We start from the raw sequence: 62,744 nt of genomic DNA on the forward strand, positions 1-62,744 counted from the left end.
TCTACCTCTTAAATTTCGTCGCGATGTTGCCTCTCTTTCTATCTTCTATCGATATTTTCACGCTGACTGCTCTTCTGAACTTGCTAACTGCATGCCTCCCCCACTCCTGTGGCATTGCCTCACACGAGAACACCAGCAGCTCCACCGTGAGGGAGCACTCAACCCGCAAAACCCCCGACTCGAATCACATTAAAGCTTGCTATGTAAACGCTCGTAGCCTACGTAACAAATTTGAAGACTTAGAAGTCCTCGCAGCTACAAATCATTATCACATCATCGGAGTCACAGAATCTTGGATAGACACTTCAAATAGAGATTTCATTACGGAATATAGATTACCGCGTCATACCATCCTTAGTCATGAAAGAGAGAACAGACAGGGTGGAGGCGTTATCTTTTATATCCACAACTCTCTCCATCCAGTATCCGTGAAAACAGATATTCTAACCAATGTAGACACGGTCTTCATTGAATTTAAAAATAAATCTCGTAAAATAGTAATTGGACTTATCTACAGACCGCCAAGGCAGACTCTTGATATTGACCACGCATTAAGTGAATTATTATTAGAAACAAGTAGCAGTTGCGAGGCAGTAATTGTTGGGGACTTTAACTTGCCAGTGAAAAGATGGAGTGAACCGTTGAACTGTCATACAGGGCTCGACCTGTACACAAATTTACTAGAAAGTGATTTGCATCAACTTGTTCAAGAACCGACTCGGGAAAATAATATACTTGACCTTATCTTTTCAACAACAGCTGATCTAGTTAACGAAGCAAATGTTGGTCCAATTTTTAGTTCTAGCGATCACCGAACAATCACATTCAGCATCAATATGAAAGAAAGTAAAGTAACTCCTAGTAAAGAAAAGGTGCCTGATTATCAGAGAGCGAATTTCGTAAGACTTCGATCAATTCTAAATAATTCTGACTGGACTGAAATCTCGGCGGAAACAGATATTGATAAATCTTGGGGGGCCTTCACCACAATATTGAGCAATGCCATAAGCATATGCGTACCCTATCGTAACAGGCATTCAGCTTTTAAGAAGAAACCCAAATGGTGGAATAACGAAATTCAAAATAGCCCATCTCTTAAAAAATGCATATACAGTAGATACATATCAACTCAGAGTGAGGCTGACAAACTAGAGTTGGACAGAATTTGCCGCAAAACCAAGAAATTAATAAAACGAAGCAAGAAAAATCTTGAAGAATACATAGCAGAAACAAGTAAATCTAATCCTAAAGAATTTTTTAGCTATGTAAATAATAAAGTCACTCACTTGTGGTATCGGACTGCTTGCTAATGAAAATGGTAACCACACGAATGATGAAAATGAAATGGCTACAATCCTAAATAACTTTTTTGCATCCGTATTTACTGACAAAGATTGTTTATCACCTCAACTGCTGGAGGTTAGAAGGACCGAAAAGATGTTAAGTGGCGTGCTCATCTCAGAAAGTGACATTTTACGCACAATTGAAAAGATTAAAGTAAGCAAAGTTCCTGGTCCAGACAAAATTACCCCTAGGGTCTTAAAAGAAATCAAACATCAAATTTGTAAACCGCTCTCCATCATATTCAATAAATCTTTAACAGCTGGAAAAGTTCCGTCGGATTGGAAACTTGCAAATGTCACACCAATTTTCAAAAAGGGGGACAAGTCTCATCCAGGAAACTATCGACCAATTAGCCTGACATCGATTGTTTGTAAGTTAATGGAGACTATCATTCGCAACAAAATGGTGAAATTCTTTGAAGAAAATAATATAATAAATAATTCGCAACATGGCTCCCGTAGTAAACGGACGTGTTTGACTAACTTACTTGATTTTTTTCATTATATTTTTGAGGTGTTCGATGAAAGCAGATCAGTAGATATCATATATCTGGATTTTCAAAAGGCATTTGATAAGGTCCCCCACCAACGATTGCTCAGCAAACTATTGGCGCACGGTATCTCGGGTAACATTCACAATTGGCTTGCGGACTGGCTCTCTGAGCGGAAAAAAAGAGTAGTTCTAAACGGTGTTACATCTAACTGGCTCGATGTCAAAAGCGGCGTACCTCAAGGATCAGTGCTCTTCTTAATTTATGTCAATGATATCGATGATGGGCTCACTTGCAAAGTATCAAAATTTGCTGATGACACAAAAATTGCTAGTAAAGTAACTGCGACACTCGACGAAGAAGCTTTACAATCAGATCTAGATCGACTTGCACGTTGGGCCAATCAATGGCAAATGAAATTCAACGCTGACAAATGTAAAGTGTTGCACATCGGAAAAAATAACAATCGCATTCGGTATGTAATGAATGGCCAACAGCTTTCTACAGTAAGTAAAGAAAAGGATCTTGGAATCACTATATCAAGCGATTTAAAGCCTGGTCAGCATTGTTCAGAGGTAGTTAAAACTGCAAACAAATTGGTTGGCTTCATCGGACGAGTCTTTAATAATAAATCAGAAAAAGTAATATTAAAACTGTATAATTCGTTGGTTCGACCCCGTCTAGAGTACTGTGTACAGTTTTGGTCTCCCTACTACAGAAAAGACATAGAAAAGTTGGAACGGGTTCAACGAAGAGTAACAAAGATGATTCCTAGGTTGAGAAATTTATCATATGAACAAAGGCTTAAAGAAGTAAATTTATTCAGTCTAACAAAACGAAGAATGCGAGGCGATCTAATAGAAGTGTTTAAAATGTTTAAAGGATTCAGTGATATTAATGCAGAAGATTACTTTACAATTGATCGATCAAATAGAACAAGAAGAAATCACAATTTGAAGATAAGTGGTAAAAGATTCTCGTCGCACGAAGCTAAACACTTCTTCAATCAAGTTGTTAATGTTTGGAACACTCTACCCTGTGATGTCATTGATAGTACAACAGTTACGGCCTTCAAGAATAGATTAGACAAGTGTTTTGAATCCAACCAGCAACTAAAATATTACTCATTGTTGTAATAACGTTAAGTTCTTTTGAATACTGGTGTCCTTGTCCGCTTTTATCACCCGGTTAGTGGTAGCAGTAATGGTAGTTCTTTCCTCTTTCCTACATAATTTCCATGCAGTTTTTCCATGCTGCATGGTTCTTTTTCCTTTCCTGCCAGCTTTGGCTGGAGGGATGGGGGGGTGGGGAGGAGCCTTCGCCTTTGCTGTCCTTCATCTTCCACCCTTGATAAGAAAGTAAGTGTAGCTTGTCACAAACAACCTCGTAAGGACCAGCAGGTCTGCTGTTGTTTGTTCTTCCTTTGTGTTCCTTTGTGTTCCTTTGACTTTCTGATCAAATTCATCCCTATACTGTCCAAACCCCTTCTGCAAGAGTTAACCAGCATCTTCACTCTTTCATCCCTCATGCTGGTAAACTCTGGAACGATCTTCCCTCATCTGTATTTCCTCCTGCCTACGACTTGAACTCTTTCAAGAGGAGGGTATCAGGACACCTCTCCTCCCGAAATTGATTTCTCTTTTTGGCCACTCTATTTAGGAGCAGTAAGTAGCTGGCTTTTTTTTTTCATTATTGTTTTCTTTTTTTTACGCCCTTGCACTGTCTCCTCTGCTGTAAAAAAGAAAGAAAAAAAACATAGGGAACCTGCAAGAGGCTGAATGGCCTACACAAGGCAGCTCCAGATTCCCTCCCACTACCACCTGTCATCCTCGCCCATGTAGCTATAAAGTCTACTCTTAAAACAAGCTATATCATCCCTGCACTCACTATGTGACTGCTGAGTCTACTCCATTCCCCCACCACCCTATTACTAAACCAATGCCTGCCTATTTCCCTCCTAAATCTATACTTTTCTAATTTAAATCCATTACTGCGTGTTCTATCCTGCTGGCTAATTCTCAGTACTTTACTTACATCGCCTTTGTTGTAACCCTTGACCCATTTGAATACTTCTATCAGATCTCCCTACACTCTTCGTCTTTCTAGAGAATGTAAGTTGAGAAGTTTCAGCCCATTTTGATATGGGAGGTTCCATTTTAAGCCCCTGAATCATTTTGGTCATAATCCTCTGAATTGATTCTAATATGTTGATGTCCATTCTGTAGTGTGAGCACCAACACTGGACAGCATAATCTAAGTGTGGCTTATATAACTAATGCTAAATAGTGTCTGAGGATGACCTCTGCACCTTTGTTGGTTACCGTCCTGTTAATAAAGCCTAATACCCTGTTAGCCCTATTCCTCGCACTAATGCATTGCTTCCTTAGTTTTAGGTCAGAGTTCACCAACACTCCCAGATCTCTTTCACACTCTGCCCTGCCTATTGCTGTGGAGTTAAAACTCTACTCGTGTAATGGGTTGCGTGTTCCTACACTTAGTAAGCTACACTTGGTGATGTTAATATTCATCTGCCATTTCTCTGGCCAAGCCGAGTTTGTTAAGGTCCTCCTACAATGCTCTAGCATCCTCGATCCCCTGTCCATATATAAAGCGTACGTCCTATTTTGGTGTCATCCGCAAATTTACCTATGTCACTGGTTATCCTATATTGTCTATGTCACTGATGTAGATAATGAATAAAAGCAGGCCTAACACTGAACCTTGAGGAACCCCACTGGTAACATTACCCCATTCGGATTTTTCACCGTTAATGATAACCCTCTGTTTCCTGTCGCTAATCCACGCCTTAATCCAATCATAAACCTTCCCTCCTATTCCATGAGCCCTACTTTACTTAACAGTCTCTGGTGAGGTACCTTATCGAAGGCCTTACTAAAATCAAGATAAACTACATCGTAACTCTCATCATTGCCAGCTGCCTCGTACACTTTATTGTTAAAGGATGAAAGATTATAGTAAGGCACGACTTTCCTTTAAAGGGGTACGTGATAGCATTTTGCAAAACTGAGTGAAAAACGTTGTTATACCATCTAGAAATAATCCCCGAGCAATGTTTTCCTCGTAGCGCAAATTTTAAATATCTGGCACGCGTTTAAATGGACCGAGTTAAAGGTTAAATTTTGTCATTTTTAATCGCAGAAAATCTAAAATCAATCAGATTTAAGTGAAAAGTGCAGGTAATGTTGATTGTAGAAGTAGCTAGGGACCTATGATTAGATATTGTTGATAGGGTACAGGAGATAGGAGTATTAAGGGGAAAAGGTGACAAAAAAACACAATTTTACGCGATCTTCAACGAACATAATAAAAGAAATATGTACCATTATGCCTTTCTGTATGGGAAACTTTCAGAATATTTTCCATAGGGCTCTAGGCATATATAAAGACTATTCACAGCCAAAAAATGAAAGTGATTGGTTATGTATTAATGGTGCTGTGTAATTTTAAGTGTTGCTACACATATACGCACATGTATATGTATAAGTATACATGTAAGTATACATGCATTGTTCTGGCTCGTACAAAATGTAGGCAACATAGATACCTGCTAGTTTCATCGCAATACCCAATAGTTTAGTTAGATGACCTCAGGTGTCCCGTACCCCCTTAATAAATTAATCCATGCTGTTAGTCGTGAATTAAATTATGTCTGTCAATATGGTCCCTAATACCATCTGCTATTATTGACTCAAGCATTTTACCTATAACTGATGGCAAACTAATCGTCCTATAGTTTTGCATAGATTTGTCTCCCTTTTTAAATATTGGAATAACGTGTGCCTGCCTCCATTAAACAGACACCACCCCTGTGTCTAGCCAGGGTCCAGAGAATACCGGGTCTGATCAAGGGGCGACCAAATTTCAAACGGACTGCGCATGCAGTGACGTCACTAGGTGCCAGCGAGGGTCCAAGGGTGTGCTGCCCGGCCATTCTGTGTTTTAATGCATATATTTGTGAAAAATATTTTTTTCTGTGATAAATAAAGGATTTCCAACATTAATATCTTATAAACATCATCAAATTAGACATATAATAACATGGCGCAGTGATCTCAAGGACCTACACGCAGCGATGGCCACCCCACGACGCCCAAGGTTCTCGCCCGCGTCAGGTGCTCGGCGGCTCGGAAATTATCGCCCGGCCGGCGCACAAGCAGCGGTGCAGGCCCAGCAGATCGTCATGGAGGCGCTACAGCGGAACATGGCGGCCATGGGGACGGGACGCAGGGCCCTGAACTTGTCTGGTCTGGACAAGTGCGACCCTCACATGGCCACTGCAGACTACCGTTCCTGGCGGCGTTCCGTAGAGGACTTGATTCAGCTCAATATGGTGAGGGATGCAGACGCCGTGCGCTACATCCGGCTCCTCTGCGTCCCAGCGCTCCAGAAGGCTCTGGACGCACGATTCTCGGGTGGCCTGTGGAGCGTGTTGACGGCCAGTGAGGCTTTGGACAGCCTCAGTAAGTTGGTGTTACGTGCTTCTAACCAGGCGGTGCGTTGGTCGGAGTTCTTTGGCGACGCCCAGGCCACAGGTGAATCAGTGTGCGAGTACTTTACGAGATGTGGCCAGAAAGTGTTAGATTGTGGTTTCGAGTGCCCAGGCTGTGATCGAGACCTGAGCGAATACATGTTGCTCCGTAAGCTCGTCGCCGGCTTACGCGAGCCGGCTCTTAAGCGCGAGGTGTTCCAGGGCTGCGATAAATTCAAAAGCGTCGACAGCCTTAGAGGGTACTGTGTGGCGTTTGAGGCAGCGCAAAAGGACGCTCTAGGTCCCACGCAAGAGCGTCGGGTCGCTGGGGCCGGCGACGCCACGGATGACGACACTGACAAGGATGACGTCATCGCGGCGGCCCGGGCCGCGAGGAACCCCGGTAGGTGGTGTGGCAACTGTAGATACCGCCATCAGCCTGGGAAAGCGGCGTGTCCTGCGGGTAACGCTACGTGCCGTGCCTACGGCAAGTTGGGTCACTTCGAAAGGGCTTGCAAAACGAAAAAGAGAGAGGGCAAAGACGCTACGGCGGGTGTTAGGGTGGCCTCAGCTCAAGTGGAGGGCCAGCCACAGTTGCAGATACTAGTTTCTCAAGCGACTATAGTGACACACAGCACCGTGCCACGGCTGTAGCGGACAAGGGCGCTCAGGTCTGTGTGGCAGGGCCTACCCTAATGAACACCCTCGGTTTCACACCCAGCCAACTACACAGTCGGAGGGGGCTGCGCGACCTTGCCAACGTACACCTACCCACCCTCGGGGCGTCATCTTGCCGCATCAGCGTTCCTGGCCGCTCCACCATCCAAGACATCTACTTCGTCAGGCCAGTGAAACAGATCTACCTGTCCCTTACCGCCTGCAAAGATCTCGGCCTGGTGCGCGCCGATTTTCCCTGCCCTCCGCCCTCAGTAGGTGCCGTAGATCAGGGGGAGCACGCCAACAAGAACGACCGCGGCCCACCAAGCAGGCCGCGTGCTATGCCGCTACCGCCTTTGGAGGAAAATGTTCCCAGGTTGCAGGAGTGGCTCCTCGCTCACTTCTCAGCGTCGACGTTCGACATAGAACGGTACCCACTACCGGTAATGGCTGGGCCTCCGCATCACATCCACCTGTCTTCCGACGCGGTGCCCTACGCTTGCCACACCCCTGCCTCGGTCCCCAAGCACTGGGAGGAGGAGGTTATAAGAGGCAGTTGGACGAGGACATCAGAAGAGGGGTGATTCGTCCAGTACCTGCCGGGCAGGCCACGGAATGGTGCGCCATGCAGGATGGTCGTGGTGGCGGAGAAGTCCGGTAAGCCCCGCCGCACGGTGGACTTTCAGAAGCTCAACGCCTGCTGCCTGCGGGAGACGCACCACACCCCCACACCATTCGACATGGCCTCTGGAGTCCCATTGCACGCTTACAAGACCGTAGCTGACGCTTACTGGGGCTACCACCAGGTAGAGCTTGATGAAGAGAGCCGCCACCTTACCACCTTCATCACGCCCTGGGGTCGGTACCAGTATTGCCGGACGCCCATGGGGCACTGTGCAGCTGGGGACGCTTACACAAAGAGATTCGACGACGCCATTGCCGATCTGCCCCGGAAGTACAAATGCGTCGACGACACCCTCCTGTACGACACGAGCGTAGAAGAGGCCTTCTGGCACACCTATAACTTCCTAGAGGTGTGTGCAAAGGCGGGGGTAACGCTGAAGCCGGAAAAGTTCCAGAGTTCTGCAGGAGAGAGGCCGCCTTTGCGGGCTACCACTTGGGCTGGGACACTTACGAACCCACTGCTGAACGCCTGACTGCTCAGTGCTATGAAGAACTTCACGATGCCTGCACAGGCCTCCATCACTGACGTGCGTTCGTGGTTCGGGCTTGTGAACCAGTTGGCGCCCTTCCTTGCCACCGCACCCCTGATGGCGCCGTTCAGGGACCTGCTGAAGAAGCCCACCGGCAAGACAGTCTTCTGGGATGAATGCCTCCAACAGAAGTTCGTGCAGGCTAAAGAAGTTATTTGCCAACTGGCCAAGCAGGGGCTGGCGTACTACGACAAGACTCGCCCCACTGTCGCTGTCAGAGACTGGTCGAAGGACGGCATCGGGTTTGTAGTTATGCAGCGATATTGTTCGTGCCCCACAGGTAATGCGCCCCTCTGCTGCAAAGGGGGCTGGCGCCTGGCGCTGTGTGGCAGTCGGCACCTCACCCCCGCTGAGTCGGGGTACGCACCGGTGGAAGGATCGAGAGGCCCTGGCAGTGGCCTGGTGCCTGTGCAAGGCCCGTCTCTTTCTACTAGGGTGCCCCAACCTCGTGATCGCCACAGATCATCGGCCCCTAGTGAAACTCTTCGGTGACAAGGCCCTCAAGGACATCGCCAATCCCCGACTGTTTCGGCTGAAGGAGCGGACCTTGCAGTTCAAGTTCACCATGCGGTACCTGCCGGGGAAGCACAACGCGGCAGCAGACTTCCTGTCAAGATACCCTGGAGTCAAGGCCGATCCAGACGAGGTGGACGAGGAACAGGATGACGTCGCGGCCGCAGTCATGACAGCGGCTACTGTGGCAGCTCTGGACCTGAGCGGGTGCGCAACCCTAGACGAGGGGCTCGTATTGAGAGCGGCACTCGAGGATCCTGATTACCAGCTGTTGGTGATGAGAGTAAACATCGGCGACTGGAGTCCACAGAGAGCGCAGGAGCTCGTCTGCCTCAGGCCATTCTACAATGTGAGGGACCGGCTGGCTGTGTCTGGAGGCTTATATAGTCACATACACCTTCGGTCAGGGAAGTGTGCGGCTTGTCATCCCTGACGCCCTTCGTGAGCAAGTAGCCGCAAACCTCCACGCCAGCCACCAAGGACTTGACTCCATGGGTTCCCGGAACCCAAGTGATCATGAGGCTTCGCGGTACCAGTACCGATACCGGGTACCGCGAGGAATCGATTCTTCGCGGTACCAGGTACCGATACCTGGTACCGGTACCTGGTATCGGTACTGGTACCGCGAAGCCTCATGATCACTTGGGTTCCGGGAAGCTTAATGATCACTCGGCACTGCGCATTGCCGCTAGTACCGGTACCGTTTGGATCTTAGTGACGCTCGGCGCTTGCCCGCCTCCATGCGGTATGGGCCCTGTGTGTAGACGCCGAGTCACTGCCCCGCTGACCGTCTCCCCAAGTTCCCACCATTTTGTCCTGCTTTCCGTTTCCATCACAGCTCCCGTTTCCATTATTTCATTATTTGATTTATTTATTGGAGTTACTGGATAATTCTTCATGTCCGATTTTATTTCTTTTTTAGGTTGCTAATAAATATTGTTATTGTTATTAGACTATGATCGAGTAGTCGAGTATCCATATCACCGAGATATCCACTCACTGAGTGGTGATCTCTCTCTCTCTCTCTCTCTCTCTCTCTCTCTCTCTCTCTCTCTCTCTCTCTCTGAATGAAGTGAATATTTATTTTTTCGATAAAAATAAAATAGCATGTATAGTTATTATGGATGTACTCGATCATGGTCTAATAACAATAACTATTTATTAGCAACCTAAAAAAAAATCGGACATGAAGAATTATCAATAAATCCAATAAATAAATCCGAGCAATTGGTACCGGTACCAAGCAATCTGGTACCGGTACCGTACCGTTTAGCTGGTACCGTTAGTACCGGTACTGGTACCGGTACCTGCCCACCCCTAGTTTACAGCAGTCTGCTGACAGATTTGAATGTGCGTCTGTCTCAGCCTGTTACTCTCAGGAGTCAGGCGGATATGTAGCTTCACGTTTCCCTCTGAGACAAGGCCACAACCTCGGTGCCACCTTCCACTGCATATGAGGTATTGTAGTTGGTCCATGATGATGTTATGGGATGGTGGTTGTGCTAAACTATTGTCTTGATAATCTAATGTGTTCGAACTTCGAATGTTTTTAGTTTTGTACCTAGGGCAGTGTGTGTGTGTGTGTGTGTGTGTGTGTGTGTAGGCAAGTGAAATAGTGCACACTTCAGTGTGTAGGTGGCTGCTGGCCTCTGTCTTTGATGGAGTAATTAGTACAAAGACTTACCATGTATATATTACGTTGTATTTCTATAATTTGTCTCGCTATCAACTGCCATTAATCTTTTTTTTTTTTCAATATGTTGGGCAGAGTTTCTTTTTATGCATGAGGTGAATGGCCTTTGCATGCATATTGTGGTGTATGGCTTTGGCTGCAAAGGGACCACAGCTGTAAGCAATATTTACATTTTAATATAAGGAATAATCATAGCTTTTCAGAGTGATTAGGGGTGTGGGCTGCCTTGTGCTGAAGTTTCTCTATAGGTATATATTGCATCAACTGTCTACATTTTGTTGTAATGATTTCAATGTAGGGACTGAGGGTGGCGATACATGACGTTATAGTCTGATTTTTGTTGCGGTAATGATGTCCTTTCCATTTGGATCGTTATCTGATGTGGTGGTTGATTAATTTTCTCTAGTATCTAGTGAAGTCTTTCACAGCGTTTGGAGGTGTGTTAATAAGACTTTTGCAACGCTAAGTGTAACTGATTAAGGAATAAAAGCATAAAAATTCGGAAAAACACGAAAATATTTTTATTTAAACATTATAGGTAAGGAAAATCTTTTGCGGAATATTGGTCCAAATTTGGGAATTTTCAGTCCTAGTCTGGGTAATTCTTATTCTGACGTTGTGGGAACAGGTCAGAAGCTGTGCGCACCGAGCAGCTGGCAGGACCTCCCGCTGCGCATGCCAGGCTGCGTGGCGGCCTCGCCCTCCACAGGTTGAGTGTTATTCATCATTATATTGCCCTGTACGTGCATTGTTGCGCCACCGAGAGCCAGTCCAAGTACGCCAGCTGTGCCACATGTTCTCGAGGTATGTGTTTTTCCTGTGTTATCGTTTTTGTTTACCCTACAATGCTGTCATGTTATTTGTATACATTTGCGAACAAATGGACCACTAACGACCCCTCAGAACCGACCCCTGGCACCACGTGGACCGGCCAGTGAGCGGGTGGCCCGCCGCACGTACTGCCTGGGGGGACCCCAGGCAGTACGTGGGGGGACCCTCACCTCCTGCCATTGCTGCCCGCCTAGGATGTCCCGTCAGTCCCTTCAGGCGAGAGACTCCGCCCGAACTCAGTGACATCATAATTGCACCCGTGAAGCGAGGGCGAATTCTTCACTTTTCGTTCCCAGCACAAGATGAAAACAACAGGTGAGCTTCCCACGGATGTCAAGTAGATTTGATGAAGCAAGCTTGATGTGGCAACGTAGGTAAAGCATACTATAATTGTGAAGGACATTTGTTGGATAATATTCACGAAAGATTAGCCTCCTCTGGCGGCGGCCGCAGCGGCTTCTCCTTCTTCTTTTGACCTGTGACGCTTTGTATCACTTCTTAGGTTCTCTCACTCTCACTTGGTGGGCTTCCCAGAACCCGGTAGACACAGGGCCCAAAAGGATGCCGCACTCTGCTGATGCGCCAGCCCGACTAGTTCAGTAACCTCCGTACATACAAATACATGTGCTTTAGACAGAACTGGAATTGTGCATCATGTGCAGCAAAGTAAATAATCAATTAATAATATGTAAATGAACAAACTAAAATGTATAAAGTCTGTCACCGAGATGAGCAGCAAGGGATGCTTTGAATGCTGATAGTGAATTAGCTGAAACAACATGCTGGGGAAGAGAGTTCCACAGCGAAATATCTCTGACGTTGAAGAACCTCTTGCGGATCTCTAATTCAGTTTTTATGTGTGCAACCTTATATTGATGGCCTCTTGTGGTGCCTAGAGGTGGACTGACAAACATATCCTCGGGGCAATAGCACAGAAACCGTGAAATATTTGCCAATATTTTATCATGTCATGTCGTAGCAGCCGACCATGGACAGAGTACAAGTCCAAAGCCTTCAGTCTCTGGAAATAACTGCTCCATACCTCTAATGTTCCTGGTCCAATGTCTCTGCACTGACTCAAGTGAGTTGAGATCAGTAATATACCCCAGATTCCACACAGCTGAACAATATTCAAGTAAAGGCCAAATGTGCGTCTCATAAATAGGGACAAGAAAGGTAGCATCGCGGTTAACTGTAGATTTTGAGCCATGCCACCTGCTTTCTGGACGACGTTCTGTATATGCTGGTGAAATTTCAAGGAAGAATTGACATTAACCCCAAGGTCCATTGCAGAATCTTTAACTGGAATAGGAATGCCATTTAGATAATACATACCAGAGGCCGGTAAACCCGACAAGTCCATGGTCCGCCTCTGGAATTTGACAACTACACATTTATTAATGTTCATGGATAAACCCCAAGACAATGCAACTTTGTAAAGATTATCAATATCTCTTTGACAAGAAGCCATGTTTTGGTGAGCAGTATGCACACAGTTAGTCTCAATTGAAATATACAATTTAAGGTCATCAGCAAAAATTTTTGTTTGGGAACTAATGTCATGAGTAAGAAAGTTAATATATAGAAGAAATAGAAGTGGACCAAGAACTGAACCCTGGGGCACTCCACTGACCACATCGCAAGGATGACTCAACTGACAATCGACTACAACATTCATAACCCGAGATTTTAAAAACTCCCTTATCCAGCCCAAAAGCTTGCCTGTAATACCCAATTTCCTAAGCTTATCCAACAAAATGTCATGACATACAGTGTCGAAGGCCTTAGAAAAGTCAAAAAGAATGAGATCAACATTTTTACCCTGGTCCACGGCACAAGTAATATCATTGTATGTCCGCAGCAGCTGGTCCTCTGTGGATCTGCCTGGATGAAAACCAAACTGCTCATTACACGAAATGTTATTACTTGTGGCATACTCAAAAATAAATTTACATAATATACGCTCAAGAGATTTCATGATGTCAGCAATACTGGCCTATAATTTAAAGGATCATGTCTAATCCCCTTCTTAAAGATTGGTACATCAAGGACCTCTTCCATATGGATGGTAGAGTGCATGTGTCCAGAGAAGATCTGAAAATGAGCCATAAAGAGTAAGAAAGTTCATCTTTACAAGATTTAAGCAAACAAGGATGGAGCTCGTCTGGTCCCATTGACGACGACGCATCAAGATCTGAAAGTACAGCAATGATAGAATCCAATGAGATATCAATGTGTCCAATGCTCCCATCAAAGACCTGGTGAGGCTCAGGATGATCAGGAATTTCCTGCACATAAACTGAGGAAAATGCCACAGCAAAAATATTAGCCATGCCCTCTGCCTGGTTGATTACATTACCATTGTCTGACATTAGTGGACCAACTCGAGGTTTGCCCACCTTCGTCTGGCGTATATATGAATGAAAAACCTTTGAGTTGTGTAAAGATTTGTCTACAATTAATGCTTCATACTCCGCCTGCTTTGCTAAGGTAAAATTCCAATACTGGAGGTTAGCCGCCTGAAAAAGACTTAATGCATCAGTGGCCTCACTAGAATTCCTTCCTAAACGAGAACGTATTGTATCGTATCCACAGCATATGGCGTCTCCTCTTCAAAGCTTGAGGTGGGCGAACCTGCCATTTAGGGGAATGAGCACCTGCCTTGATGTTAGAGGAGGGAATTTATCTATCAATTAAAGGCATCAAAATATTAAGGAAACGTGAAAACATCTGTTCGACATTATGGTGTAGAAATTCCTAGTCCCAATCAACAACAGACAAGTGGCTACTTATCTGTTAGTATTTACCCTTATGCCAGAGTCTATGATTACATGACATTTGGGATCCCGAAATATCCTGAAAAATGTAACTACAAAGTGTTGGGCTGTGACTACAATTAGGGAAGGGAGGAACCACCCGTATCTCACCAACTCTGTCACTCTCACTAGTTAGAATAAGGTCAAGTGTGTTGCCAGAAGGGAGAAATGTCAGCTCAGTAACCCAGTGAGTAAGCCCAAGAATATTAAAACAATCATAGAATTGGTGATCCCTGAATGATAACCCAAATGAAACCAAATCCCTTTCCCAATGAATTGAAGGCAAGTTGAAATCACCCAACAACACTACATCCTTACCCAAGCAAAATTCATAAAGAAAGTTAAGAAGTTGTTCATCATCCCCAAAAGTGTTAGAAGGTGAACGATAAATAGTAACAATATACAAATCATAATCTGAAAAGTAGGCCACTACCACATTAGGTACTTGAACAATTATCTCCGTGAAGCTGAGATACGATCTCAAATACATACAGACCCCATGCTTATGTATATTACCTAAAACATCCTTCCTAAACAACACATAATTAGGAATATCAACAAATGAACTAGGGGTAGAAGAAAGCAGCCACGATTCACTAATACCCAAACAGAAACATCATGATCCTGCAAAAAAGAATTCAAATAATTAGTTTTATTTACAATTGAATTAACATTAGCATGTGTAATATACAATTTAGTAACACCATCACAGGTACCATCACATAGAGACCCATCTAACGAGGCAAAAAATTAGCCAGGGTCCGTGACTGTGGGGTCTCAGAGCTCCGAGACTCATCAGCAGGTGCCCGCTCTCCATTGGCAGCCTCACGCCTCACTCGCAATTCCTGACGCTGTCTGAAAGTAAGATCTCTATGAATATAAAGTGAAGTGAACCGATCAGACTGCTTCAGCCTGGGGGATGCAGCCAGTAGGGATTTTTTGTCATCCATATTAGCTACTTTCCCCCTAAAAATGCCTTTTTCCCTACTAATGCAGACTGGGTCCTGCAAACTTATCTCTTTGCTGATCAGGAAGAGGGAAGCTTCCTTAAACACATTACAAGCAGAAGACACATCAGAGTTTGGAAGTCCCCGAACAACAACAGAGTCCTGTCTGATGTCACGTTCCCTTACCTCACGAATTTGTTCGCGAATCCTCAAGTCAAGGTCATCCTTGCTTGCAGCTGAGCAGACTGGGTGAGGCAGGGACTGAGCATTAGGCAAATTAGTACTTGACGTCATCAAGGTCCTAACTGCTGTACACTGACATTACCATTTCATGTAGTTGTTTGATTGTCTCTGTAAGGTCAGATCCAATGCCAGAGGCACGCCTGGAACTCTTATCAGTAGGGTGGTTGATCCTGCATGACAAGCAAACAAAAAGAATCCCTCTGCCCTCCTGTTTAACGATGGTTTCGATCACCTAGTCCGACATTCCCATACACATAGCCGACGGGTGAAACCACCCATCACACCGGTCACAGCCAATGCTATCTTCCCCAACACTGGTGTTACATGAGCCGCACAGTGTTAGGCCACACACACCACCAACCCCAGCAACTGTCTGTCTAGACACAACACTCGAACTAGCCGGGCCAACATCACCAGCAGAGTCAGCACCAACAGAAGAAACGCGCCTCCGACATCCCGTAGAGGAAGAACGAAGGGCGCCCCTTCCGCGCGCCTCGGGCTTGCCTCTGACCATGTCCCCGGGTAACGGTACTGACCACCAGGTGATATAAATTTTAACAAAATGTGGAGTGGGCTGGTGGGGGCTATGTTCAAAAGAGGTCGGCAGGAGCTCAGGGAAACACATGTGCACACCTCGCCAGTCTGGCCAAGACTGGTCCTCCTCCTTTCGTTCCTCTTTTCTTCTTTTTCACTTATACACACCTTTCTTTTCAGTATTACATCACTTTCTTAAGCACTTCATCCTGATCTTAGGTTTTCTGTCCTTTTCTTTCCCTGATTTACTTGCCTATGTGCTTTGCTATTTTCCACTATTACACTTTTCACTCCACTTTCACTGCTCAGATCTTTTTTCCCAACAACATGTCAAGAAAATTTTTGTGTGAGGTATTAATTTCACTGCTTCCTCCTTACTGCCATATAGTCCGAACACGGTACTTATTCCTCCGTCTTCCTCTTCCAATCTGCTATGCCACTCCTCTTCCCCAATAATTTCCACCACAGATGCCAATAGCCTTTGCCTCTCCTCTTCATACCTGTCACAGGTCACTATCAGGTGCTCTGTTGTTTCCTTTTCCCCTATACACAAGCTGCAGTTTTGGTCCTGTTCATCTCTACTTCTCCCCTTTACTGCTAGAGTTCCAGACCTTACCTTGAACAGCAACTTACTCCCCCAGTCTCCCCAGTACCAATTTTCTCTTTCAGGCTTTTGTTTTCTCCTGTACCATTTTAACATCGACTTTTCTGCTGCTCCTGCTTGCCATTTTTCCAGGCCATTGGTGGCAATGCACTTCTTGATGTCCTTAACCTTCATCCTATCCCATTCATTTTCAAGATTTTCTCTCCTCTTCCATCTAGCTATTTCTTTTTTCCATGAGGATGTTGTTCTGTCCTCTGTTATCACCTTTTTTACCCATCTTTCTTCACTTAGACCTTCAATTTTCTTCATGAATTCCATCTTACCCTTTGTAATTCTCTCCTTAAATGTACTCCATCCCATTTCTCCCCTTAAGGCCTCTACGGCTGTGCATCTAGGAGCACTCAGTCCCCATCTCCCCATGGTGTTTTGCACCTTTTCTAGTCTTGCCAGGTCTCCTTCCCTGTACTCTGTGATTTCTGACCCGTACAGGCAGTATGGCACCGCTATCCCCTTCCACATACTCCTGCCTACCTCGTATTTGTTAATAGTCCTGCTGCCTGCATTCGTGATCATGCCCACCATCCTCCTGGCTTTTCCTTCGTTTATTTTCCTTTGTTTCTCTCCTACTCCTTCTTTGCCGACCTCCAATCCCAAGTATGTGTACTTCTCCACTTCCTCTATTATGATGTTTCCTAAGACCCACTGGCTATTGGCATTGTTGTTAAATTCTATGGCCTTACATTTCCTGGCACTGAATTTCATTTTCCACTCCCTCCCATACTCGTTGGTAATCCTCAGTAGCTCCTCCATATCTGCCTTGTTTCCTGCCATGAGTACAATGTCATCTGCGTAAGCTAAGCACCCAAGTTTTCTGTCTTTTTCTGTTTTTCTGATTTTCTGATTTTCACTAGGAGTTCTTCTAAGTAAAAGTTAAACAATGTTGGTGACATCACACATCCCTGTCTCACTCCTACATTGTTCTCCATCCAGTCCGTGGTGGTGTCTCCCAATGAGAATTTTACCATATTTTCATTGTACATCTCCTTTATCACCTCTGCCACTTTACTATCTATTCCAATGTGTTTTAACAATTTCATTAGCTTGCTTCTGTCCACTGTGTCATATGTACAGCTCTTTTCCTTGCTTCTTATTTGTTTATTATTTCCTTAAGAACCAACACATTTTCCAGCCCTCCTCTCCCTTCTCTGAATCCACTTTGTTCTTCTCCCCACGCTTTGGATTCCTCTGCCCACATTTTCAGCTTTTCATTCAAGATTTTTCCAAATATTTTTGCCATGATGTTCACGACTGAAATGGGCCTATAGTTTTCTATTTCCTCCTCAGGTTTCCCTCCTCCTTTGTGAATCAGTGTTACTCTACTTCTTTTCCAGTCTTACGGGATCTCACCCGTATTATTTGGAACATTTCGTGCAGGACATGTTTGAGTCTTTCTCCTCCATATTTTATAAATTCACCAAGTACTCCATCCGCTCCACCTGCTTTTCCATTCTTTATACCTTTTAGTGCTTTTTCCACATCCTTCAGTTCTATTGTAACACCTCCCATTTCTTTTTTGTCACTATATTGTTGGATCTCCCGTTTGGTCTTCTTCAGTGTTGGTCTGCACTATGTTCCTCCAGTATCCCTCAATCGCCGTTCTTTTCTCTTCATCGCTGCTGGTTTCTCTTCCCTCTATCCTCAGCTTCACTTCCTGGTTAATTTCTCTACCTCTCAGGTTTCTCCGCAGTCTTTTCCATCCCTCTTTCTCTCTTTCTCTTGGAGGCATCTCGTTCAGTTTCTGAGCCTGCTCCTCGTCCCATATTGTTATCTTCTTATCAGTATCTGTGTTTTCTTTTTCTCCTTCTTATAGGTGTCCCATGCTTCTTGCCATTTTTGTTTGTACTGTTCCCCTTGCTTCGTCATCATTTTGCTCAGGTCTCTCTGCTTCCTGTTCTCTTTTTTCCTGGTGCTCCATGCTTCTTCCACGTCTTTGTCCCACCATCCTTTCAGCCTTGTCTTCCCTTCTTTGAATCTTTTGTTTCCAACATTTTTCTTTGCTTCTTTTAGTATTGTTCTTTTATACTTTGTTCCCACTGGGTTATTGTTGCCTCCCCTTTCTCACTGCATCCTTGCATTTCTTCATCCAGTCTCCTGCTATATGTCTCCCAGTCAGCTTCTGATAAATTCCACTTTTCTCTCCATCGGGTCTTTTTCTCTCCCCTTTCTTTTCTCCCTTCACCACAGGTTATCCCTATCAGCACATGGTCTGAGATGTCAATTTCTTTATTTTTCTATATCGAACACTTTTTTTTCATCACTTCTTCATTCACTAAAATGTAATCTATTTCTGACTCTGCACCTCTGTCTCTCCATGTAATAGTGTTTTCCAGTTCCCAATTCTTGATTTTTTATTTTCTATTTCCTGCAAAATCCAGGATCATCATCCCATTTGTGTTAGTTCTCTCATTATTGAGTCCAATGTGTCCGTTTAGATCTCCCATAATCACCCACTTCTCCTTGCCTATTGCCATGCCGATTTCTGTCATTAGATCATATAGTTTCTTGTTTTCATAGTTTTCTGGTCCCTCCACTCCCATATACACCACTGTGATCCACCACACTTCTTTCACATCCTTGATTTTTACCGTGATAATGTCCCCTTTTCCATGGGTCAGCCTGTTTTCCATTTCTTTGCATAACTGCACTTCTGACATACTCCTGCCTTCTTTCTCCTTCATTATTACTCCCACGCCACCACCTTTCTTTTCTCCAACCTTCCTTCCTTTCCCTATGCATGTCCATCCTCCTTCTTCCCATTTGATGCTATTGTGCCAACCTGTCTCCTACGCCGACGACATCATACTCCTCTCCTTCCTTCAATACCGTTCTCCATTTTCCTTCGTTCCAGCCCCTTGTATTAATGAAGGCCAATAGCATCTGTCCTTTCTGCGCCTTATCCTATCTTCCTCTTCCTCTTATTCCTTCCCTCTGCTGGGCCCATTCCACAATGTTCCACCCCATCCACCTTTTTCCCAGGTAGGAGAGATGAATGCAGTCCCATCCCCACACTTCCCCCCCAAGGCATTCCCTCTCACAGTTGTAGGCCATCACAGCTCCAGTCCTCTTGTTTATCTATCAGTTTCTTGTTCACCCACTGTCTCTGTTCTTCAAATCTTGTTCTCTCCTTTCCCCACCTCTTTGTCAGGCTGATGATCAATGGCTTATTTATAACTTTCTCTTTTAGCATTTCTACCACTTCTCTTATCATTCTTAGAGTTCTCCACTTGCCCACTTCCTCCAGTTTGTTTCCCCCTCCTTCCACCACCACTAAGTCCTCCTGCCCAATCTCTTCCAGGTGTTCTGCGTATTGCCTCCATGCTGGCTCCTCCTTCGGTTTGTAGTAACCGTCAGACAGGAAATGTATTTCCCTCCCAACTCCCTGCAATACACTGTCTCCAAACAACCAAAGTTTTTTCACTAGCTTACCAGATTTCTTCATCTTTAACTGCTCCCAATGCTTCACCTTCGTCCGTGCTTGCCTTCCCACCCCTGTCCATGTTACTGCATCCTGTCTTGTCTCGTCCTCCTTTTTTCGTTGCCTCTCCTCCTCCAGTTGGGTTTCATTCATCGCTGGGGGTTGTTGTTCTTTATTGCTTTCCATTCCTCCTCCTCCAACTGGTTTGCTTGGTGGCTTTTCTGTTATCTGGTCCTTCCATGGCTGCTTGTCCTTCTCCTGATGTTTCTTTTCTTCTTCTTCTTTGCTGTATGTGTGGTCTTGTTCTCTGTCTTTTCTTTCTGGTCACTTTTATTTTCATCACCTTTGGCTTCTTCTACCCCCATTTTTTTCCCCTTGCTAGCATTAGTTTCATTGCTAGCCTTACCATCTGTCTTTACACTTGACACTACCACTTCACACTGACTCACCACGACAGTCTTTCCCCACAGCAGCAGCTCCCATCACTCCAGAGTTCGCCTTCATCTCCCTCTTCTGCTGCGCTGTTGCCTCATTTTTGTTGTCCACAGCTGGCATCTTCAGCATCTCAGGTGCCCGAGGTCCCTGGGTCACGCCTCCTCCCTCAAGGTTTCTCAGCTGCTCTGCCATGCTTCTATTTTCTACCTCTTAAGCTCTTAACCACTCCTTCATGTCCTCCAATTCTTGTGTCTGCAGTTCCATTTCTTTCTTCTTTCTCACTAGTTTCTCTTCAAGTAGGCCCACCTTTTTTCTACTTCTTTTCACCACTGGTTTGCATTTTTTACAGAACCATAGCTCCTCTTTAGATTTTTCTAGCCCTTCATATAACTCTATTTTCACCTCCTCACATGTAATATGGGCCCAGCTCTCACACCCATCACACTGTAGGCCTTTGTCTCCTTTTACTTTCTTCTCACACGCACGGCACACCTCCTTCTTCCTCCTCGCCTCCTCCTCACATCTTGCACACAGACCTTCATGATTGAGCTTCCCTGTGAAGTCGCACTGGCAGCATCTCTTCTTCGCCCCTTCCCCTCTGCTGCCAGGTCTTTCCGGCATGGTCTGACAGATCAATGCTCCTCGTGACTGTTACCGGCGCTATTATCCGCTTCTCGCCCTGGGACACAACATTCACACCTGCCACCTGGTGTTGTGCAGGGTGCGGGACGGCAGGGCGGGCAGCGGCATGTGCTGTTGTTTGTTGTGGTCCAGCCCATGGAGGTATATTAAGGGTGGAGTGGCTGTGAGGCGCGCTGTCAGTACTGTCTCGGGTGAGCCCACCACTCTCCCCCGTCCACCATATTGTTGTAGGGGCTGTCACTTCAGTAGCACTTTTTTTTTTACCCTAGTTTACACTGTTTATACTTACTTATAATATGCAGGCGTGTCAAATGAAACTACAGTGTTATTGCTACCCATATATTTCATGCCAACAGGTCCTTCAGACTAGATCTTATATATTATACACAGAATCACATTCCACTAAATCGTACTAATTTATTCATCCTGGCTCTGCTTTTGGCGCCTTTAAGGGATATTAGTCATGCAGTAAACTGTCTGGCTGCATATATGTGCCTGACCTGCAGATAGGTCTCGCCTACAGCCTTGATCAGTAACACAAGATGATTATTGAACGGATCACTGTCTAACAAGTGTTGTGCCAGGCTGGAGAAGACAGCCCTCTCCTGGAAGTCACGACAGTACCGCACAAGTGTTACAATGTTAAGTGTGCCAAGCATGTGTTGACAACTTTGCATATGGTAGGTTACTATACTGTTAAACTTTCTCTCTGAATTTTCTTTCACACACAAGACAAATGGCAACATCTCTGGATGGAAAAGATAGGTGGCCTTTATTTTCAACTGAGATAACTCAGTGAGTTGCATCCAGATGTTGGGTAAATAAAGCATTGCAGCACGACTCACACTTTAAAGATCTCTTAGGTTTTAAGCTGACAAATCCGGCTATATAGCCAACGATCTTGCCAGAGATGTTGCTAACACTTTGATCAAATAATCAATGTGCATATGTCCTGTGCATCAGTCTTGTTTATAAAAGTCATGCACGCTTGCTTGAACATCAGATATAAAAATGAATTAATGAATAACTTACTGGTGAAAAGTAATGGATGGATCAGATTTTTGTTTGCTTGTTCATTGCACCCAAGTGAAACACAGGTAGTCAGCATTCAAGACCACACACGGAGCGACACTCCTGCCTTTATTACTCTCGCTGCACGAGAGCTCTACTGAATTATAGACAGAATATGTGTGGATCGACTCGGGTCAAGACCTGACACCCCTTATTAATTATCTGTCCTCACCCTGACCTCGGTTTTTCTCGACCTGAGTCATCATAGCCCAACCCATAAACAGACCTGACTTTCCCTATTAACTATATGTGACCTCACCCCAACCCCACCTCTTAGACAGGGGACAAACATGCATTCCAACATGGTGAAATACTTCCATGACGTGTTTCATCACTTTTTTTTTTTTTTTTTTTTTTTTTTTTACAACAAAGGAGACAGCTCAAGGGCATAAAAAAAAAAAAAAAAAAACGCGCCCACTACTCGCTGCTCCCAAAAAAGAATCAAAAGAGGTGGCCAAAAGAAAGGTCAATTTCGGGAGGAGAGGTGTCCTGATACCCTCCTTTTGAAAGAGTTCAAGTCGTAGGCAGGAGGAAATACAGATGAAGGAAGATTGTTCCAAAGTTTACTAGCGTGAGGGATGAAAGAGTGAAGATGCAGGTTAACTCTTGCATAAGGGGTTTGGACAGTATAGGGATGAGCATGAGTAGAAAGTCGTGTGCAGCGGGGCCGCGGGAGGGGAGGAGGCATGCAGTTAGCAAGTTCAGAAGAGCAGTCAGCATGGAAATATCGATAGAAGATAGAAAGAGAGGCAACATCGCGGCGGAATTTAAGAGGAAGAAGACTATCAGTAGGAGGAGAGCTGATGAGACGAAGAGCCTTAGACTCCACTGTCCAGAAGAGCTGTGTGAGTGGAGCCCCCCCACACATGAGATGCATACTCCATACGAGGGCGGACAAGGCCCCTGTATATGGATAGCAACTGCGCGGGGGAGAAGAACTGCCGGAGACGATACAGAACGCCTCGAGGAAGCTGATTTAGCGAGAGAGGAGATATGAAGTTTCCAATTGAGATTTTGAGTTAAGGATAGACCGAGGATATTTAGTGTTGAAGACGGTGACAGCTGAGTGTTGTCGAAGAATAGGGGATAGGTGTTTGGAAGATTGTGTCGAGTTGATAGGTGGAGAAATTGAGTTTTTGAGGCATTGAAGGACACAAGGTTCCTTCTGCCCCAATCGGAAATGATAGCAAGGTCTGAGGTTAAGCGTTCTGCAGCCTCCAGTCTGGAGTTGTGTACTTCCTGTTGTGATGGTCTTCTATTGAAAGAAGTTGAATAATGCAGAGTGGAGTCGTCGGCGTATGAGTGGACAGGACAGTTTGTTATGGAAAGAAGATCATTGATGAATAACAGGAAGAGAGTGGGTGATAGGACAGAGCCCTGTGGAACGCCACTGTTGATAGGTTTAGGGGAAGAGCAGTGACCGTCTACCACCGCAGAGATGGAACGGCCGGAAAGGAAACTGGGGATAAAGGAACAGAGAGAGGGATAGAATCCGAAAGAGGGCAGTTTAGAAAGCAAAGACTTGTGCCAGACTCTATCGAAGGCTTTCGATACTACCCAGCAATCGCTGCCTAGCCCTACAAAAAGATGGCCGACTGACAGTTCGCTGGCATCAGCCCAAGCGCTTCACGGCCTCTCCACCCTTTATACCTCCATGGTCCAGCCGGTGTTGCAAGAAATACTTCCTCACAGAAATAAGTCACATTCTTTTTTTTTTTTTTTTTTTTTTTTTTTTTTACATTGCAGCCTATTGCGCGGTAGGCTTCTTCCAGTGGATCCTGATGGTCGGTCCAAGGCTTCTTTCCGGTAGGTCCTGATGGTCGGCCCAGCCCGTTCTGGCATGGCGAGTGTTTATAGTGGCGCCATCTTGCATTGGCTCATACTGGCCTCCCAGAGCTCATCTTTGATCCTAGAATCTAGAGTCCGGGTTGATAGGTGGTCTTCTGGACAGCATGTGGATAGTTTTAAGCCACTCGGCGGCGGCTGAAAAATCCCAGCTTGGTGGCACCGGGCGGGGATTGAACTCGCGTCCTCCTGAACACGAGGCCGTTACTTTGACGACTCAGCCTCCAATATTGCCCCCACGAGAATAATAACCTTTCCAAGGCCTCACATACTTATACTTCTCTAGTTTTACCGGCGCATCATACAGGAGTGATCGAGTGAGTGGTCGTTGTGCTGGGCGGGTGTGTTGTTTTGCTCCGCACAGGGAGTGCTGTGTCGACATGGCTGCTGCTGGCAGAGCCAGGGGCGTGAGGGATTTGTGTTACGTTTGTGAGGATTTCACAGGCAGGAAGTGGATTGGATGCTGTTTGTGTCCTAAATGGTGTCATCGTCTGTCATGTGAAGTGTGCAGGAGAATATACCTAAAATAATTGGATTTGCAACCCATGCCTCCATGAAGCATCTCTGGCTACCAAAATTGTGGAGAAATTGGACGAATTCAAGCAAGAATTATCTAAAAAAATATCTGTGGTAAAAGATGAAGTTGAATCAAAGGCTGAGAAGGTGCTGGAGGGCCTGGGGTCAGTTGCTGACTCCCTTGCTGCTGACAAGATGCTTAGTTGGGCTGAGGTGGTGAAGAGAGATAGGAAAGTCAAGAAGAATATTTTGGTTGTGAAGACTTCTTGGCATTGAATGGCATTCAAATAACTGATTCAAGATTCACTAATGGAGGTAATATATTGTCATGAACTTTGATAATGAGAACACAAGAGATGAGGCTGCTGAAGAATTGGAGTCTTTTGAGCAAATAAGTACCAAGAGTGTTGGAAAGATGAAACCAAAGATCATGATATGCAATGTGCATAAAGAGGAGACCAAGGAAAAAATAAAGGAGATCATCTTAGACGTAATGAGTTCTTACACGCAATTGAGGGTGTTGAGGATAAGGTTGAGTTGGTTTTTAGTAAGCCTGCAGCTGGCGGCACGATGCATTACATTTTGAGGTGCAACCCAACTGTGAGAGAGCTGATTCACAAGAATCACGACAAGTTGAAATTAGAATGGAGAATATATACATTGAGAGACAGATACCATGCAATTATATGTTATCACTGTCAGAGATACAGCCATCTTGAGGCCAACTGTACTGCCAAGAGTAATTAATGGAGAAGCCCCAAAATGTTTCAAATGTACTGGCAATCATAGATCACAGAAGTGCACCATGGCTGAGAAGAAATGCATAAATTGTGTGAGATACAAGAAGCCTGAAATCAACCACTCAGCAAATGACCAGTGTTGTGCAGTTCTCCAGACTGAAATTGAGAGAATTCGTAATCGTTGGATATTTAATTGTGGTACTGTAATGAAAATATCAGACATGAAAAAGGAACCAAAAGATATTTGTGTTATTATTTGTGAAACCAATTAAGACACTCACTCACTCACTATGATGTTTGAGAAAAAGAGCATCAAAGATTATTAACCCCCTCGGTGCCACGCATTTTCCGCAAAAACCTTCCCCTGGTGCCAAGCAAATTTGGATTTTTTGTTTTTTGTGGAAAAGTGTTCAGAATGATTAGACAACACATACTTGATACATTTTACTACAGTATTCACTTTTTAAAATATCCATGATTTCTAGGCACCGGAAGTTTCCGATATTTGGAGTGTTACAGCCCGTAGATTTACTCGCCCCAGGGAGCTCATCTATCAAACTTCTGCCTTTTGGCCTGAGAGGCAGCAGAGGGTTCGAAAACCCTTTTTACTTGGGCATAATGTGAGTGGCGAGGCGTCGGCACCTCACTTTCCTCACCACTCGAGTTAGCACTATCATTATAAATCTAATATTTATCAAGGTCACTATCAGACTCAAAGTCACTTGAATCACTATCCGTGAAGTCACTAGGGGCTTCATCAAGGGCACGAGCAAAGTTGGACGCTCGCAAAATATGCTTTGCATGGCGAGACATCTTCCCTGCACTGCGGTCAGGTCAGGAAAGGGACCCGTACCCTCGGGATCCCTAGAGACTTGGTGGGGGGGTGAAGATCAGTGACTAGGAGGGGTAAAGGTATGAATAGTGTCCTGACAAAGTATGAAAAGCTTCTCAGTCAAAATAAGGCCACGGCGATTTTTCTGAATTGCCGCCGTAGATAAACGGCGCTGGCACACAGCGTGCGCCTACCCGCCGCCATAGATGCACGGCGCTGGCACCCAGGGGGTTAATGAGGCTAACATTGAAATTATTGACGGCCCTCGTCAGCATCATATTTTGTCCAGAAATAAGCAGTCAGCATCTCGAAATCAGTAGGCTACACTTTCGTGAATATTCCCCCAGACTTGCTCCAGAAGCAAGTCAAAATCACATGCTCATACATAGTTCACCATGGAGAGAGGAAGGGATTGGGAGCTGCACCTTAATTGCTGGTGTCTCACAGGGCTGTAATTTCTGGGGGGCTAGGGTAGCTATAGCCCCCCTCAATATGCTTAATTTAAAAAAATCTCCCCCAGCCCCGTGTGCTCACTTCAATCGCTACCCTCACTCATGAACCTATGATGCTCTGGTCACCCCCCCCCCCCCCAAAAAAAAAAAAAAAATATGTCGAAATTACGAGCCTGTTTCATCTCAGTTTTAGTATATAAAATGAGTTGTATTAAAGTGAGGTTAAGTGGGGTTAGATTTCCATGAACTGCCTTGTATAGGACTTCCAGCTTCGCGCAGAATTTATACGTTCTTGTTCTTAACCCGTGGGCTTCGGCATTGGAAAGCTGAAAAGTGGCTGAGAAACGCCAACATTACACTGCATTTTGAGACTAAGAAAAGAGCATGGAACGTATATCAGAGTACTCCTCTCATAACCACAAAGCAGTTAAAAATGTTTACTTTTACTCAAACTCCATTCTTTTTGGGTGGTGTTTGTTACAAATTAAACGGTCTAGTGACGCGTGGTATCTATCCAAGAGTTGCTTGTTGTCTACTTTAGAGAATTTGACAAGTGATTAGGTACTGTATGACCTTACTGCCATGACCTTACAGCACCACCTATGACAAATAAGCCCACCTCAAGATCACTCACCCACCACGATGACCCAAGGCATGCATGGTGGGTTGCTCTATGCCGCCACCGCCCACAATTAGCTCGAATTAGGGGTTTTGAGCCGAGCCCCAAACGGGGTCCGCCATTTCGGCGGACTGACTCACAGGAGCCCCAAACAGGATCCTCCGAAATTGCTAGGTTAAGACTGTTTGAGATCTATCAGATTTTATTTTGTTGGTTATTATCTACATCTTAACCTGGTAGCAGTGCCATGATTTAAACCCCCCAAAATAGATGATACATAATCTGATCGCGAATGCTTTGATATATATTATGAAATTGTTTGTGTGAGGGGTGATTTTTTTCTCATTTTTCTCGTTTGGGGGACCATTAAGAAACATATATGATCCCCACTGCTACCAGGTTAACATCACACTTGAAGTTTATATCAAAGGAGCAATATTACTCTACCTAAAGAGTCACTCTATAGGCCATCATATGTTAAGGGGGGGGGCATTTTGCATGATTGGTATACCCTATGGGTCTGAAATCATAGTATGTTATTTGTATATGTTTACTTATTACTTAATGTGAATTTCATGAAATTCGGCTGACTTGCCGGGGGTAACTTAAAAAAGAACAAAAACTTAAATTTGCTTCACAGTCTTTGTTTATCAGTCAGTTGATTTAAAAAAAAATACCATAGAAACGTCTTATGTACCTCTACAACTCCAAGTGATTACATTTTTGATTTTTGGCTAGGTAAAAAAAAAATTGATAATTAAACATTATTTTCTCTCCTCTGTAAATCCGTTATTTTTCAAAAAATTTCAAAAGTTCTCACATACAAAAATCAACCGTTGTTTGTACTCTTTATTAATGCAAAACAATAGACAATCAGATTTATAGTAAAGTCTGTGAGGCTTTTCAAAACCGGAAAATACACTTCTTGAGAAAACAGCTGTCAATTTTTTTTTCCATATCCTCTGTGTCTTGCCATTTGTTTTTGTTTAGATTGGCATGAAATCTTCACATATCATTGCCTGTACCTTCTACTTTGTAGAAAACTGGAATAGGCATCTGGTCCCGCCTTCAAAAAGGTATTAGTCACTCCATGGTGAGGGTGTCAGAAAGCACCACCTTCCTCACTGTTGCCACATTTATTCCTAGAACTCTCCTGCTTGATATTCTTGGTCCTTCTTAGTTTTTCTTTTCTTGGCCTTTGGTGTTATATGCTGGCTTCTCTCTTGGTCTTTCCATTGATGGTACTTCTTCAAAGTTGCATTAGAACCTTTAATATGTTCTATAATGTTCAGCATGTGAGGGTCCTGGTATTGGTGGTGATTGTGGTTGCAATGGTGGTGGAGATGATGGTGGTGGCAGTGGTGGTGGTTGAGTTAGGGGATGCAGTGGTGGTTTGTTGGCGGGGATGACATTCACGCCCCAGTAGGTTGAGCTTCACCTTCATGTGAAGCCTGCTGGCTCCATCTCTACATACAAGCCTTCTTCAGGAAGCCCATTCTCGCTTTCTCTGTGCATCTCTTGCAAGTCATCATAAGAAGTTGCTTGCGAAAGAAGTCAGGAGGCGCGCAACGCGATAGTGCTCACCCTCTAACACTTGGTGAGGCACTGCCAGCACACTGGCCGCCACTCCACACTAGCTCACTCACACACACACAGCAGAGAGAGGAGGAATGCCAAGTGGCAAAATTTGGAAAAAGGAAATAATTTATAACATGATTTATGCGAAAAATACCAGTGTCACCATCATACCACACGGCGAGGCACATTTGAGGTAGTGACGCGCAACACAGCGGGACATTTAAATCTTGCTCTGGTGATGCTGTTTTTTAAATTTTGCAGAAAAAAATGTCTGCACCTGATATTTCACACCCTTCCCCACACAGTGAGGGCGAAAAGTAATTTTTGTGTGTTTCAAAAAATATTTGTCAAAAAATACCCCTGGCCGCCCCCCTTAACTGTTATGAAAATAACCTAACCTAATTAATATGAAAAGTACACTTATATGATTGGATTTAAACTAGCAATATATAACCCAGGCATTGCTAAATTTCTCATTTTCCATTGCACCTAGTCATAACATTTCTTTGTTAGCCTTTTATAATTTCCATTGATCGATTTGACTGAATAAATTACTGAAAACATTTTTTTGACCGTTACTTTATCTCTTTCTCCCTCCCCATCTCTCTCCTCATACTTCTGCATCCTATCTCTCCATTTTACTGGAGGTCGTCCTCTAACATTCCCTCCCTCTGTCTCACTTACATACACCTCCTAGACATCTTACTCTCCTCCATTCGCTCCATGTGGCCAAACCACTTTAAAGTCTGTCGCTTCACTTCTTCCACCACTCTACACTTCTTCCCACTTGACACATTCCTAAACGCTCATACACATTTTCATTACTCATTCCATCCATTCTTCTCACACCAAATGCACATTGGACATTAGGTTGTGATAATATGTATAAAGAAAATATCAGATAAATGGAAAATGATATGAGGAATATTTGTGATACTGTAAAAAGGAAAGATATTGTGATTGGTATGAACCAAAACATGACCAAGTGACCATAATGATGCCAAGTTTATTAAAATGACATCAGTAGGCTATCCATGAAAGCAGTTAAGACTCACTCACTCACTACGACATTGTGAATAAGTGCATATCGAGGATTATTATTGAGGCTAACATCATAATTGTTGACGGCCCTGTGGAGTGCTGCGCTGGCAGTGGAGCGGGGCCTGAAACCTCATCAACGGTAAATGGTACACATAAATCAGGCCAATAAAAATGTAGGAGATAAATCGTGAGTGTGAACAACATGACGAGGAGCAGCTGATGCTGTTACTGCTAATGATGGCAAAGTTTATGCATTTTTTATTACAGAAGGTTTAATGGCAGAAGCAGAAGTTCCAAGACTCCAGAAAGTCCTATCAGATCATTAAACATTTTTGTAACATTCCTCACAAGAGGTCCGCTGGGTGCCTGCCAGGTGGTGCAGCACCCAACAGCCTGCATCAAGAAGGCAGTACACTACTAGTTCCTTCAGCTTCAATGCAAATGAAGCAACTCAGGAGAATGACTATGTGTGTTGAACTCTGCAGAATAACTATATTTCCAAGTTTATGGTAAAGCACTATTTTTGTCAATTTTGTTTTGCTGAAGGAGGAGTAATTATGTCTTCTTTGTATATTTAACACAAACTTGAGTGTCAATAGTATTACCTTATGCTCAATTTTAATCCTAAGAAATAAAATGCAAGCTTTTGGAATACTAGCAGCAAGATGAACGTTACATATTTACAGTGCAAGTTGATGCACCAAATTATTGACTAAAGGCTACCTTTTCAGGTGTGTGTATTTACCTAGTTGTAATTTTACAGGGCCTGGGCTTACGCTCGTGTGGTCCCGTCTCCGTAACTATAATTATCCAACTTTTCCTTGAAGCTCTGCACACTCTTCGTCGATACTATTTCTTGACTTAGTCTGTTCCAAACCTCTATATTTCTTTGTGGGAAGCTATATTTCTTTATGTCTCTTGAGCATCTTCCCTTCCTCAACTTTTTACTATGTCCTCTAGTATTCTTGCTAGAAGGTTCTTCTCTTAGTAGCAATTTCTCGTTTTCTACTTCTTCCATTTTACTCAATAGCCTATATATTTGTATTAGGTCTCCTCTTTCTCTTCTTTGTTCTAGTGTTGGCAAGTCCATTTCCTTTAGTCTCTCTTCATATGTCAGTCCCTCCAGTTCTGGAACCATTTTTGTTGCCATCCTCTGTATTCTTTCTAGTTTTATTATGTGTTTCTTCATATGTGGAGACCACACTGTTTCCGCGTATTCTAGTTTAGGTCTGATCATAGTAGTTATTAATTTTTTCATCATTTCTTTGTCCATGTAGTGGAATGCTATGCCTATACTTCTCACCATGTTATATGTATCACCGAAGATCTGATTTATATGACTTTCTGGCTGCATATAATCTTGCATTATTACTTCCAGGTCTCTCTCTTCATTTACTTTCTTTAATATTTCCCCATCTCCCATTTTATATGTCCATTTTGGTCTTTCTACACTTTTTCCCATTTCCATAACATGACATTTCTTCACGTTGAATTTCATCTCCCATTTCTGACTCCATTTCCAAATCTTGTTTAGGTCCTCTTGCAGCTCCTTGCAGTCTTCACTGTTTCTTATCTGTCTTTGCAGTTTAGCATCATCTGTGAACAGGCTCATGTAGCTGTTTATTCCCTCTGGCATATCATTAATATGTGTGTGTGTGTGTGTGTGTATTTACCTAGTTGTGACATACGGGAAAAGAGCTACGCTCGCGCTGTCCCGTCTCCGTATCTGCTCTTATCCAACTTTTCCTTGAAATCATGAATGTTTCTTGCACAAACCACCTCCTCCTCCAGTCCATTCCGCAGCTCAATGCTTCTGTTTGGGAAGCTAAACTTTTTCGCATCTCGCCTACATGTGGTCGCCCTCAACTTCTTTCCATGTCCTCTTGTTTCTCTCTCGCTCCACACACACAGGTCCTCTCTGTCCAGATTCTCCACCCCACTCGCCACCCTGTACACCGCTTTCAGGTCTCCTCTTTCTCTTCTTCTCTCCAGGGTTGTGAGCCCCATGCTATTGAGTCTCTCATTGTAAGTCCGATCCCTAAGTTCCAGTACCATCTTAGTTGCCATTCTCTGTACTCTTTCCAGCTTTCTTATATTCTTCTTTTTGTGAGGAGACCAGACCACTGCTGCATACTCCAACCTTGGCCTTATCATTGTAACTATTATTTTCTTCATGATCTCTTCGTCCAAATACACAAATGCCGTTCTTATGTTCTTCAGCAAATTTATAGTTTGTCCCGTTATCCTGTTGATGTGTTTGCCCGGTGACATGTTCTCTGAGACAGTCACTCCCAAATCTTTTTCTTCCACTCCTCTGCATATTATCTCACTTCCCATCTTATAATCATATTCACATCATCTACCACTCCTACCAAACTATTTTTTTACATTTCCCAAGGTTGAATTCCATCTGCCATGTACCACTCCACTCCCATATTTTGTCCAGGTCCCTCTGCAATGCCTCACAGTCTTTCACATCATTGACTCGTCTCAATAGCTTTGCATCATCTGCAAACAAACTCACATAGCTGGTCACTCCGTCCACCATATCATTTATATAAACAGCAAACATTATTGGCGCCAGCACCGAACCTTGTGGGACCCCACTCCTCACTGGGCACCAGTTGGAAACCCTGTCCCTGATTATTGTCCTCATTTCCCTGTTAGTTAGGAAGTCCTCCAGCCACTTAATCAGTCCATCACCCACTCCACCCCTATTTTTAATTTTCCAAATTAGTCTTCTGTGTGGTACTTTGTCGAATGCCTTTTTCAAATCCAGGTACACTCCATCCCCCCAGCCTTCTCTCTCTTGTATTAAATCTGTCACCCTTGAGTAATAACATAACAAGTTGGTGACACAAGATCTCCCTCTCCTGAATCCAAACTGGCAATCCGAGATAATTCTCTCACTTTCTAAAAAATCCGACCACCTGTTTTTAACTAGCCTCTCACATATCTTCGCAACCACACTAGTGAATGAAACCGGTCTGTAATTTAATGGGTCCTCTCTCTTTCTTCCTTTATAAATTGGTACTATGTTTGCTCTCTTCCAATCTTGTGGTACCTTTCCTTCACCCAGGGAGGCGCTCATTATGGAGTGCAGTTTCTCTGCAAGTTGCTCACTACATTCTCTCAGGATCCACCCTGATACTTCATCCTGCCCTGTCGCCTTTCTTACATCCAGCTTGTTCAAGCTTTCTTTGACCTCCTGCACCGTTAACTGTTTCTCCTGCATAACCCTTCCTCTCTCCTGGCCCGGCGGTTGTACGAAGTCGTCTTCCTTTGTGAAAACTCTATGAAAGCTATTGCTCATCACTTCTGCCATCTCTGCTGGGTTTTCATATGTAGTTCCATCCATTTTCAGTTTATCGATTGTTTCTCTATTCTTTAATTTGCCGTCCACATGTCTATGAAATAATTTAGGTTGGTCTTTGCATTTGTCGATTATATCTTTTTCATATTTCCATTTTTCTTCTCTTCTAATCTTTGTATATTCATTCCTTGCTTGTTTGAAATTGTTCCACGCGTTGATTCTTCTTCATCTCCTCCATCCCTTCCAGGCTTCCTCCTTTCTTTTTCTAGCCGCCTCGCATCTTTTGTTAAACCATTCCTTTTTACCAACATCCTTTTTGGTTGCCTTAGGGACATATCTATTCTCGGCTTCTTTGTACAGCTTTAGAAACTCCTCCCACTTGTCTTGGGTACTTTTGGCTTTGTACAGCCCACTCCAATTTGCATTTTCAAAAAAAATTCTCATATTAACAAAGTCTGCCTTACAATAGTTACTTCTCCCTATTTTGTGATCCTCTTTTCGGTCAATCGTTCTCTTTTCTTTGACTTCAAATTCCACAATCACATGGTCACTCTTTGCTATTGGGCAATCTATTTTGATATTTTCTATTACTTCTGGTTCCTTGCTAAAAACCAGGTCTAATCTTGATGCCTCTCCTTTCCCGAATCTAGTACTTATGTTCCTTAATCCCTTGCGTCAGCACATGTTCCATTGCCAGTTGCAGGAGTCTTCCTCCCCACGACTCTTCTGTTCCCTGAGTCTGCCAATCCTCCCATTCTACCTCCTTGCAATTAAAATCACCCATTAAAATTATTCTCTCACCCTCTCTCAACATTCCATCAGAGCAACTCACTGTCTTGTATCATTTGTTCATATTCTCGGGCCTTCCATGCATTGGTTCTTGGTGGCACATACCCTACTACATACTGCCTCCTTCCTTCAGCACCCACAATATTCACTTTCAGTACCTCTGCCAAGCCTTCACCCTCAATCACCTCTTCCACCCTAATGCCTTTCCTTACCATCAACATCACACCTCCTCCCTGTTTTCTCTTTCAGTCTCTCCTCCGTATATTGTATGCACCTTCTCCAATCCCCACCACCTCAACTGAGTCACACAACTTAGTTTCTGTCAGACCCACAATATCAGGTTCTCTGTCTCTCAAATAGTCGTTAAACTCTATCCACGATGACACTATTCCATTGATATTCGTATAAGACACTTTCCATCCTTCCTCCTTTCCTGTTAGACTTTTTCTCTCCTTCCTCTCGTCACTTTGTGTTTGTGTGTGAAAGCTAGAAAGTTTTGTTTAGTCGGCGCAACATCTGTGGTCATATGCCGGAGAGAGACAGAAGGGGAAGGAATTATAGGAGAAGGGAACAAATCCCAGGAGACAGGACACAACCCCCGATTAATACCTGGTACCCATTCACTGCTGGGTGGACAGGGGCGTAGGGTATCGGAAAAGCCACCCAAATTTTTCCACTCCGCCCGGGAATTGAACCCGGGCTCTCTCGGTTGTGAGCCGAGTGTGCTAACCACTACACCACGAATCCCCCATTTGTGTGTGAAAAAGGCCAGTGTTGTCTGTCATAGGAAAATTGTTTGAATGTTATATCTAAAAATGTTCATGACCATCTAAAAACATTCTTATCAAGAGCTCCTGGCATTGGTTTATTAAGGGTAAATCTTGTCATAATTTTATTATTTCACAAAAAGTGTACGATCTGACAGACAGGAACGAAAATAATGATGGTGTTTATCTTGATTTTAGTAAAGCATTTGACAAAGTGCCTCACCAAAGACTTCTTACTAAAATAAAGGTCCATGGGATAGAAAGTAAAGTGGATTGAAGCATGGCCTAGTGACAGGAAGCAAGCAGAGCATTCAGAAATATGGGGATAAATCAAAATGGGCTGAGTTAGTTCTGGCATCCTGCAGCAATCAGTTCTGGGTCCATTCCTGTTTATCATAATGATCTTGACTGCGTTATAATCAGCAACATAAAAGCAAGTTTGATGATGACACAAAAATAGGAAGACATCATTTCAGACAACAATGGTGAGGTGCTACAGGAGATGCAAATGTCCTGTATGAGTGGAATGACAAATGGATGATGCAGTTTAATATTGACAGTTGCAGTGTCCTAAGTGTGTGAGAAAATAATTCCCGAAGTACTTACACATTAAACAATACCCCTCCTTCCCCCCCACCCCCTCAAAGACCACTCCAGCTGTGATAGGGATTTGGGTGTGCATGTGAGCTCTGAACTTCAGCCCAGAAATCACTGTACAGGAGAACCTCATTTATCCGGCACGAAGAGGAAAAGCTCATGCTGAACAACCCGTTTTGCCATTATTTTGAGACTTCTATAGAATTGTAAAAACTCCTATTGTGTTGCCTTCAGCTTCAATCCTCTGTTTTTAATTTGTTACTATCAAGTGAGTTTCATAGTTGTTAGGGTGATGCAACACAAGGTTATATTATGAGGTTTATTCACATTATGTTGGTATATAATGGTAGCGAGCTTACTGAAGTTAAGCAACAATATTATTTACAATCCATCATTCTGTTGGTAATGGTTACAAGCTTACTGAAGTTAAGCAACAATATTATTTACAATCCATCATTCTGTTGGTAATGGTTACAAGCTTACTGAAGTTAAGCAACAATATTATTTACAATCCATCATTCTGTTGGTAATGGTTACAAGCTTACTGAAGTTAAGCAACAATATTATTTACAATCCATCATTCTGTTGGTAATGGTTACAAGCTTACTGAAGTTAATTAACAATATTATTTACAATTCATCATTCTGTTGGTAATGGTTACAAGCTTACTGAAGTTAATTAACAATATTATTTACAATCCATCATTCTGTTGGTAATGGTAGCGAGCTGACTGAAGTTAATTAACAATATTATTTACAATCCATCATTCTGTTGGTAATGGTAGCGAGCTGACTGAAGTTAATTAACAATATTATTTACAATTCATCATTCTGTTGGTAATGGTAGCGAGCTGACTGAAGTTAATTAACAATATTATTTACAATCCATCATTCTGTTGGTAATGGTAGCGAGCTGACTGAAGTTAATTAACAATATTATTTACAATTCATCATTCTGTTGGTAATGGTAGCGAGCTGACTGAAGTTAATTAACAATATTATTTACAATCCATCATTCTGTTGGTAATGGTTACAAGCTGACTGAAGTTAATTAACAATATTATTTACAATTCATCATTCTGTTGGTAATGGTTACAAGCTGACTGAAGTTAATTAACAATATTATTTACAATCCATCATTCTGTTGGTAATGGTTACAAGCTTACTGAAGTTAATTAACAATATTATTTACAATCCATCATTCTGTTGGTAATGGTAGCGAGCTGACTGAAGTTAATTAACAATATTATTTACAATCCATCATTCTGTTGGTAATGGTTACAAGCTTACTGAAGTTAATTAACAATATTATTTACAATCCATCATTCTGTTGGTAATGGTAGCGAGCTGACTGAAGTTAATTAACAATATTATTTACAATCCATCATTCTGTTGGTAATGGTTACAAGCTGACTGAAGTTAATTAACAATATTATTTACAATTCATCATTCTGTTGGTAATGGTAGCGAGCTGACTGAAGTTAATTAACAATATTATTTACAATCCATCATTCTGTTGGTAATGGTTACAAGCTGACTGAAGTTAATTAACAATATTATTTACAATTCATCATTCTGTTGGTAATGGTTACAAGCTGACTGAAGTTAATTAACAATATTATTTACAATCCATCATTCTGTTGGTAATGGTTACAAGCTTACTGAAGTTAATTAACAATATTATTTACAATCCATCATTCTGTTGGTAATGGTAGCGAGCTGACTGAAGTTAATTAACAATATTATTTACAATCCATCATTCTGTTGGTAATGGTTACAAGCTTACTGAAGTTAATTAACAATATTATTTACAATCCATCATTCTGTTGGTAATGGTAGCGAGGTGACTGAAGTTAATTAACAATATTATTTACAATCCATCATTCTGTTGGTAATGGTAGCGAGCTGACTGAAGTTAATTAACAATATTATTTACAATCCATCATTCTGTTGGTAATGGTTACAAGCTGACTGAAGTTAATTAACAATATTATTTACAATTCATCATTCTGTTGGTAATGGTTACAAGCTGACTGAAGTTAATTAACAATATTATTTACAATTCATCATTCTGTTGGTAATGGTTACAAGCTTACTGAAGTTAATTAACAATAGTATTTACAATTCATCATTCTGTTGGTAATGGTAGCGAGCTTACTGAAGTTAATTAACAATATTATTTACAATTCATCATTCTGTTGGTAATGGTTACAAGCTTACTGAAGTTAATTAACAATAGTATTTACAATTCATCATTCTGTTGGTAATGGTAGCGAGCTGACTGAAGTTAAGCAACAATATTATTTACAATTCATCATTCTGTTGGTAATGGTAGCGAGCTTACTGAAGTTAAGCAACAATATTATTTACAATTCATCATTCTGTTGGTAATGGTAGTGAGCTGACTGAAGTTAAGCAACAATATTATTTACAATTCATCATTCTGTTGGTCATGGTAGCGAGCTGACTGAAGTTAAGTAACAAGTCTAATTAATAATTATCACTCATCACTCCTATTCACCTTAAAGGGCTCACTCATCTCTTCAGACTATTACAACTACATGGTAGATATGGTACACTGGCCATAGCTTAAACACCTAACCGTTGCTAAATAACAAGCTACCCTAATCAGGGTTCAATGATACATGATTATTACTGAAAAATGTTTCCTACCACCAATATGTGTTCACAGGGATGATCATGGAAGCAAGGTAGTCATGGGGGTTCAGGACACCAAGGAGGTGGTCATGAGTCCCCACAAATACTGGACTATACAAATGACACAAAAAAAATTTATCCTTTTCTATTACTGAGTTAATCATGGGATGAGACATTCGTGCAGGTCTGAGATACCAGAGGGTGATCATGGATCGGCACAACAAAGGGGAACTTTACATATTAATACACAACAAGGGGGTAACCGTCCAGTCAGTAGGGAACCTGCGTGAGGAGAGGCGAGGGCTCGACTGAGTTAACCGTTATAGGTATAATAATAACATTGTAACACACTAAATAATCACTGTCCGTTGGAGTTAATTTCACACGTACCTGCGTGAGGAGAGGCGAGGGCTCGACTGATAGGCGGCTCTCAACGCGCTCCCTACTTGACTCCCCCCCCTCCCTTTGGCGTGGCTGCCGGTTAAACTAGCATACCGAACAGTGGTTGTAGTTACAGATACTTGGCCTGTTCCGCAAACTCAGGAGTTTAGAGACAGCTGTTTCGCTCTCCCACGTGACTTAGGTGAAAAATTCCTCCTCGTCGTTCCCCGTGAAAGAAAAAACCTAACTAACCATCCTCAGCACCTTCACTATGAGTCAGACCCACACGATGCTGACCCATCACTGGTTCGTCTGTCTGTCTGAATGTCTGCCCTGCTGCACCATCACTTAATTCACAGTTAATACCTTAATTATTTAAGAGGATCGATTGTTCTGGGTTTCCCCGCATAACACTATCATTGTTGCTTAGCATAGGAAAGTGTAAGGTGTGTCACATTCTTTCCACAGTGGCCTTATACACGTACCTACTCTACATTATTATTGCCTGTTTTTTGTCTTGTTATGTCTGATTTGACTAAAATGACAGCGTGGTGTTGTGGTGGTGCTGAGTTGGTGTGGGCAGCACCACTTGTTAACAAACAAGAGTATGAGGTGCACCATGCACATTCCAGTGCCCTTCAACATGTTATTGGGTTTATTCTACATTTTCATCGCTTGTTTCCGTCTATTTCTCTTTTGTTTTGACTGACTTACTGACTGGAGTGTCAGCATGGGTTGATGATGGTGGTGAATTGGAGCAGGCAGTGCCACTTGAAAATAACAAAAGTTTATGTGTGCATTCCACACCGCCGCCGCCCGCCGGGAGGTAAACATCACATCCCAGCTGCTCATCGGTCGTCTGCTCAAAAGGACCAGGAGACCCGATTTCTTTGCCTATGTTGTAGGTGCAAGGTCTGGGGGGAATAGGAGGATAGGTCCTGTCTCCCAAGGGAAATATGGAAATAAAAAGGACTAAGAAAAGCATCCAGGAGGGATAGAGTGCCAAACCAGAGTCCAGAAAATGGCAGACATCCCAAACAAAGCCCCGCCGGATTTCACCAAAGAGGCTGAGGTTTATGAGGATTATGGCTTTCAGGGATTTACTCCTGGAGGATGTGAGGTACCAAGAACATGGAGGAGACTCAGTATACTGGAGGAAGATGCGGAGTTGACAAAAAGTGAGGTGAAAGCCATGAGAGATGAGATCACAAAGCTGACTGAAGTTATCGGAGAGTTAAGGAAAGATATAGAAAGAAAATCTGAGGTAAGTGACATGAGAAAAATGTGAAGTGATGAAAACATCTCATTATAGTGAACAAGATAAAGACGAAAGGATGAAAGTCATTGTGAAAGAGGAAATAACAAAAAGAATGGAGGACATAGAGGAATGGATTTAACCCCTTCAACACAAGAACGTGTATACTGCGTCCTTGCGTGCCCTGAACCATATCCGAGGATACACATACTGCGTCCTGGCTCGCTTTAGCCAATATATGAGTTATTTTATGTATATTTATGCTTACATCTCAAAATTTTCAATTAAATTATGTTTCTTTATGTGCACCATTTAATTCTGCATGTTTTCATATATAATACATGATGATTATGTTGAGTTTATGGCTGAAAACTTGTTATATTCAATAGTGACATTTGAAATTTGGCGCGCGTGGTGATCCCGGATACAGTGTGTGGTGTTGTTTTGGCCCGGCCGTAGTGAAGGGGTTAAAATGTGATCAATGTAGAACTAAAGAATTGGAGGAAAAAGAAAATATTGCTGTAAAATGCAGAGAAAGTGACATAGAAGAGAAAATGAAGGAAGTAGTAAATCAAGAGCTATCTAAAAGAATGAAGGGAGTGGAAGAAGGAATAAAAACGACAAATGTGGAAATGAATAATTTAATAGACACAAATGATAAGGAAAAAAGTGATTCTAAGGAAATAATGCAACAACAAGTGCAGGAAAGAAAGGCTGAAAGAGAAAAAGTTGTTCAAGTAATAAAATAGAAAATCTAGTAAGAGAAGTGGTTGAAAAGAAGTTTAATAATAATGGGAGTGAAAGAGGAAAAGGTTCCAGCAAGAATGCAAAGAAAAGGGAGAGAAATAAAGAAAATTAAGGATACACTAGAAAGTCTATATAATGAGTCAGGGCGACTGGTGGAGGATGTGGAGGATGTGATGAGACTGGGGAAGTGTGAGAAAGGAAAAGACAGGCCTATGAAAATAACATTTAAGGCAGTATCAGTAGTAGAAAAGATAATAAGTATGAGCTGGAAACTTAAAGAAAAAAGATCAATACAAGCAGACGTATATAAGAAGAAACATGAATTTAGAGGAGAGGCAGACTATAAAAAGAACTATAGTATTTCCATTTGAAACTGGCCGGTGATGTGTTGGCCGCTGCAGGGTCAGCCCCGCCCCGCCCCGCACCTTGCCACACACCCTCAACACCTCTCACTTCCTCTCATGTGTCAGCTATTTACTATCTTTAAATGAATTTGACTAATTAATTGGATAATCAGATAAGGTCATATAGTGTTAACATAGTTTCATTTTTAGGATAATAACAAAGATTTTGCATAAACGCCATGACACTTGACAACGTTGGATTACAATATTGTCAAGTGTCGTATTTATACAAAATCTTTGTTATTATCCTAGAAATGAAACAATCATAACACTACAGAACCTAATTGGATTATCCAGTCATTTAATTAAATTCATTTAAAGGTAGTATAAATAGCTGACACATGAGAGGAAGCAAGACGTGTTGAGGGTGCGTGGCAAGGTGCGGGGCGGGGCTGACCCCGTAGCAGCCAACACCCCACCAGCCAGTCTCAAATGGAAGTACTATAGTAAGTGATGCAAAGGAAAAAAATGAGGAAAGAAGTGAAAGAGATAGAAAAAAGTTTCTTTGCAGAGGGTGGAATGGGAGAATGGTGAAGTGCTGGATAAGGAAGAAAGAATAGACCAAAGAGAACATGAAATGGGGAAAAATAATGGAAGAACAGACAATGTAAAAATATCGTATACAAATATAGATGGTTTACTGTCAAAAAAAATTAGAATTGAGAAATTGTCTGAGGAATGAAAAACCGGACATAATGGGAATAACTGAAACAAAATTAACGAAAGACAAAGAAATAATACAAATAGATGAATGTAACTATAGAATAGGCTATATAGGAAAGAAAGAATAAGAGGAAGAGGAGTAATGATTATGGTAAGAAAGGAATTAAGTCCTATTACAGTGAAGGAAGGTTTGGAAAATACTGAAATTTTAAGCATACAGATCAGCTTAAGTAATAATGTAAAACTGAAAATAATAGTAACATATGTTCCTCCATACACAACATCTTGGACTAAAGAAAAATATGAAAAGATAGAAAACACGGTGAATGAATTACTAGACACAGAACTTAAACGTGAGGAAAATTTAGTATTCCGATGGGAGACTTTAATTGTAAAAAAGTAAATTGTGAAGAATTTGAAACTAAAAAGAGTGAAAATTCATGGGGTGCTAAACTACTTGACTTGGCAGAAAATAATCTTAACCAATGGGTGAGGGAAGAAACTAGATACAGAGGAAACAACCAACCGGCAAAACTAGATCTAAAAGGAATAAACATAGATGATGTAAAGCATAAGTGTCCGCTTGGAAAGAGCGATCACGAAATGTTACAAGTAGAAATAAACAGTAATTGTGTAGAAGTGCTTGACGAAAAGCATAAAGCGAAAAGGAGAAATTACTTTAAGGTTAGGTATGAGGAACTTAAAACCTTCTTCAGAAATATGAACTGGGCAGTAATTGAAGAGGCCAAGAGTGTACAAGAAAAATATAATTGCTTTCTTGAAATTTATAATGGAGTTAGAGGATATGTACCATATTATGAAATAAAGAAAAAAAGGAAACAAAGAATGGTTTAACAAGAAATGTATGGATGCTAAAAGGGTAAGAGATAAAGCATGGAATAGTTATAAAAGGAGAAATTAAACAAATATAGATAAATACAGACAGGCGAGAAATGAATATACACAAGTGAGGAGAGAAGAAGAAAAGAAATGCGAAAAAACATAGTGGGAAAATGTGAAGATGAACCAAAACTATTCTGTAGATATGTACAGTACCCTCTCAAGTTTTGCGCTTGCTTCGTTCCGAAGGTATAGCGCGAAACTCGAGGTATTGAAAACACTAAGAAAGCGCTTTGAGTTTTTTTTGTTTTTTTATTTTTTATTTATTTATTTATTTATTTATTTTTTATTTTTTATTTTTTTTATACATGTGGCCTATGGTGCCGGTAGACTATCCATCTGGGCCTGATGGTCGGCCCCGAGCCCATCATGGCACAGGCAACTGTTTATTGTGGTGCCATTATAATTGGCTCATGCTGTCCCCCGGAGCTCACTTTTTTTCCTCCTTTACTCCCTTGTTATCTCAAAATATGTACCTTGGAAAAAGGAAGAAAACAGGAAGAGAGAACGGGTTGTTTTAAAGCCACAGATGAAGCCTTATGATTGGCTGAACTCCGAAAACATGCTTGTGATTCGCTGGGAGTCCGATGACCTCATCGCTGGCGCTAACCCAATCAGCGGCATCACTGCCTAAAGGTGGTGTCACACTGGCCGTTTTCTTCTAACCGTTGTGGCTACTGGCAACGCCCATCCGGGAGAGAGTTGTCTGTTGTCCGTAAGCTGGTGTCACATTGGGCCTTTTTCCTCCCACTGCGTTGGCGGCAGCTTGGGTAACCGGCAACTTTTCTGGGTGTGCGTCTCGCACATACGGGGAAATTAGAAGGATGTGTGGGGTGGGGGTGGGGGGGGCAGAAGGGAGAGTCAGGTAATGTCATGACAGACAGACAGACAGACAGACACACACACACACACACACACACACACACACAGAGAAAGGGAAATCAGAAGGGTGGGGGGAGGGAGGGGCAGAAGGGAGAGTCAGGTCATGTCTTGATCTGAGTCAAGTCATATCCTGACCAAAGCCCTGATCTGATTCTCCTTTCTGTCCCTCCCTCCCCACACCATTCTCATTCCCCTTCTGTGTGTGTGTGTGTGTGTGTGTGTGTGTGTGTGTGTGTCAAGTTAGGACATGACCTGACCTGAGTCAGGTCATGTTTTGATCAAAGCCCTGATCTGACTCCTTTTTGCCCCATCCTCCCCACATCCTTCTCATTTCACCTTCTGTTTGTGTGTGACAGGTATGGACATGACCTGACCTCAGTCAGATCATGTCCTGACCAAAGCCCTGACCTGACTCCTTTCTGACCCACCCTCCCCACACCCTTCTCCTTTCTCCTGTTTTTCATCCTCTCTATTTCACCTTTCACGAGAGGGGCTCATAACCAGAGGGAAGCTACACACCTCTCGAGTCAGGGGCTCGCATGGTATTGAGGTTGCGCCGAGTTGAACCAAACGTGACAGGGAGGACGCGGCGGGAAGTTCAAATGCGGTTAACGTGTTAATAAGTCTCTCTCTCTCTCTCTCTCTCTCTCTCTCTCTTGCCGTAGCCACAATGTTTGGAGGAAAACGTCCAGTGTGATACTACCTTTTAAGGTAGTGTGCTTGATGCCGATGTTAAGTAGACATGACCCGTTAATGTCAAAGCAGCACGAAACTCAGGGTGATAATGCACGAAAGTTGGGATGGTAAGAATTTAGGACAGACCACGAAACTCAAGGATCGTGAAACTCGGATAGCGCGAAACTCGAGAGGCTACTGTAAACAGAAAACTGAAGAAAAGAGAGAATAACAGTGATGAAAGGAAATGACACAACTTATGATAAGGACAAGTAAATTAGTGGTGATGAATGTAAATTTTCAAAAAGTGTTCACTCAAGAAACTGAATTTCAAACAGAAGAGAGAGAGGATGGAGTTAAAAGAATGATGATAAGAGTGGATAAAGAAGAGTTGAGAAAATTAATGATATCGCTAGATGGAAGAAAAGCCATGGGACCAGATGATGTATCGGGACAAGTGATAAAAGAATGCAATGAAGAATTGATAGAGCCAATTTATTATATAAATTCATTAGAGTCTGGAACGATGCCGAGAGAATGGAAAAGAGCAAACATTATACCAATTTATGAGAGTCGGAACAGACATGAGCCTTTAAATTATAGACCAGTCTCACTCACAAGTGTGATCTGTAAAATGTGTGAAAGAATTATAAAAAAAACAGTGGTTTGAACATCTGGAAAGAGAAAAATTAATAAATGAGAGCCAATTTGGATTTAGGCAAGGAAAGTCGTGTGTCACAAATTTGATGAGTTTTACTCGAGAATAATAGGTACAATACAAGAGATGGATTGATGGATTGTCTATACCTAGATCTGCAAAAAGCTTTTGATAAAGTGCCACATAATAGACTATTGTGGAAATTAGAGTATAGAGGAGGACAGAGGCAGTATGAAAAACTGGACGAGGGAGTATCTGGTCGGAAGAGAAATGAGAACAGTGGTAAGGGATGAAAAATGAGAATGGAGAGAAGTGACAAGTGGAGTGCCGCAGGGATGTGTACTCGCACCAATAATGTTCTTGATTTATATCAACGACATGCCAGAAAGAGTAAAAAGTTACATGAGCTTGTTTGTTGATGATGCAAAGCTGCAAAGAAGGATGAGGATGGTGGAAGATTGAATGGGATTGCAGGAGGATCTGAATGCAATATGTGTGAGTGGAGCAACAAATGGGAAATGGAATTCAATGCAAACAAATGTCACATATTGAGGATGGGAAAAGGTAAAAATAGACCTCTGAAACAATATAAAATGGTTGAAAGAGACATAAGTGTGGTTAAGGAAAAGAAAGACCCGGGAGTGACAGTTCAGGATTCTTTGACACCAGAAAACACAAACAGGATATTTGGTGATACATACAGACTATTGTAAAATGTTAGATTTGCATTCCACTATATGGATATAGATATGATGACAAAGATAATAAAGGCAATGATTAGACCAAAGTTAGAGTATGCAGCAGTGGTATGGTCCCCACACTCAAAAAAAAGGATGTAAAGAAACTAGAAACGATTCAGAGAATTGCAACAAAAATGGTACCTGAACTCTCAGATCTGCCATATGAAGAAAGACTGGAACACATGAACCTGCCAACTTTGGAACAGAGGAGAGAAAGAGGAGACTTGATTATGTTGTTCAAGTTGATGAGTGGTATGGATAAGGTAGAGACGACTTGATGGAGAGAGAGCAAAGAAGAGGATTGAGAGGACACAACAAGAAGCTGAGAAAGGGAACATGCTTGAGAGACAAAAAGTACAGCTTTCCTCATAGAAGTGTGGATTTGTGGAACAGTTTGGAGGAGGAAGTGGCAGAGGCGAAGAGTGTCCATCAAATGAAAAAAAGATTGGATAAAAGTAGACAAGGAGACAGGACTATCTGAGCCTAGCTCAGGCCCTGTATGCTTCAAATAGGTAAATACGGTGCCCTTCCACGCATTATTCTACACTTTCATTGCTCGTTTCTGTTTTGGCAGCCTTGGCGTAAACAATGGCAGATCAGATCCGTGCCGTTGTTTTGAGGGGCCATATTTACCAGTTTCAGTGGACAGGAAAATCAGTACAGATCTCATTTTATACAAAGACAAATGGGTAAACATGAAGGTGGGATGGGGAGAGGTAGGGAACCCCCTATCCGATAGTTCCTATAGTGGGAGTGAGTCAGGTCACTTGCCTTACCCTACACTGCAAGGGACAGATGGGGGGTTTAAATGGAAGGGAAGAGACCTCTCCACCAGTGGCCTCATAACTGGATTTAACTTGAAAGTACCTTTGTTTGAATTAATATTGTTTCTCAATACACATTACTTCAATAACACAATGTTTTTTGTTATCATTACAAAAAAAAAAAAAAATGTGTCATTGAAGCAATGTGTATTAACAATGTTAATTTAAACAAAGATACGTTCAATCTAGATCCAGTAATGAGGTCACTGGTTGAGGGGTCACTTCCCTCCCTCTAATATCTCCAGCTGTTCATAATAGTGTGAGGGAGGGGAGGGGAGGTTACCTCACTCCCACAAGGTGACCTGCCTGATAGGAATTTCCCCACCCTTCCCAGCCCTGCCCTCTCCAGTTTACTCATTTATCTTTGAACAAAATGAGATCTGCAATGACTTGAATCACTCCCTTTCCTGCTTTTTACCATTGAAGATGGTAGCAGTGTCCACCAAAACTATCTGGTAAATGTATATCTCATATGCAAGTGTGGGTTTTATTCATATCAAGAAGGACACATCAGTGTGATTATTCCAGTATTGCCCTTCCCTTATAAACCACCAAATTGCCCACAGGTGGACCATGAATGGTAGGAGTGGTGCTGCGAAAATTCCTCTGCGGCTACCTCTGTGCAATTGGGGGAAAATCCGCGAATGTGCGAATCTGTGAATAGTGAATCCGCGAATACTGGGAGAGAGGTTCTTAGCACATTTCCCTAACTTAGCTTTTACCTATGGGAAAACTAGGTGTGTTATTCAACAATTTCACTATTCAACATCTTCCTCTGGAATGCAACCATGTTGAATTGGGTGGGGGTTTATTTAGTTTAAAGTGTTTCTTTTCTGTTCTAGTTAAATATGCCCTATTGAAATAGCACAAGTTCCTTTGGTACCATCTCATGCTGAATTGAGGGTCTACTGTAGCACTACAGCACAACTCCCTGATATGGGCTTAGTTTTCAGCACCCCATTGCCATCTCTAGCTTATTACACATTTTGCTAAAGTATAATTAATTGTAGTGTATAAATATCTCGATTTACAGGTCAAAATTTTTCAAATGTCCTTGTTCCTGACATATTCCTCATGATATAGTTGAGCTGATGTTTGAGGTCTCTTATTTCTTCTTTGTGCTCTATATGGAGATTCAGTAATTGGGCAATTTGTTGGTGTTGCTCCTCAAGTTTCTTTAAAAGGGGATCACCTAGCTCTGCCTCTTCCTCTGCAGTATAAAATTTTAAAAGTATTTTGGATAATATTTTGGAATTACTCTTTTCATTTTCTGTGGTAGTGTCTGTGATCCTTGTTCTCTGCTTCCTAAAGTAAGGAAAACAAACATCTAGCTGGAACACAAGCTTGCTCTGTGAAGCTGCATTGTGGAAGGCTGTGCGTTTTCTGAAGTCCTCAAGCTTTTCTGAGGGCTGGGTGATAAAAGATTCACAATAAAACCACTGATTGTTGTAACAAACATCACAAACAAAAAATTTGCCAGAGCAGGGTAAACCAGTGGATGATCTGAGCTGAGAAAAGTATCATCATATGCCAAGTCACCCAGTAACCAAACAATGATTTTTACCATTGCCTGAGGCATACTGATAAAGGCACTCTGATCTGAGAGCACCAAGTGAAAGATATATGCAAATAGAGCCAACAGTAGCAGAATATAGGAGAGTACTTTGGCAAAGCTCTTGATGAAGCTTGTTGTGATAGGCATGAACACAGAGAAGACTGGGAGCTGGTTGAGTCTGCTGATAAGCAGTAGCCATGCTAGGAGGACTGCAAGGATGCCACACTGCCATTGCTGCTCCTGTAATAAAGAATAGGAAAATTATGAGAGGTTCCTGCTGTACCTTGTCCTGCCTTAAAGAGAATTTTGTCACCTGTTAACTAAATAAAACATTTCTGACAGTTGTCTTTGTTTGGTAACATTTGGTTATTCTATTCTGCTTTGAATATTCTCAGCCTGTCCTTTACCAAAAATATGAACTTGAAACTCTGTATCCTAATTCTTGCTTAGTCAGCTCCTTGATATTGGAGATTATTTCACTTCTGCAGAGTACAGTTCTCAATCCCAGATGCTAGCTATATACTTAGTGAAGTACCCAGGCTGTGTGGAGAGGCTTCACTTACACAGCTTTGCTAAACAAAGTCCAGGGGCATTTGCCCCTCCAATTGCCCTCTTAACCAACTCCTCGGTCTCACACGGCAGTGCTGCTTCCTCTTCTATCTTTTTTTTCCCCCACTTTTTAAACTGCCTAATTGTATGCCTTTACACTTCCTTTAACCCAATTGTACTATATATTTTATTCAAATTCATCCTTATATTATTCATCCTGATAATGCAAAAGTCACCTAATATCATCAAAAGACAACTAATATCATCAAAAGTCAACTAATATCAACTAATTACAAACTATGTTAATAAGTAACAAGACATATGGAACCATTTTGATCTAACAAATTTAGAAGCCTCCATAATCTGTTCTTTTAAGACATAAATGCATTTTTTCACGTGGTCTAACTGTAGGACGAGCATGCATTCAACACTGCCTGCAACAAGCATACATGCAACACTGTTTTGGTATTTTCCAAGGCACTTTTATAAAGTTCAGTCAACCTAAATTACAATACTATTATTATATCTGTCAACCTAACTTGTAATACTATGGTACTTGCACTTACATGAAGAACTTGGTAATGAAATTCACATTCTCCCAGAGGTATCAGGAGGATGATAGTTAAGATGACTTCCACTACCTTCAATGAGTTATCCATGCTGAAGTACTCACACTTCAGCTGCAAAGACAAGATAGTAAACATGACAGTAAAGGCTTCATTCTGTATGGTTTGGGGTATATATATATATATAGATATATATATATATATATATATATATATATATATATATATATATATATATATATATATATATATATATATATATATATATATATATATCAAAAAAACTTGCTTCCAAATGCAAGCAATACAATGTTGTATACGGTGTTAAGAAATCATGTAAATTGGATAAAAACTTTACGACTAGTTTCAATTTTTTTTAAGGATGGAAAAACTGCAAATAACTATTCTTCAAATTCTGCTGCAAATTACACATACCCATCTCAGAACAACCCCAATTAACATATAATTAGATAATAATAATGAATTTATCTCATTTGTACCCATTGCACTTCACCTACATTACATATTTGACTTGTCTAATTCCTTCAGTTAAGGTATCCGTTTCACTGATTTTTTTTTTTTTTTTTTTTTTTTTAGGCCTAAAAATAAACAAAAATAAAAATTTCAGTGAAACGGATACCTTAACTGAAGGAATTAGTCAAGTCCAGGTAATAAATGTAGGTGAAGTTGATAGTGTACTTATACCGGAGAAAAAGTGTTCAGACCCATGGCAATGGGTACAAATGAGATAAATTCATGTCCAGGAAGGAAATAGGTAAGATCTGATTTATGAGAAGGGGAATGAATTAATTAATGAAATTTAGCAATTATTTAGTTAATCCAAATACAGATGAAACTCTCAAATGGAGATCTGTTGATGGGAAGGTCAGATTGAAGGTAAATGTTAATCCATATGTAATACTTTTTTTATATTATTGGTAAGAATACAGTCATACCTTGGTTTACGAGTTTAAAGCCGGCATCACACTGGATCAAATCTGGCAAGCACAATCTTTTGCTGGCAGCTTTTGTTCGCGGGATGGCCTGCTCGCGAGCATTTGCTCCCGAGTTTAGCTCGCCATTTGGACGGGATCAGCTCAGCGAGCCGCGAGCAGGCAGTCATATGAGCTCTTTGGTGCACCGATATGTGAATAATATATAATGCCTAGTGTGTTGGATCTGTATACCCATGTTATTAGAGAACTTATTCACATACTCGTTTTATGTTTGATGGTGTTTGTAATATTTCATAGTACGTATAGTGAAAAGTAGGGTTGGTTTTTATTTTGATTTCTGGATATAAAAAAACAAGACCAAGACCGCCAAGCTGAAATAAACACTCCCCATGGCCACCTTCGCTCCTAGTTCTAGCGTTCATTGGTCCTCCGGTATTGTGCACTCTTTAATATCTAGAGTCAGGGATCATCTCAAGTGATATGGGTGGGGTCCCACCAGCCCTAAAAGATGGTCAAATTCTTCCTTCTTCATTCGGTAGTAGCTGTAGAAAGAAGTCTCATCCTCCAGCCTCATCTCCATCACGAGATTGTTGTACACACCATGGGTCTCCCTTCTCTTCAGCCATGACCGAACCCAGACTCGTCTTTTCTTCTTCTGCGCTCACTTAATTATGGCAAATAGCCGTCACAGCTGCACACTTAGCCGTAATGCGAAGCGTAGATGTAGTAGGCGACATGGATGAGGCTTTGTTTACAATGTTGCTCGTCGCTCATCAGTGTGAGGACACCAGTGACTTGCTCGCGAGCAGAAGCTGCCAGCAAGAGCTTGTGCTTGCCAGATTTGGGTCCAGTGTGACACCAGCTTAATTCGTTCTGGAATTTTGCTTGCACATCAACACACTCACAGACCAAAAACAAATTTCCCCATTTAAATTAATGTAAATCCCATTAAGCATCCCATATAAAAAAAATACTTATGAAAATCATTTTACATGTTGATTTATACAGAATTAAAGTAGTTTTACTAACAAATAGCAATAACATACAATATAAACATTGCCTTATAGCTTTACTTTCCTGTCTATCTAAAGCTTTCGAATCAATCTTTAACTGAAAGCTTCAAAAGCACCTTTCCACTTCTGACCTTTCTGATCGCTAGTATGGGTTCCGCAAGGGACGTTCTACTGGTGATCTTCTTGCTCTCTTAACTGACTCAAGGTCATCCTCTCTTAGCCGTTTCAGTGAAACTTTCTCAGTTGTGCTAGACATATCTATCATAGACTTCACAATCTCTTGACGGGAAACGGGGCGCGGGGCCGATTCGCAGGGGGCCGATTTTCAAAAATTTAAAATTTAAATATTTTCAAAACCAAAGCAGCTAGCGACCTGAAACTAAAACAGGCACCTCCCTTAGGCATATATGAGTCTCCGTGAGCAGCGGTATCAAAAAATTCAAAGTCGTTCCCTAATAAAATCCCGATTAATTGTTTTTTATATAAGTATAACAAAACTTAAAAAGGCTATAAAATCCTCAGATTTTACGCTAGATGCACAAACATCACCAAATGCAGAGATAATCACTTATATTTTCAGAATCAATAGCAATATTTAGCATATCTTATAAGTTTTTGCCCGAAATAGCTACTTATTTTTTTTTTATTTAGTGCAATTTTTGACGTAAGTTTTTAACATCTAATAAATCACTTAATTTTCACATTAGAAACTTAATACTTGAGGAAAGCATGCAGAAACATCTTAATTTTACTCAACAAAAGCAAAATATTCATTTTTCTATATACAATCACAACTTATTTTGGTTGAATTCGATGTCACTATTGCCGCAGCACGCCTTGCCGCTATCTGGCCCTCGTCCCTGAACAATCACTTTAGCCTTTTGGCCTATGACTTGGGCCCCGGTCAGTTTCCTGGACTTGTACACGTCCCTGTTCCTCGCCGTCTTCCTGCCCTCCTCGATACTGCTCCTCTTCCTGCCGGTCGGCTGCTTCAAGGCCTTGGTCTTCCTCGCTTCTGAGGTCACGTCCTTGGAGAAATTAGCACCGAAACAGTTGAAGAGGGACCTGCTGATGTGCGGCAAGATGGTGTTGGCCAGGTTGTGCCCCTCCTGGCACCTGTACCCCTGCAAGGTCGGGTCTGAGGCCGCCAGGAACTCCAGGAGGTGCCTGAACCCGTCCCTGTGGCGCATGGCAAGGAGAGGAACCTCAACCTGCGCTCCTTCTTGTCCTCCCTGCACATCAGGGAGTCCCACAGCGACATCCCATGTGGGCCATTGGGAGAGATGGCCGCTTCAGGACCGCCTGCCCCTCCAGCTCTCCTGTCGACCAGCTCGACCAGGGCGTCGAACATCACAGAGGGCGGGTCGCCCTCGAGCTCCACGGTAATCTTCATCTCCTCCTGCTGGGCAAGCTCCTGCTTGCAGCACTCGCCACAGAGGAGTTGGCCTGGACCTTCCTGGCCAGGTAGCCGGCGTGGTTGCCGACCCGCGGAGAGCAACTCGTCCGTCGCGGGTCCAGCTGGTCGTCCGCCAGCTCCCTGGCAAGCTGGGCCAAGATCACCTCGTCGTCCTCCTTCTCCTCTGCCTTGGCCCGGTCCAGGTCGGCCTGCACGTCCCGGGAAGAACCCGACGAGCTTCAGCAAATGCAGGCGCTGGGCCAACCTGTTGCTCACCATGAAGTTCTGCACGCCGTCCAGTAGTTGGCGCGACATGGTGCGGCGCTGCGAAGTGCTCAGTCGGGTCAGAGTTGGCCTTCCCCATGCACATACTCGACCCGTAGGACGTGAACAGCCCCTCACTACCACACTGCACTGAACACACCACTGCACTGCACACAACACTGAGTCACTGCACTGATGGCGAGTACGGCTCCTCCACAGTTTACTCCACGGGTCGCGCGTCCTCATATCTTGTGTCTCCTCCGTCTTCCATTCGATCCACTGCCTTCTGTGTCTTCTTGTATCGTCCTCTGGATCCTTGCAGTTGTGGGGAAAGGTACAGAGACGATGAATAACTAGGTCCTTTACTTGGAAAAACAGAGGCAGGACAGCGATAATCCTTACAGAGGGAAGTGCCCAGCTGACTGCGCCTAAGGCGAAGTTAGGCGACGCTGAACTGAGCTGAGTTGCCATGTAGGCACTAACTAAACGTACATTTCTTGTTTCCTAATACGTAAAACTGTGGACTTCACTATCCTACAGTTATCATTCATTTTACGTAAAGATTTCAACCTAAAGTTACGCAAATTTGCCATTTTTTACACAACGTTTTCAAAGTGCACGCATGGTGCTATTTTATATAAGTTACCTTGAATCCTCGACCAAATCACTCTAGAGACACTCCTGCCTGCTTGTATGCACTAAAACTTGAAGATTTCGTCCTGTTTCCACTTAAATTCGGAGTAAGAACGCAGAGTGTGTTTGAGTTGTCGCAGTGAAAGTCGCCATAACAATGCCTCACGCCAGCGCCAAGACTGAAGAGATTTCCCGTCAACTAGTTGTGAAGTCTATGTATCTATATCAGCTTCCTCGAGGTTGGGCGTTCTGTATCGTCTCCACCAGTTCTTCTCCCCCACACTGTTGCTATCCATATACAGGGGCCTTGTTTGGCCTTGTATGGAGTATGCATCTCACGTGTGGGGGGCCTCCACTCACACAGCTCTCTTGGACAGAGTGGAGTCTTAGGCTCTTTGTCTCATCAGCTCTCCTCCTCTTACTGATAGTCTTCTACCTCTTAAATTCTGCCGCCATGCTGCCTCTCTTTCTATCTTCTATCGATATTTTCGCGCTGACTGCTCTTCTGAACTTGCTAACTGCATGCCTCCCCCCCTCCCGCAGCCACACTGCACTCGACTTTCTACTCAAGCTTATCCCTTTACTGACCAAATCCCTTACGCACGAGTTACCCAGCATCTTCACTTTTTCATCTCTCACACTGGTAAACTGTGGAACATTCTTCCTTCATCTGTATTTCCTCCTGCCAACGACTTGAACTCTTTAAAGAGGAGGGTATCTGGACACCTCCCGAAATTGACCTATCTTTCGGCCACTCCTCTTAACTTTTTTATAGGAGCAGTGAGTAGCGGGCTTTATATCATTATTGTTTCCTTTTTTTGCCCTTGAGCTGTTTCCTCCACTGTAAAAAAAAGTGGTTGTTGGGGAGACTCTCGCAACCGTTAACTATGCTCGAGGTGTAGGCTTCGCACCGGGGTTTAGCAGTCGCAGTTGCCCTATTCTTGAGGTACTGTAACTATGTTCGATCACCAACGCAAAGCTAACCCGACATATCATTCAAGATGGAGGGTGAACAGGAGTCACTCAGGTCCAGGAGGGCATACAAGCTGCTGAGGATCACACCTCGTTCCTATTGCGAGCATAGTATCTGCTGTTCCTGTTTTCTTCTTTGCAGCACCGTTCCTATTAATCATATTTCTGGGGGACATTGTTAAAGCACAAAGAACGCACACTGTAGTACTGAAAACACAAAAATCGCACACCAAAGCACAAATGCAGTCGGACACTTGCGCATGGATGCTACTTCTAAGAGTTTACAACACGGACGGAGACTAGGGTTGTCAACTTGCCACCCTTTCCTTTAAATACAGAATGCCATTTGTTCTGTATTTGGCTGTCTGAATGGTTAACCCCTTCAACACGAGGATGCGTATACTGCGTCCTTGCGTGCCCCGTACCATATCCGAGGACGCACATACTGCGTCCTGGTTCGCTTTAGCCAATATATGAGTTATTTTATCTCTATATTTATGCTTACATCTCAACGTTATCTATTGATGTATGTTTCTTTATGTGCTCCATTTAATTCTGCATGTTTTCATATATAATACATCATGACTGTGTTGAGTTTATGGCTGAAAACTTGTTATATTCAAATGCGACATTTGAAATTTGGCGCGCGCGGTGATCTCGGATACGGCGCGGGGCGCTGTTTTGGCCCGGTCGTAGTGAAGGGGTTAAGCAGATAAAATTCAGTATTTTAAAACTGTAATGAGTGGATTTTTTGGTGAACCACAAAACCAGTCCATAAAATTGTTTGTCAAGGGGCATCCTGACATGTAAAATACATGTCAAAACGTCCCTCCCTCCTTCTTCTTGCCTTCATCAGCAGCAGGCAGCAGCTGTCAGTCATGGCAGGCTAGAGAAATTTTAGGGTTGCAACCTGTTCCTTGAAATATGGATTTGTTCTGTATTGGAGAATGGGATGTTGTGTTCCTTATTTTTTTTAGCTCAAGGTGGCAACTCTAACCGAGACTCTATTCCCATTGTTTGCTTTGAGCACTCTTGTCTTGTGGTGAACAAAGGGAACCCATGCTCACGTCTTTGACTTGTACAAAGAGACACACCAGTCCTCATCGAAAGACCGACTTAGTTGGCTAGGCTGACGTCAGTCGATAGAGTTGGTCTGTCGGCATCCTCCCCTCCCCTTTATGAGACTGGAGGTGAAGTCAGGTAAAGGTTAAGGGATTAACAAAGGTGTGTCCTAAGCTTGGGGCTTGCAGAGAAGCCAGGTGGCCTTGGCCCTGAGAAGAGGTGACACTGAGGTCATGTCAGGTGACCAGGGAAAAGAGGGGTTGGCAGTTTGCCACTTGACAAAAAGCAGAAAAGCAGAAAAAGCAGAAGGCTAAATCAGTAAAAATTACTTGTACTTGGACTCGAGTACAGAACAAAAGAACTCGTATTTGGACTCGAGTTCCACCATAAAACTGAGTACAATTGTACTTGGATTCGTGATACCATAATGTAGTAGTACTTATTTGGACTTGATTACGAAAAAATGTACTTGAACCCAAGCCTTGAGGTGGCGACAAATTGGGAAAAAAATGTACAAACAGGATGCTTGTATGCCAAGTCACCGCTCATTAACCAAGGCTTTTTTTTTAATCAAAACACTCGTAAACTCAGGCACTCATAAACCGAGGTATGACTGTATTCATGGATGAGATACCGTATTTCCCGCTATATAAGAGCCACTTTTTTACAAAGAGAAGATTATAAAAATCACCCTGTGTCTTATATCCCAATGGTTACATTTTGGTAGGCCTAGGGGTTTTTGATACTGGTACAAGACTAACACCCAAAACACCTCAGTTTGACACAATAGTTCCCAAAGATCTCCAGAATGAAATATATTCGTTTATAAATTATTAGATATTGATTACAAATGAAAATAATGCTAGAATATGAAATTAACATAAAGTCTGTTAGATTGTTGTCTGATGCTGTAGATGCGAGATGGCCATTGTTGGTGTAAATACAAGGTGGCCATTGTTGTTTTTGGCACTAACACCTCACACAGACAAAACATGGCATCATTGTAGACAGTAATGTCCAGCTCAGTAATGAAACAGTATTCTGTGAATTATTATTATTATTATTATCATTATTATCATTATTATTATTATTATTATTATTATTATTATTATTATTATTATTATTATTGCAGCCTCCCCCTCCATGCCCCGCCACCCCAAACTCCGTGGCGGTAGTTTGTTTACATATGGCGCCTCGCCTGGCTGACCCCTGACGGTCCCACCTCACTTGCTGAAGCCATAGTCATAATTTATATCAAGGAGGTGGCATTAGCTGATAATACTGTGCACTTACCGTGAAACATGATTGCGCGCACGCAACCAGAACTGCGCAGTGAGTGAATCCACCAACCAACCCTTTTGTTTACCATTTCAAAGCCAAAGCTGCTCGGGGTAAGAGCACTGTAACTCATCAACCAACAGTGGAACACTTTGAACACAGAGAAGGACAGAAAGCAACTTACGGTATCATAGACATAATTGTTCAGTGACAGTTATGATCACTGATAAACTGATGATACTTTCTGCTCTTCTCTGTTTGATCAGACAGAATTTTTTTTTGCTAAATATATCTTGCCAAATTATAGGTGCGTCTTATACTATGGTGTGTCTTATATGGCGGGAAATACGATAAGTTACACAAAAGTAAAGATTAGTGTAAGATATGCTCATCATATCACATTTTAATGTTTGCCCATGAGAAGAGGATTTATTACTGAGTGTACATGCATTGCCTTCAGTACAGTGACTTATCTTGTTGTTTGTTATTTTACTCTGTACTTTTTTTTCTCCTACAACACCAATAGGCTTTCTTGATGGGGCCTGGCGGTCATCGCCAGCCCATCATGGCACAGGCAAGTGTTTGTTTACAGCGGCGCCATCTTGCTTGGCCCATGCTGCCCCCTGGAGCTCATCTTTGATCCTCTATTTAGAAAGAATCTAGAGTCTGGGTTGATAGGTGGTCTTCAGGACAGCATGTGGGTAGTCTTAGGCCACTCGGTGATGACTGGAGAGTTGCCAACTTGTTTGTAGCTGCAGGCATGATGCCAACCTACGCCTGCACGTTGACCACTCAGCCACTGCCTCCCTACCTCAGGTTATTTCTGTTTGAAACTTGTCTTCTGACAAGCTTACCTATGACCTGAATTAGGCTGTTCAGGCCATTTAACATCTTTTCCAGCCTCTTCTGTTTACATGTCTAATGTTTCACTTCATCTGTGAAATAAGAATTTTCTGTTGTTCCTTGTTTAATGCCTCCATATAACTGATTCTTTGGAAGATGAACAGCATTACTCCTCATGAACAGAGCTGGCCTTTGACTTCCATGTCATCTATTTTGTTTTAAGAAAATTTTGGTGAGATTTTCTAGATTTTGCAGCAAATCATACAGAAAGATAAATGTATTGTGTATCTTAATGAAGTCTTAACTTTTGAAATGTAAATCTTTATGCATAGCTTACCCTATAAAGATTGTTGCCCTCCAACAACAAAATGATGAAAGTCATCATCATAAGAAAGAGCAATGCTCCAACATTCCCATTCATAGGTCCACACTTGTAAAGTTCCCCATCTACAGCAACAGGCCCATCACCTTCCTCTTGCAAACTTGTGTTCTCTGCTGTTGAGAAGTTTCCAAGTAATACTGTAGACAGGCCACAGAACTGGTTTTTAGTCATGTTACATTTCCTTTCTATGTGAGCCCAGTCGCTGAAAAGTAATTTGAATTGTTTGGTAAATATCAAGACCAAGCATTAATCTTCATTGAAAATAACTTACTTTTATACCATTTATTCTCACTACAAGAATTCAAGAAACAATTGAGACAAAACCAAGTCCCCAGTATTGTGGAAGTAGATTTAATGTTGAGATTAGAAAATTCCCCAAAGATTTTTTAAGGGATTGAAGGACTAAGAATACTTAATATAGAGGCGTGGAAGTGTTAAGTGTCATCCAAGCAGAAGGGAGCAGTTTCTAGGTAAAGATGAAGTTAGGGGCATACGCTATAGCTGTGTTAGTCCTTAGTGTTCCTGTTCCTCTCACTGACCCTCGAGTCTATGGTGGGTAAGAACCCATTACCTGGTGTCACAAAGCAAGTGTGACATCTGGGCTGCCACAAATGCCTTGGTACCCGTTTATTGACCAGCCTGAAGGGGAGAATCAACAGCTGTAAGGGCTGCATGCTCACTTCCTAGGCCAGTATTCTAACCCAGGCCCAGCATTTGTAGCTAGGCATGCTAACCACTACACCACAAAAGCATTTTCTTGGTGATACTCAGGAATTTGAGTTTTGAGGAGACATTGAAGGCCACTGGGCATGTTGTTGTGTCTATATTCATTGACATTGAAGGACAAGATAACAACCACTAACCATTCAATTATAGTTTTGATATTTGACCTTGGGGACAGTGACCCCATGGCTTCTTCACCCCAAGGTGAAGGGCACTGAGCTCCTCATGTCCAAATATGAAACAACACAGGAGGTAAGATGCTGAGAACTTTGTGTTGTCTCCTTTATCATCATACAAGCCCTCTGCACCAAGACCATGGACACCTAAGCATATGTCCTTTCTTTTTGGGTGCCACCTGATAACTTTTTGTGGTTGTGTTCCAAATGTTTGAGTCATTCTTTCATTTTCATTTATAATTCAATGTGAAATTATAGTGAGGTAAATCTCATGGTCAGACAAAGGAAAGAGGTGCTGACAACAGTATTACTGCCCATGGAGGTCATTAATTTACCTCATCACATTATCTCTCATCCTCATTCTCAAACATTTCCTTGGCCACTCATTTTGATTTATGATTTCCTCTGACTTCATTTTTCACGTAATGGCTTCCACCCTCTCATATTTTCAACCAAATCAATTTCCAAGTTTTAACCTAGCTGTATTATACCATTAATCAAGTCTATAAGGAGGGAAAAATAGAAATAGCAAAGTAAAGCTTCCTATTGCTTATCTGAAATACAAAAAATTCTACTGTCAAGTACTTACTCAGTATTTGTCATGAAGATGGTGAGAGCTGTAACAAACAGCATTTCAATAAAGAGCAACACAAGGAAGACGTAGGATATGTAAAGGTTCCATTTGTCAACAAGCCAAGCCTTGGTGAGAGGGTGGTGCAACAGATGTGTGCGATGGAGCTGAACCATTATGCTCACTGGATGTATGCGCTTCCACTCCAAGCCATCGCTGATGAACTGCTTTGCTTCTTTTACAACAGTTTTACTTTCCTCATCATAGGGGCTCTTGGCTGCCTTACCTGTACCTGGTGACATAGAAAAAACACCGTCAATCTGTTTCTTCAGAAGCTTACAGAAAACTAATTCCCATATGTAACTGAATTTTGTGTGGATTAAAGCTGTTACCTCAGACTGAGTGATTAATTTCAAAAGTTTTGATGCATAATTTGTGTTTCACAGAAATGTGTACTACTTTTCATCCGTTTTCTGTTACCCAGTGATAAGCTTTGAGAAAATGTGTTTTCCTCTATCTTCTCACATATTTACACCTGTTGCTCCCTCCATGCAAATACATTGAGAGAGCAGAGCCTGCCATGTGGTTGGTCCTCTAGTGGAACCAGGTCAGGGTAGTGGCATGAGCCTTGATCCTGACCTTCAACGTTTTGTTTTTGGTGGGGTTATTTTTTTTACGTGGAGGGGTTGCAGGTCCCACTTCAATCAATCCAGACCAGGGGGTGAAATAACTGCTAGCTGTAGCTGGGGACATAGAACCCCAGAAATGATAATATCCCCTGCCACCCTAGTAGACAAAAATTTTGATACATCCAGCCCCTTGTTGTTGCACCTTCTGCTATCGTGATTCACTGCTTAAAGCTGTCATCTTCATGTTGTCACACAAAACTTGGGTGCATCGGGGGATTTGAATCACCTGGGCTGTGCGCTCCTGCTAACCATCATCTTTATATTTCTGCCCGGAATCATGCCAAATCTATTCTCCGACTTAACCAAAAACTCCTTCATTAATAGAAAATGCCAAAACCTTGCTTTCTCTAATTCTTCCCGTGACTTCTGGCATCTAGCCAAAAATATCTCCCCCAATTTCACTTCTTCCTCTTTCCCTCCTCTCCTTAACCCTGACAGCAGCACTGCCGTCTCATCTGTCTCTAAGGCTGAACTCTTCGCTCAAACTTTCTGTAAGAACTCCACCCTGGACGATTCTGGGCATATTCCTCCTACTCATCCCCCCTCTGACTCCTTTATGCCCATTATTAAGATTCTTCCTAATGATGTTTTCTATGCCCTCTCTGGCCTCAATTCTCAGAAGGCTTATGGACCTGATGGAGTGCCTCCTATTATCCTTAAAAACTGTGCTTCCGTGCTGACACCCTGCCTGGTCAAACTCTTTCGTCTCTGCCTATCTACATCTACCTTTCCTCCCTGCTGGGAGTACGCCTTCATACAGCCTGTGCCTAAGAAGGGTGACCGTTCCAATCCCTCAAACTACCGCCCTATAGCTTTACTTTCCTGTCTATCTAAAGCTTTTGAATCAATCCTTAACCGGAAGATTCAAAAGCACCTCTCCACTTCTAACCTTCTATCTGATTGCCAGTATGGGTTCCGTAAGGAGAATTCTACTGGCGATCTTCTTGCTCTCTTAACTGACTCTTGGTCATCCTCTCTTGGCCGTTTCGGTGAAACTTTCTCTGTTGCGCTAGACATATTGAAAGCCTTCGATAGAGTCTGGCACAAGTCTTTGCTCTCTAAACTGCCCTCACTTGGATTCTATCCCTCTCTCTGTTCCTTTATCTCCAGTTTCGTTTCCGGCCACTCTATCTCTGCGGTGGTAGATGGTCACTGCTCTTCCCCTAAACCTATCAACTGGTGTTCCACAGGGCTATGTCCTATCACCCACTCTCTTCCTGTTATTCATCAATGACCTTCTTTCCATAACAAACTGTTCTGTCCACTCATACGCCGACGACTCCACTCTGCATTATTCAACTTCTTTCAATAGAAGACCATCCCAACAGGAAGTACACGACTCCAGACTGGAGGCTGCAGAACGCTTAACCTCAGACCTTGCTAGCATTTCCGATTTGAGTAGATGGAACCTTGTGTCCTTCAATGCCTCAAAAACTCAGTTTCTCCACCTATCAACTCGACACAATCTTCCAAGCATCTATCCCCTATTCTTCAACAACACTCAGCTGTCACCCTCTTCAGCACTAAATATCCTCGGTCTATCCTTAACTCAAAATCTTAACTGGAAACTTCACATCTCCTCTCTCGCTAAATCAGCTTCCTCGAGGTTGGGCGTTTTGTATCGTCTCCGCCAGTTCTTCTCCCCCGTGCAGTTGCTATCCATATACAGGGGCCTTGTCTGCCCTCGTATGGAGTATGCATCTCATGTGTGGGGGGGCTCCACTCACACAGCTCTTCTGGACAGAGTGGAGTGTATTTCCTCCTGCCTACGACTTGAACTCTTTCAAGAGAAGGGTGTCAGGACACCTCTCCTCCCGAAATTGACCTCTCTTTCGGCCACCTTTTATGATTCTTTTTTAGGAGCAGCGAATAGCGGGCTTTTTTATTATTGTTTCCTTTTTTTGTCCCCTTGAGCTGCCTCCTTTGTTGTAAATAAAAAAAAAGACCTGCTCAACCTGGTTACTCCAAGCTTATCTAGCTTCATGGAACTCATTGTGGTACTGGAATAAACATGCAGATAGCTACTAAACTGATCAGCTGATACACTCTTCTTCTTTTTGTGACCACAACTTACCGACCTCACGAGAAAATAACCGACATGCTGGTGACTGAGTTTCTTAGCAGAATTTCAATGAGTTTCCCCGCGAAATACAGCCGACTTTGAATCTCTGTACAAAATTCTTGAGAAACTAGCAGTTGGGTGACCGTGTTCACACGTGCTGGGGTAAGATTCACAGAGATGCGCGCTAATGACCTTCGGTAAAAGCTATGAACTAATGATTTAACTATCAACATTGACTTCAGATTCACAAAGCTTTCGTTTCATCATAGTTAGAGGCTGCTGATTGGATGAGTGCCGTCGATGATGTCATCGGACTCGGCCAATCACAAGCGTGTGTTCGGAACTGTCACCCAATCGTGAGGCAGCCAGCTGCCTTCAGCTGCAGCTTCAAAATGACCCGTTTTTTCTTCACATTTTCTTCCATTTTACACGGTACGTATTTTTTTTCTGTAACAAGGGGGTAAAGTGGAAAAAAACCCAGCTTCTCCACAGGCCAGAGCAAATAAGCACTTTTTCAGTGTTTTCAATACCCTGAGTTTCGCGATCTGCGAGTTTAGTGCTTTACCTGCGGAACGAAGCAAGCGTGAAACTTGGGGGGGTACTGTAAGCTTAAATAGTAAATAGAAAAATAAAAGATTAGTGAATGATGAGCAGACAGCTGAATGCTATGATCTGTTTCATTGCTCCTAGTGTCATTGTTAGAAAACACTAGACAAAGTACAGCACCCTCTCGAGTTTCGCGCTCGCTGCATTCCGAAGGTATAGCGCTAAACTCGAGGATCGCAAAACTCGAGGTATTGAAAACACTGAAAAAGCGCTTATCTGTTCCGACCCGTGGAGATTTATTTATTTATTTATTTATTTATTTATTTTTTTTTACATGTGGGCTATGGCGCCGGTAGACTATCCATCTGGGCCTGATGGTCGGCCCCAAGCCCGTCATGTCGCAGGCAACTGTTTATAGTGGCGCTATTATAATTGGCTCATGCTGCCCCCCCGGAGCTCACTTTTTTTCATCCTATACTCCTTTGTTATCTCAAAATACGTACGTACCTTGGAAAAAAGAAGAAAACAGGAAGAGAGAACGGGTTGTTTTAAAGCCACAGATGAAGCCTTACGATTGGCTGAGCTCTGAAAACACACTTGTGATTCGCTGGGATTCCCATGACGTCATCGCCGGC

The 62,744-nt window shown here is 42.6% G+C and overlaps 1 protein-coding gene and 1 long non-coding RNA gene across 3 annotated transcripts; one reads left to right on the forward strand and one right to left on the reverse strand.

The window, feature by feature from the left end:
* Positions 1-34,647: 34,647 nt before the first annotated feature.
* Positions 34,648-41,479, forward strand: LOC127001163 (uncharacterized). 2 transcript variants are annotated; one of them, XR_007754831.1, is made up of 2 exons: positions 34,648-36,929; positions 36,992-41,479. It is a non-coding gene; the product is annotated as an uncharacterized LOC127001163 (long non-coding RNA). The 2 variants fall into 2 exon arrangements; XR_007754832.1 differs by having other exon boundaries at positions 37,054-41,479.
* An 893-nt stretch (positions 41,480-42,372) lies between these two features.
* LOC127001162 (transient receptor potential cation channel subfamily A member 1 homolog) lies at positions 42,373-59,125 on the reverse strand. Its single transcript, XM_050865377.1, has 4 exons — positions 58,831-59,125; positions 57,298-57,544; positions 48,544-48,657; positions 42,373-47,668 (listed from the first exon to the last, which is right to left on the reverse strand). Exons 1-4 carry the CDS (start codon positions 59,112-59,114, stop codon positions 47,201-47,203), a joined length of 1,113 nt encoding a protein of 370 aa, XP_050721334.1. The 5' UTR covers positions 59,115-59,125; the 3' UTR covers positions 42,373-47,200.
* Positions 59,126-62,744: the final 3,619 nt, after the last annotated feature.

Source organism: Eriocheir sinensis, chromosome 20 (assembly GCF_024679095.1).
Source record: "Eriocheir sinensis breed Jianghai 21 chromosome 20, ASM2467909v1, whole genome shotgun sequence".
Lineage (NCBI taxonomy): Eukaryota > Metazoa > Arthropoda > Malacostraca > Decapoda > Varunidae > Eriocheir > Eriocheir sinensis.

Coding starts and splice junctions, on each gene's coding strand:
- LOC127001162 (XM_050865377.1), bottom strand. CDS start 59,114: ATGTCACCAGGTACAGGTAAGGCAGCCAAGAGCCCCTATGATGAGGAA. Junction 57,545..58,830: donor ATCTTCATGACAAATACTGA/GTAAGTACTTGA, acceptor ATTACTTTTCAG/CGACTGGGCTCACATAGAAA. Junction 48,658..57,297: donor AGGGCAACAATCTTTATAGG/GTAAGCTATGCA, acceptor TTGTCTTTGCAG/CTGAAGTGTGAGTACTTCAG.